General features: G+C 52.2%; 5 protein-coding genes across 15 annotated transcripts; 2 read left to right on the forward strand and 3 right to left on the reverse strand.

Moving 5' to 3' along the window:
* Nucleotides 1-579: 579 nt before the first annotated feature.
* Nucleotides 580-4,078, forward strand: LOC105706214 (C-type lectin domain family 4 member G). The gene is made up of 9 exons (XM_012436432.2): nt 580-705; nt 982-1,092; nt 1,398-1,451; nt 1,641-1,703; nt 1,868-1,972; nt 2,287-2,376; nt 2,565-2,713; nt 2,815-2,930; nt 3,532-4,078. The coding sequence occupies exons 1-9, from the start codon at nt 651-653 to the stop codon at nt 3,668-3,670; spliced, it is 882 nt and encodes a 293-aa protein (XP_012291855.2). The 5' UTR covers nt 580-650; the 3' UTR covers nt 3,671-4,078.
* Nucleotides 4,079-9,731: 5,653 nt separating this feature from the next.
* On the forward strand, nt 9,732-40,038 carry FCER2 (Fc epsilon receptor II). 11 transcript variants are annotated; one of them, XM_064381976.1, is made up of 17 exons: nt 9,732-9,978; nt 14,954-14,998; nt 17,159-17,288; nt 17,875-18,061; nt 18,186-18,296; nt 20,855-20,890; nt 23,043-23,156; nt 24,071-24,187; nt 24,498-24,551; nt 25,278-25,340; nt 25,881-25,943; nt 26,102-26,164; nt 26,265-26,354; nt 27,366-27,458; nt 36,281-36,432; nt 36,570-36,676; nt 37,997-40,038. In XM_064381976.1, the coding sequence occupies exons 7-17, from the start codon at nt 23,135-23,137 to the stop codon at nt 38,232-38,234; spliced, it is 1,062 nt and encodes a 353-aa protein (XP_064238046.1). In that variant the 5' UTR covers nt 9,732-9,978; nt 14,954-14,998; nt 17,159-17,288; nt 17,875-18,061; nt 18,186-18,296; nt 20,855-20,890; nt 23,043-23,134; the 3' UTR covers nt 38,235-40,038. The 11 variants fall into 11 exon arrangements, with proteins under 11 accessions (XP_064238046.1, XP_064238048.1, XP_064238050.1 ...); XM_064381978.1 differs by lacking the exon at nt 17,875-18,061 and adding an exon at nt 22,405-22,553; XM_064381980.1 differs by lacking the exon at nt 17,875-18,061 and having other exon boundaries at nt 16,587-17,288.
* A 2,262-nt stretch (nt 40,039-42,300) lies between these two features.
* Nucleotides 42,301-42,902, reverse strand: TRAPPC5 (trafficking protein particle complex subunit 5). The gene has a single exon (XM_012436377.2). The coding sequence runs from the start codon at nt 42,900-42,902 to the stop codon at nt 42,336-42,338; it is 567 nt and encodes a 188-aa protein (XP_012291800.1). The 3' UTR covers nt 42,301-42,335.
* A 2,730-nt stretch (nt 42,903-45,632) lies between these two features.
* MCEMP1 (mast cell expressed membrane protein 1) lies at nt 45,633-48,724 on the reverse strand. Its single transcript, XM_012436379.3, has 7 exons — nt 48,619-48,724; nt 48,025-48,114; nt 47,490-47,627; nt 47,330-47,380; nt 47,126-47,239; nt 46,452-46,511; nt 45,633-46,333 (listed from the first exon to the last, which is right to left on the reverse strand). Exons 1-7 carry the CDS (start codon nt 48,671-48,673, stop codon nt 46,317-46,319), a joined length of 525 nt encoding a protein of 174 aa, XP_012291802.3. The 5' UTR covers nt 48,674-48,724; the 3' UTR covers nt 45,633-46,316.
* Nucleotides 48,725-52,810: 4,086 nt separating this feature from the next.
* Nucleotides 52,811-54,219, reverse strand: RETN (resistin). Its single transcript, XM_012436159.2, has 4 exons — nt 54,149-54,219; nt 53,776-53,909; nt 53,342-53,419; nt 52,811-53,048 (listed from the first exon to the last, which is right to left on the reverse strand). Exons 2-4 carry the CDS (start codon nt 53,897-53,899, stop codon nt 52,918-52,920), a joined length of 333 nt encoding a protein of 110 aa, XP_012291582.1. The 5' UTR covers nt 53,900-53,909; nt 54,149-54,219; the 3' UTR covers nt 52,811-52,917.
* Nucleotides 54,220-68,285: the final 14,066 nt, after the last annotated feature.

Consider the following 68,285-nt stretch of genomic DNA (forward strand, 5'->3'; position numbering starts at 1 on the left):
ACAGGTGTGAGCCACCGAGATCGTCTCATTTCTTTATCACAGCATCCTCATGAGCGAGGCCCATCACTATCTCCTTTACCCAAAGGTGAAAATGAAGGCTTCTAGAAGCGACCTGCTACACCCACCCAGTGGTAGAGGCCTGCAGCTCAGCCGACCACCTCCCTAACAAACCTGTTTGCTTTCTTCTGGTCCAGAGGGACTGGATCAAGTTCAGGTTCAGACCCAGACTCTGCAGGCACCTGCAGGGGAGTCAAGGAGGAAGCTGAACTGGCCTAGGGGGCTACACCTGAGGGGGGTTTCTCCGGAGCCAGCAGGGGTTACAATTGGGTAGGGTTCAGTGTGTTCCTTTCAGGTGGAAACTCAGCCCCAGGCCCATAGGAAAGGGGTCCAAGCTCCAAAGAGAAGCCTCCAGGACCAGCCTGGGGATGGAGCTGCAGCCACCAGGACCTGGAACCGCCTGGAACCCCCTCGCCTCGCCCCCAGCCCAGCCCAGCCCAGCCCAGAAAGGACACAATCCTGTGATTGGTCCATGGGTTCCCGTTGCCGGAACTGAGGTCAAGAAAATGGGAAGGAAGGAAGGGAGCGGGTAGGTCCAGTGAGGAGGAGGGTGAAATTTATATCTCTGCCCGGGGCTGGGTGTTTGCACCGCCATGGACACGACCAGGTACAGCAAGTGGGGCGGCAGCTCCGAGGAGGTCTCTGGAGGTATGAGCAATGGGACCGCCTTATTCCTGCCCCAGTGTCTAGGGTTTAATGGGGGAGGGGAGGGGAGAGCCAAGACGGGCCAGGGTCGTGGGTGCAGAAGAGACACCACAGGATACAGAGCCAGCTGGACCAGGGTCCAATTCCAACTCTGCCACTTAGAAGCTGTGTGACCATAGGCAAGTTACTTAACGTCTCTGAATCTCAGTTTCCTGGGAGAAACCCCGGCCTCCAGGACTCAGATCTGGGGGACCCAGCATTCCGTCCTTCTTCTCCCAGGGTACTGGAGACGCTGGGAGCACTGGAGCCGGAGACCCCTCTTCCTGGCCCTGGCTGTCCTCGTCACCATAGTCCTGTGGGCTGTGATTCTGAGCATCCTATTGTCCAAGGGTGAGTGACCCTCAATGGGGAGGGGTTGCGTCTGGCCCCCCTGGAGACACGAAACCCCCCACTCCATGGCTCTCTGCCTGGGTCTGAGTGTGAGCAGAATGTGTGTACATCTTCGGACCGTGTGCACTCACGCGTGTGCACATGGCGTGCATATGTGTGCAAGTCGCCGCGCCTTTAATTCCAACGGCGTGTGCGCACATCGTGTGCGCTGTATGCCTGCCGCGGAGTCGGGGGACCACGCACCTCCCGAGCGAGGGGAGGATTCCCGAGTCCCTGGCCTCGCCTTCAGGAGCCTCTCTCCACAGCCTACATGGAGTGCGCAGCGCTGCTCGGCGGCCAGGACCTGCTGAGGACAAACGGTGCGTGCAGAGCGGGACACCTGGGCCCCCAGGGTGTGCGAGGTGGGAGGGCCTGAGACCCCGGAGATGGAGTCTCGGGTGCGTGGGAGCCTATGGTCCCCGAGGCCGACCCCGGGGTGGGGAAGCGGGTCCCCCGAGTCCTCCCAAGTGACCCGGCGGCCATGCGTTTTGGGGCGGGGGTCGTTCCAGCCTCCAAGCAGACCACGGTGCTGAGTGCCCTGAAAGAGGATGTCGGAGCCTGCCACAGCTGCTGTGAGGGGGCGCGGCCGAGGCTGTGGGCGCAGAGGCGGAGGCTTGTGACCGGGATGGGAGGGGGACCCGGCACAGGGCCTGCCGCGGGTGGGGCGGGGCGGGGTGGTCTCCAAAGTCCCGCCACATCCTCGCCGCCCTGGCCACTCTCTCCACGCGGCTCCCAGGCTCGGGGACACAGTCGAAGCTGCTGACCACGCGCGCTGAGCTTGGGGAGGCGCAGGCGAAGTTGATGGAGCAGGAGAGCGCCCTGCGGGAACTGCGTGAGCGCGGTGAGAACCGGACGCGACCCCAGCAGCCCTGAGCCCTGGCCGCGCCCAGCGACAGTCCGACCCCGACCCCTTCCTGAGTGCCGATCTCTGACCCCGATTATGCACCCCGTCCTGACCCTGACGCTGGACTCTGACCTTGACCGCGACTCCTGGTGCCGGACCCTGCTCAGTTGTAACCGCCCTTGACCCTGTGCCATCCTGGGCGCTGGCACCGAGGGTACCATGACCGCGGACAGGGTTCTGATCGTTAGCTAGTCATGACCCTGCTCCTGGTCCTGACTCCAGCCATAATCCCCGCTCCCTTCACCCCGTAGTGACCCAGGGCTTGGCCGAAGCCGGCAGGGACCGCGAGAACGTCCGCACTGAGCTGTTTCGGGCGCTGGAGGCCGTGAGGTTCCAGAACAGTGAGCGAGACCGGAGTGGTGGGGGCAGGGCGGGCCGTGGGGTGTAAGTGGACCCTGCCCCTCTTGGACCTTGGCCTGGTTCTGGGTCTCCATCCCTGAGCCCGCGGAACAGAACCCCTACCCCCTGCATCCTCTCGGTGTGCTCCTCCTGGATGCCCTCGACCTCTGTGACCCTCGCCACCTCGCAGGCTCCTGCGAGCCGTGCCCCCAGTCCTGGCTGCCCTTCGAGGGGTCCTGCTACTTTTTCTCTGTGCCAAAGACCACCTGGGCGGCGGCGCAGAGTCACTGCGCGGATGCCAGCGCGCACCTGGTGATCGTTGGGGACCTGGATGAGCAGGTGCGCGGGAGGCGTGGCGGGGTGGGGAGGGACGTGGCCAGGAGGCGGGGCAGGGCGGGGCGGGGCGGACTCCGCAGGCTCAGATGTCCCCTCCTTTCTAGGGCTTCCTGACTCGGAACACGCGTGGCCACGGTTACTGGCTGGGCCTGAGGGCTGTGCGCCAGCTGGGCAAGGTTCAGGGCTACCAGTGGGTAGACGGAGTCTCACTCACCTTCAGGTGAGGGAAGGGCTCCTGGTAAGACCTGGGGAGGGAGACAGGTTAGACTCCAGAGGACATGCTTTGGCCAGATCTCAGGGACCCCTTGGCTGGGGCTCCATGCTTAGGGATGAGCAGGCTGGATTCCAGGAATGTCCTCAGGTTAAATTCTGGGCGTTAAAAAGTTATCGGCCAGGCGCGGTGGCTCACGCCTGTAATCCCAGCACTGTGGGAAGCTCAGGCGGGTGGATAACCTGAGGTCAGGAGTTTGAGACCAGCCTGACCAACATGGTGAACTCTGTCTCTACTAAAAATACAAAAATTAGCCGGGTGTGGTGGCACACGCCTGTAATCCCAGCTACTTGGGAGGCTGAGGCAGAAGAATCGCTTGAACCTGGGAGGCGGAGGTTGCAGTGAGCCGTGACTGCACTCCAGCCTAGGTGACAGAGCGAGGCACCATCTCAAAAAAAAAAGTTATATCCCAGGTGCATACTCAGTTTAGACAGTTGGGGTGTCTAGAGTAGAGCCAAGCAATAAACAGGCTAGAGCCTGGAGAGGAAGGGGGGACCCGCGTTCATCCTCAGTCTAGTTTCCCAGCAACACCCCTCCTCAACCACTGCAGCCACTGGAACCGGGGAGAGCCCAATGACTCTCGAGGGCGCGAGGACTGTGTCATGATGCTGCGCACGGGGCTGTGGAACGACGCACCGTGTGACAGCGAGAAGGACGGCTGGATCTGTGAGAAAAGGCGCAGCTGCTGACTCCGCCCAGTGACCCGGAGCCACGCCCACTGCAGCACTTGGTATCCCGGGGCCTGCTCACCTCCCTGGCTCCTGGAGCTGATTGCCAAAGAGTCTTTTCCTTCCTCATTAGCCAGTACTGAGTCCGAGAACCACTCGGCCCAACAGAACCCTGTCCAGTCCAGTGCCTGGGCTCTGGGACCTCCGTGACAACCTCATCCCAACTCCACACACGCAGACTCAACCTAACCTCCGTTAGCTCCAAAATCCCTGCTCCTGGGTCCCGGTGATGTGACTCACTTCTCTTCCTAGCCAAGGTTAGGTGACTGAGGGCTGGAGTTGTCCGGTTTTCTCGCATTTTCCATCAAACTGGGAGCTGTTTCTGCAGCCTGAGGAAGCATCAATAAATACTTGAGAAATTAATCCAGGTTCCTGGCTCTGGCTAGATCTTCTATGCTTTATCCCAGGTGTCCTAGTTTAATCCCTACAAGGGACCCCTGACCTCTCTCAGTGACCTCTTGGCCTTTGGTGGGTAACTTGCACTGGGTCAGGAAGGCTTGAAGATAGGGGCAGTTTCCCATGCTACACCATTACTTCCTCAGTCCTTAGCATGGGGCTTGGCTCAGAGGGTGCTGGGGACACAGAAATGGATCAGAGGCAGTTATTGCCCCTGGGACCTCTGTATTCTGGTCTAGCTGGGCACAGGAACCAAGTGACCAGTAATTTAATGGAGGAAAGCATGGCGAGGACACCTGATACATTAAGAGGGACCGCCTTTGTCCCTGGGGAGATCGACTGTCCTGAGATACTGCAGTGGTGGCACCCATCCTTGAGAAGACTGTCACCCCGTCGCGGAGATTATGGACATCCTGAGACAAGCCCTTGAGGCAGGTGGAGGACAGCGTTCCCTGATGGAATGAGCAGGTCCCTTCTGCTCCATGCATCTAGGGCCTGTGACCATTGGATGGATCGGTCAGGAAATACATTCCAGAGAAGGGGGTGGATTTTCCAAGGGATAATGGAATTTGAGTAGATGAAGCTGAGAAGGTAGGACTTTGGAGGCAGAAGGCCCAGGAAGGGAAAGGCTGAGAGAGTGAGCATAGTGGTGCATGCTTGTAGTCCCAGCTACTCAGGAGGCTGAGGTGGGAGAATCGCTTAAGACTAGGAGTTTGAGAATGCGGTGAGCAATGCTCATGCCTGTTTATAGAGTCACTGTACTCCATTCTGGGCAATGCAATGATACTATGTCTCAAAAAAAAAAAAAAAAAAAGAAAAAAGCAAGGCTCAGAGGTTGGAAGGTATACAGATGGCTGAATTCACACAGGGGTGTGTTACATAGAACCTGGCTTTCTCAACCAGGGACTTTTGATCTGAATTCACCCTATATTCCCAATTACTTGCTTCCATCAGGGAGAGTTAGGGGCTCTCCAAGAATTTCCTATGAAGACAGGTTCAACAGGGGAGTGACAGGTTGGCAGCTTTTAGTTCTGTGCAGAACTGAGTCTAGAACTACACACTTCTGGGAGCCCCCAGGGCTGCCAGACTATAACAGCATCAGCTGAGCTGGAAATAGAAGGAACACCATCACATTCCCCGGCCAGGTGGAAATCTTCATCGCGGTAACCTGTCAACCCCCCAGTCCTCTGATCCTTCTATATCTGCAGTCTAGAGCAGGCACTGGGCAAGTCCAGGAGCTCATTGACTTACCTACTGGACCGAGTGCAAGGCTGCTGGACTACCAGACACAGTTGGCTTGGAGGAGGGTTTGAGTTTCCCACCACTACTGTAATGGATTTCACTGACCGAAAATCAAGGTCTAAGGATGTATTAGTCCGTTCTTATGCTGCGAACAAAGACATACCTGAGACTGGGTAAGTTATAAAGGAAAGAGCTTTAATGGACTCGCAGTTCCACATGGCTGGGGAGGCCTCACAATCATGGCGGAAAGCAAAGGAAGAGCAAAGGCACGTCTTACATGGCGGCAGGCAAGAGAACGTGTGCAGGGGAACTCACGTTTGTAAAACCATCAGATTTCAAGACTTATACACTACCACAAGAACAGTATGGAGCAACCGCCCACATAATTCAATTATCTCCACCTGGCCCCACCCTCAAGACATGGGGACTATTACAATTCAAGGTGAGATTTGGGTAGGGACACAGCCAAATCTATCAAAGGGAAAATGTTTCTTCGCCTTTTCCAGCTTCTAGAGCTGTTGTCCTCAAACGTTTCTTGACTGCTGGACTCTTCTTCCATCTTCAAAGGCAGTAGCATTTAGCTTCAGCCATGGCAATGACTTCTGTGTCAAATCTCTCTCTGCATCCCCCTCACAATCACCTTTTGTTTTGGAGACAAGGTCTTGCTCTGTCACCTAGGCTGGAGTGCAGTGGCACAATCATAGCTCACTGCAGCCTTGATCTCCTGGACTCAGGAAATCCTCCCACCTAGCCTCTCCAGACTTTGATTTTCAGTTGGCTTTTGTTTTCCTGAAATATTGGTGGTGCAAGAAACACTATTCTAAAGGATGACAGGTAGCCGAGTGTGATGGCTCACGCCTATAATCCCAACACTTTGAAAAGCTGAAGTGCGAGAATACTTGAGTCTAGGAGTTCAAGCCCAGCCTGAGCAACACAGTGAGACCCCCATCTCTATAAAAGAATAATTTTAAATTAAATGAGCTGGGCATGGTGGCACATGCCTATTAGTCCTATCTACTCAGGATGCTGAGGCAGGAGGCTTGAGCCCAGGAGTTCAAGTTTACGATGAGCCATGATCACATCACTGCAGCAGTCTAGCCTGGGTGACAGAACAGGATCCTGTCTCCATTAAAAAAAAAAAAAAAAGGTGGGTGCAGTGGCTCATGCCTGTAATCCCAGCACTTTGGGAGGCTGAGGCAGGTGGATTGACTGCCTGAGTCAGGAGTTTGGGACCAGCCTGGACAACATAATGAAACCTTGTCTATATCAAAAATACAAAAAATTAGCCAGGTGTGCCTGAGGTCTCAGCTACTTAGGAGGCTGAGGTGGGAGGATCACTTATGCCTGGGACGTGGAGGCTGCAGTGAGCTGAGGTCATGCCACTGCACTCCAACCTGAGTAACAGAGCACGACCCGTCTCAAAAAGAAAAAAAAGGCTGATGGGGGTGCAGGCAGTGGCCTGTGCCTGAGAAGCTGTGTGACATTTCCCAAGAGCCTGATGGGACAGAGCCCAGACCCAGGCTGAGCCCCGTCAGCAGTCTCAAGACAGACCCACTTTCCTGGAGTGTCCAGGGGTTCTGAGAGAGCCCCTATAAGACCTGAAATATACCTGTGACAATCCTGGGGGACAACAGCAATTGCATAGAGCACCGTGAAAGGTCTGTAGCAGGTGGAATAACGCCTTCCCTGTGCTAATCCCTCAAATCTGTGAATACGTTACACCTTGGGTAGGTATCACAAAAGGATTTTGCAAATGTGATTAAAGTAAGAGTCCTGGCTGGGCATGGTGGCTCACACCTGTAATTTCAGCACTTAGGGAGGCTGAGGCAGGTGGACTACTTGAGGCCAGGAGTTCAAGATCAGCCTGGCCAACATGGTGAAACCCCATCTCTACTAAAAATACAAAAATTAGCCAGGTATGGTGGTGCACACCTGCAATCCCAGCTACTTGGGAGGCTGAGGCAGGAGAATCTCTTGAACCCAGAAGGCAGAGGTTGCAGTAAGCCAAGATCGCACCACTGCACTCCAGCCTGGGTAACAGAGCCAGACTCCCTTTCAAAAAATCAATTTAAAAAAGGAGTCCTAAAATGGGGGAGATTATTTTAGGTTAGCTAGGTGGGCCTGATGTAATGCCAGGTGCCCTTAAAAGTGAATGAGAGAGACAGGAGAAAGTCAGAGAGGTAGAAGTCCTCCAGAAGCAGGGGCAGAGCGTGTGATGTGAGGGCTGCACACACCATCGCTGGCTTTACAGATGGAGGAAGCGGGCCAGGCGCAGTGGCTCACATCTGTAATCCTAGCACTTTGGGAGGCTGAAGTGGGTGGATCCCCTGAGGTCAGGAGTTCATGTCCAGCTGGACAACATGGTGAAACCCCGTCTCTACTAAAAATACAAAAAGTTAGCTGGGTGTGGTGGTGCATGCCTGTAATCCCAGCTTCTTGGGAGGTGGAGGCAGGAGAATGGCTTGAACCCAGGAGGCGGAGGTTATAGTGAGCCAAGATTGCACTACTGCAATCCTAGAACTTTGGGAGGCCAAGTTGTGAAGATCTCTTGGAGCCACGAGTTCAAGACTAGCCTGGTCAATATAGGGAGACCTCATCTACACAAAAACAATTTTAAAACTTAGCTGGACATTGTAGCACATGACTGTGGTCCTAGCTACTCAGGAGCCTGGGGTGGAAGGATCTCTTGAGCCCAGGAGTTGGAGGCTGCAGTGAGCTATGATCGCACCACTGCACTCTAGCTTGGGCAACAGAGTAAGACTCTGTCTCAAAAAAAGAAAATGTAGAAAAGGCCCACAAGCCAAGGACATCAGTGGCTGTCTCAGTCTGTTCAGGCTGCTGTAACAAAACATCATAAACTGAGTTACTTCTAAAGAACACACATTTTTTGCTCACAATGCTGGAGGCTGGGAAGTCCAAGATCAACATGTTGACAGATTCTGTGTCTTGTGAGGGCTCTCTTCCCGGTTCATAGATGGCCATGTTCTCACCATATCTTCACATGGTGGAAGGGACAAGGAAGTCCCTGGTGACTGATGAGGGCACTAATTCCATGCGTGAGGGCCTCACCCTCATGACCTAATCACTCCCCTAAGGCTCCACCTTCTAATACCGTCATCTTGGGTGTTAGGTTTCAACATATGAATTCTGGAAAGACACAGACTTTCAGACAATAGCAGCCACTTCTAGAAGTTAGGTAAGGCAAGGAAATGAATTCTCTCCTAGAGCTCGCGGAAGGATGCAACCCTGCCAGTATCTTAATATTAGTCCAATGGGATCAATGTCAGACTTCTGAGCTTCAGAATATCGAGATAAGTTTGCGTTGTCTGAAGTCACTAAATTTGAGATAATTTGTTACTACAGCAATAGCTGACTAATACAAAAGCTTAGCTGGAGCTCACCCATATCACAACAGTAACCACTGTGACTATTTCATAGCACGCCTTAATAGGTCTGTAAGTACCTGGACACCCCCCATGGAAGTAACTCAACTCAATGAAAACCACTGGAAATACCTGCAATAAACCTTTAACACCCGTAACGTGTCAGTTACCGCCTGAGATATAAGTGTAATCCTCTCCTTGTCTAAAAATATACACAGGCAACTTATCTAGGGGATCCACATGTCTCTCTTTGTCTCAATCAGTCCTAATTTTCACTTGACCCATGTATAAATATTCTTCTTGTCTTTTTTTTTTTTTTTTGAGATGGGGTCTCACTTTGTCACCCAGGCTGGAGTGCAGTGGCATGATCTCGCCTCACTGCAACCTCTGCTTCCTGGATTTAAGCCATTCTCCTGCCTTAACCTCCCAAGTAGCTGGGACTAAAGGCACGCACCACTACACCTGGCTAAGTTTTATATTTTTAGTAGAGACAGGGTTTCACCATGTTGGCCAGGCTGGTCTCAAACTCCTAACCTCAAGTGATCTGCCTGCCTCAGCCTCCCAAAGATTATAGACATGAGCCACTACGCCCGGCCTGTTCTTTTTAAAAAAAAAACAAAAAACAAAAAAAAACAAAACAAGGTCTCCTTCTGTTGTCCAAGTTGGAGTGCAGTGGTACAATCACGTTCACTGCAGCCTCCAACTCCTGGTCTTGGGCCATCCTTCCACCTCAGCCTCCTGAGCAGCTGGGACTACAAGTGCATGCCACCATGCCCTGCTAATTTTTAAAATTTTTTTTGTAGAGACAAGGTCTTGCTATGTTGTTGCCTAGGCTCAAACTCCTGGCCTCAAGCTATTCTCTGGCCTCAGCCTCCCAACGTGAAGGGATTATAGGCATGAGCCACCCCAGCCAGTCAACTTCAGCAGTTCTAAACCCAGGTGGAGGGACTTATTTTAGAGCAGACCAGAAGAGGTGGAAGTGAAGCCGGAAGTTGGAGCAGATAAGGGACAAAGGCAGGAAGTAGGAAGTGCTAACACATGCGTGCTTGATAGCCTATCTTTTCATGGGATGAGATGGGGGATTGGGGAGCAGGGTTTGAAGGGTCTCTGATATTTGGAATTGCAGCGCCAGGAAAGCAAACAAGAGCCCCTGAAAAGAAACAAGCAGAACGTTGGTGATTGCACCACAAGGGGTCTCTAGAGATGTCGTCAGACAGATGGAGAGAGCTGGCGGGAGAGGAAGTGCAGGTGGGTAGCTGGGGGTGGGAGGGCGAGTCTGCAGCAAACAAGCGGCACTTCCGTTCATGCAATCATTTTCTCATCCACAAATATTTCTCGAGCACTTATTTGATGCCAGGACCTGAAGTTCTAACAAAATACAAGGTCAGGGTCGCTCGACACAGGAACTTGAAAAACCTAAGGCTGAAGGAAAGCAGCCTTCCACCAGCGAGTGTGGACTGGATGAGCCTGTTTCCATGAAGTTCTAGGGTGGGAAAAAAAGTGCAAACAATGGTTGCCCAGGCGCAGAGATAGAGATTGCCTGGGAAGGGCCGCGAAGGACTTTCTGGGTGATGTTCTGCATGTGGGTGGGAGTTTGGATGACACAGACCAACGCATTTGTCAGAGCTTGAAGGAGACACACTTGAGATTCCTGTGTTTCATTTCATGCAACTATTTGCTTAATTTATTTTTTACTTATTTATTTTTTATTTTTTGAGACAGAGTCTCACTCTGTTGCCAGGTGCCAGGCTGGAGTGCAGTGGCACAATCTCGACTCACTGCAACCTCCACCTCCCAGGTTCAAGCAATTCTCCTGCCTCAGCCTCCCGAGCTGGGACTACAGGCGCACGCCACCATGCCCAGCTAATTTTTTTTGTATTTTTAGTAGAGACAGAGTTTCACCATGTTGGCCAGGATGGTCTCGACCTCTTGACCTTGTGATCCGCCCACCTCGCCTCCCAAAGTGCTGGGATTACAGGCTTGAGCCACCGCGCCCGGCCTTCTTAATTTATTTTTTATCTACAAATAAAAAGTGTGTGTATGTATAGTATACATATAATTGTGTATACATATAGTGTAAATTGTATACACTATATATACTCACACAATATATATAAATGTATGTATTTATATGTTACATTATACATTATTTATATAATATATGCAATAATATATAATATGTGATATAATTATATTTTTAATATATAATTATATATAATGATATATCATATATACCATATTAATCTTATTAATTATATATTTATGTATTATATAATTATATTTTAATCATACATAGCATAATATAATTATATACATATTAATAACACATGTAATATAATACATAATATATAATATATAATGATGTATATTATTGTTATGTATAATAAATATATTATTATATATTATATTATATATTTTATGATATAATATATATTTATATGATATAATATATTATGATACTATATATTTAGCTAATATAATATGTTATATCATAATATTTATATAATACATATATTATAACATATTGTATCACATGTAATGATATATAATATATATTTATATTACATATTATATATTATGTACCTATGTATATATAAATAAATATATTTACATAATATATTGGAAATAGATATATTTATAACATATTATATAATTATATAAACAATAGTATATAATTATGTAAACAATTATATATTACATAATATATTTATTAAATATATATATTAAATGCATATAATAATTAAATATCTATTAAATAATTTTAAATTTTTTATTATATTTTATGTTACATAAAAATTAAATAATATTTACATAACATACTGATAAATAATATATTACATAATTATAATTATATAACATAACATATATTATATAAATATGATATGTTTATATTATTATATTTATCTTTTTTGCATAGGTATATTATATGTTTTACATATTTATGTATGTATGTTATATATTTATTATTTATTTACATATTTATATAAGGTATCATATATTATATAAATTATATATTTATATACTATTTGTTTTATATAATAAATTGTATATATTTATATGTAACATAATTATACATTATATATTTGCATACATAAATTGTGTGTGTATATATATATAGTGTACAACATGATGCCTTAATATATCTGTACCATGTGGAATGGCTAAATCAAGTTCATTTTTTAAAATTTTTATAATTTTAAAATTCATTTTATTTTATTTTTCAGACAGGGTTTCTGTCACCCAGGCTGGAGTGCAGTGGTGCAATTATGGCTCACTGCAGCCTTAACCTTCCAGGCTCAAGTGATCCTCCCCCTTCAGCCTCCCGAGTAGCTGGGACCACAGGTGTGAGACACCACACCTGGCTAATTTTTGTATTTTTTGTAGAGACAAGGTTTTGCCATGCTGCCCAGGTTAGTCTCCTGGGCTCAAGAGATCCTCCCACCTTGGCCTCCCAAAGTGCTGGGATTACAGGTGTGAGCCACCGTGCCTGGCCAAATCAAGCTTATTAACAACATATATATCACCCTGAATATTTATCTTTTTTGTGTATGGTGAGAATACTTAAAATCTACTCTCTGGGGGCCGGGCGCTGTGGCTCATGCCTGTAATCCCAGCACTTGGGAGGCAGAGGCAGGCAGATTACCTGAGGTTGGGAGTTCGAGACCAGCGTGGCCAACATGGTGAAACCCCGTCTCTACTGAAAATACAAAAATTAGCTGGTTGTGGTAACTCACGCCTGTAATCCCATGACTTTGGGAGGCCTGAGGTGTGGGGACACTTGAAGCTAAGAGTTAGAGACCAGCCTGGGCAACATAGTCAGATTCCATCTCTTCGACAACAACAAAAAATGTGTTTTAATTAGCTGGATGTGGTGGCACACGCCTATAGTCCCAGGTACTCAGGAGGCTGAGGTGGGAGGATCCCTTGAGCCTAGGAGTTGGAGGCTGTAGTGAGCTATCATGGTGCCACTGCGCTCCAGCCTGGGTGACAGAGCAAAACCCTGTCTCTAAAAAAAAGGAAGAAAAACAAAAAACGAAAGAAAAAATATTCTTATGGTTACCCCATCTGTCCTGTCCCATCAGACAGAAACTTAGTCCTAAAAATAAAAATCATTTTTAGAAAACTGTTTTTGAGATAGTGTTTCACTCTGTCGTCCAGGCTGGAATGCAGTGGTGCAACCATAACTCACTATAGCCTTGACCTCCTGGGCTCAAGTGGTCCTCCTACCTCAGCCGCCCGAGTAGCCAGGACTACAGGCACACACCACCATGCTTGGCTAATTTTTTTTTTGTACAGATGGGGGTCTTGTATGTTGCCCAGGCTGGTCTTAAAACACCTGGCCTCAAGCCATCCTCCTGCCTCGGCCTCCCAAAGCACTGAGATTATAGGTGTGAGCCACCATGCCTGGCCAAAAAAATTTTTTTAATTAAGAAAAAATAAAAACACATTTGGCCAGGTGTGGTGGCTCACATCTGTAATCCCAGCACTTGGGGAGGCCAATGCGGGTGAATCACCTGAGGTCAGGAGTTCGAGACTAGCCTGGCCAACATGGCAAAAATCCCATCTCTACTAAAAATACAAAATTTAGCTGGGCATCGTGGTGGATGCCTGTAGTCCCAGCTACTCAGAAGGCTGAGGCAGGAGAATTACTTAAACTTGGGAGTTAGAGGTTGCAGTGAGCTGAGATTGCACCACGGCACTCCAGCCTGTGCGACACAGTGAGAATCTGTCTCAAAAAAAAAGGAAGGAAGGAAGGAAGGAAGTAGGTAAGGAAGGAGAAGAGAAAAGAAAATCATCATAGTAAAATGTTGGGTTCGGGTCGTGCTGCCCTCCTGGGGCCCACAATCTGGCAGAGACAGGAAGAGGTGCTGAGGACAGATAGAAAGGGTGTGCCCATGTGGTGAGGTTTGACATGAACAACTCTGGAAAAGCAATGCCCCCTCCACTGCATTTCCAGCCTGGGGAATGGGGTCCAGGGAGAGAAAGTAGGGTCTGCCTTGGAGAGTCCAAAGGGGACTTGTGCTGGGAAGCAGGGCATGGAGGCAGACAGGGACACCTCCCAGATGCTCCCTGATTCTTTTTAGGGGGCATCCCCACCAATAGCCCCCTGAGCGACCCCAGGGCAACTCTCTCTGGGACTCAGTCAGCAAATTGCTGGTGATCTTGGAACCCAGCTAGGGTTTCCTGGGTAGACCAGCCCCATGGTGTCCCCACTTTCCAAGAACATGACTTTGAGACAGAGTAGTCTGTTCTTATCAGCCTCCCACCCCTCTCCCCCTGATCCCAGGAAACCCCCTCAGATCCCAAGGGCTTCTTCCTAGGAAGGCTGGGGAGTGTGGGGAAGTCCCCAGGGGGCTCTCCGAAGAGGGCAGGCACAGTCTCCTGACAGGTCTGTCCCCCAATCCCCCATGAGGATTCTTACCTTTCCTGTCTCTTTTCTTTCTATCCCCAGAGCCAGACACAGCTCAGAAGGATGAATGTAGCATATGCCAACGAAAGAGTCAGAGTTTTGGCGGGCATGGTAGCTCACTCCTGTAACCCCAGCACTTTTGGAGGCTGAGGCAGGTGGATTATTTAAGGCCAGGAGTTCAAGACCAGCTTGGCCAAACCCTGTCTCTACTGAAAATACAAAAAATTAGCCGGGCATGGTGGCATGCACCTGTAATCCCAGCTACTCGGGAGGCTGAGGCAGGAGAATTGCTTGAACCTGGGAAGAGGAGATTGCAGTGAGCCGAAATCGCACCACTGCACTCCAGCCTGGGTGACAGAGTGAGACTCCATTTTAAATAATTAATTAATTAAAAATAAAATAAAATTAGCTGGACGTGGTGGTGCATGCCTGTAGTCCAAGCTACTCAGGAGGCTGAGGTGGGAGGATCGCCTGAGCCCAGGAGGTTGAGGCCGAGGTGAGCCATGATCATACCACTGCACTCCAGCCTGGGCAACAGAGCGAGACCATCTCTCCAAAAATGAAACAGAAAGGCAGGCCATTGCCACTGGAGGGGCGTACAGAGGAGGCAATGGAGAGGGGAAGGTGTCAGCTACACACAGCCTTGTAGGCTGCCAGGTTGGGGGCTGGTTAATTATGGGAGAGACGTTTTTCAGGAAACTGCACTAAAAATGCTCCTGTGTATTGAGAGCCTCCCCATATCTGGCATTGGGCTGAAGGCTTTATGCACACAGCAACCTATGTGAGAGAACTGTGTTTATCCCCATTTTACAGATGAGGAAACTGAGGCCCAGAGAGGATTAAGTCACACAGCAGCAGGTAAACAGGCGCAGCTGGCCTGGGCCCCCACGGCCTTTACTCACCCACATCAGGGGTTACCCACTGGGGACAGTGACCAGGTGTGTCCAGCAAAAGAGGCAGCATCCTCCCGACACACACTGTCCTGGCAGACCCAGAAACTGGCACGAGAACAGCAGGGATGGAGGAGAAAAACACGAGATCCCACACCAAATTCCTAGGGGTCTGGGGGCCTGGCTGCCTGGGTTTTTAAGACACTCAGCCTGGGTCCCTGAGGGTGGGGTCTGGGGGCCTGGCTGCCTGGGTTTTTAAGAGACTCAGCCTGGGTCCCTGAGGGTGGGGTCTGGGGACCTGGCTTCCTGGGTCTTTAAGAGACTCAGCCTGGGTCCCTGAGGGTGGGGTCTGGGGGCCTGGCTGCCTGGGTTTTTAAGAAACTCAGCCTGGGTCCCTGAGGGTGGGGTCTGGGGGCCTGGCTGCCTGGGTCTTTAAGAGAATAAGCCTGGGTCCCTGAGGGTGGGGTCTGGGGACCTGGCTTCCTGGGTCTTTAAGAGATTAAGCCTGGGTCCCTGAGGGTGGGGTCTGGGGCCTTGGCTTCCTGGGTCTCCAGGAAGGTGAAGGCCTGGGTCTGTGAGGCTAGAGCCTGGAGTCCAGAATTTTGGGGTCTCTGAGGGCATTTGGAGAGAAATCCCCAAATCTCCCAGGCTGTGCCTGGGCTGCTCTCTGGAGTCCCAGGACTTGCTGGCTCAGCTCTCTGGTCCCTGGAAGTATCCTGGGGCCTTGAGGGGAGGGGACAGGGAGGCAATGAGTAGGGGGATCCAGGACCCCCGTCCTGGAGTTCCGGGGGGCCATCTGGAGGGAAGGGTGCGGACAGGCCCATCTCTGTGTCCCCTCTCATCCTGAGGACTCCCGGCCACACATACCAGTCCCCGCAAGCTCTCCCCGCCCCACGGCCACAATCCACACCAACAAGACAGCTGGGCTCCAGATCCCAAGGTTCCAGGAACGCAGAAGTGCAGCTCCAGGCTCTTCTCACCCCACACACCCCTTTCCTCTTCCTGTTGGTGGGCTCTCTGCCTTAGTGAGGGTCGGGAAGGGGAGGGAGATGGATGCGTGTGACTGTGACTCCGGGCTGCCCTTCTGGCCCTGCTAGGAGAGGAGCACAGGATTTGCCTCTGGGGGTCCCAGTCCCAGGAGGGACACCTGGGCTTGTAGAGCTTGTAGAGCTCAAAAACTCCAAATTCCAGCTGGGCGCGGTGGCTCACGCCTGTAATCCCAGCACTTTGGGAGGCCGAGGCGGGCGGATCACGAGGTCAGGAGATCGAGACCATCCTGGCCAATATGGTGAAACCCCATCTCTACTAAAATATAAAAAGTTAGCCAGGTGTGGTGGCGAACGCCTGTAGTCCCAGCTACTCAGGGGGCTGAGGCAGGAGAATCGCTTGAACCTGGGAGGTGGAGATCGAGCCATTGCACTCCAGCCTGGTGACAGAGCAAGACTCTGTTTCAAAAAAACAAAAACAAAAACGGTTATGATGGTAGATTCTATGTTATGCATATTTTGCCACAACGTAAACAAACCAACGCATGATCTAGGATCGTGTTTTCAAAGCAGTGCTTCTCAGCCACGATGACTCCTGGCTACAAGTGGTCAGAGATGCTTCTAAACATCCAACAGTGCACAGGACGGCATCCCAGCAAGGAATCATCAGCCCCAAAGTCAACAGTGCAGTGTGGGAGAAACCCAGCTTTGAACACACCTCCTCCTGGAAGCCCCTCTGGATTTGACACACCTCCTGCCCTTCCTCCCCTTCCTCCCCATCCCCACACCCTTTCCTTCTCCCCATCTTAACCCCAGGAGAGGTTAAACAGATAGGGGAGCCCAGGGCTGCGTCAGGATGGAGTTAGGGTCAGGGTTGCCAGGCTCCATCCCGTTGGGACACAGAGCCAGGTCCTGTCCCCAGTATGGAGGTTCCGTGATTAGAGCCTTGGGCGTGCTTTAGTCCTGTGCCAAGCAAAGGTTAGGGCTGGGATCAGAGCATCGTAGGGTGAGGGGATCGAGTTGTAGCTGAGCCGGAGTTACGGTCAGGGCCAGGGGGTGCTGGGATGAGAACTCTGCTGGGGATGGTTTAGGGTCGTCATTGCCGGATACTCCAAGCTCCTTCCTTTTGAGTCCTGATCTAGGTCAAACGAGGAGAGAGACGCCGCTCCCCCAACGCTCAGAGGATCCCAAATCTGAAAGAAGAACCAACACCCACAGACCTGGGGCCCACATCCTCACCGCTTTCTGTTTTTTGCCTGAAGTGACTAGGAGGTGTGTTGACACCGCAGAGGGGACACAGGTGGGGCTGTCCCGTGACTGGGTCCCTGGGGTCCCAGAGCATTCTAGTGTTTGAGCTGCAGGCAGGGGGCTTTCGCACCCGGGAAGGTGGAGCCAGGGGAGGGGGCGTGGGTGCGGGGTGGGGCTGGGCTGGGGCGCCTGCGCTTCTAGAGCTCAGAAACACCAAACTCCGGCTGGGCACAGTGGCTTATGCCTGTAACCCCTGCTTTGGGAGGCTGAGGCAGGAAGATTGCTTGAGCCCAGGAGTTCGAGACCAGCCTGGGCAGCATAGTGAGACCCTATCGCTACAAAAATTTTTTAAAATTACCCAGGCACGGTGGTGCGTGCCTGTGGTCCCAGCCACTCAGGAGGTGAAGCTAGGAGGATTTCTTGAACCTCAGGAGGCTGAAGCTGCAGTGAGTCGTGATCACACCACACTCCAGCCTGGGAGACAGAGTGAGACCCTGTCTCTAAAAAAATATAGATGATTTTGTTCTATAGTTTAATTTGGCAGCAACAGATGCTGGGCACTGGGATTATTTGTTTGTTTGTTGAGACAGGGTCTCACTCTGTCACCCAGGCTGCAGTGCAGTGGTGTGATCTCAGCTCACTGCAACCTCCGCCTCCCGGGTTCAAGCAATTCTCCTGCCTCAACCTCCCGAGTAGCTGTGATTACAGATGCCCGCCACCACTCCTGGATAATTTTTGTATTTTTTGGTAGAGACGAGGTTTCAACGTGTTGGCCAGGCTGGTCTCAAACTCCTCAGGTAATGCACTCACCTCAGCCTCCCAAAGTGTTAGGATTACAGGCATGAGCCACCACGCCTGGCCGGGCACATTTCTTAGTGTTTCGTGTGCATATTAACCATCTAATTTTCACCACCACCTTAGGAATTTGAAGCTTTGGTGATCAATGCGGCCTTATGTGAAGCACAGAGAGGTTAAGTAACTTGCCAAAGGTCACACAGCACTTCAACGGCAGAGCCAGGAATTTGAACCCAGGTAGTGTGTGTCAGGCATCTGCAGCCCTGGCCACTATGCCACCTAGCTTTCTATTTACTAAGACCCCTTGGCGCTTTGCCCACCCTCCTTATCCTCTTCAAAATGCGTCCCCTGATTCTTTACCCCCTCCTCACTCTCAACTGGGGAACTCTAAATCCCCATTCCTGGGTGGGCCACCTCCCATGTCCAGGGCAGAAGGGAGCCATGGACGGTTGTAGGCAGAGAGAAGACATGGGCAGGTGGTTGCCGTTCAGGGAAGAAACAGAGAAGGGCTTTCTTCTCTCACTCCAGAAGACGCCCACCTGTGCCCCGACAACCCACCTCCCAACCAGGGGGGGCAGCTGGGCTGACCATGCACTGGGGCTGAACGTCCCCACTGTGTCAGGGAGGGGCCTGGCTGGAATGTCCCCGGGACCCTGCCCTTCAGAACAGCTGGGACCATGCTGCCTTGTCTGTCACCCTGGACCGAGTGGCCCTTGGTGCAGGCCTGTTGAGTGAATAACTGACCCTGGTGGTCTGAGCCTGTTCGTTTTGAGCCCCAAATGTCCCCTCCACCTTGATCTGGCCGAGAATTGAGATGGTAAAGAGGGGAGGGAGGGGCTGGGCGTGGTGGCTCACGCCTGTAATCCCAGCACTTTGGGAGGCTGAGGCGGGTGGCTCACCTGAGACCAGGAGTTCGAGACCAGCCTGAACAACTTGGCAAAACCCCATCGCTACTCATAATATAAAAGATTAGTGGACGTGGTGGTGCGTTCGTGTAATCCCAGGTACTTGGGAGGCTGAGTGAGGCAGGAGAATCACTTGAATCGGGGAGGCGAAGTTATAGTGAGCTGAGATCGCGCCACTGCACTCCAGCCTGGGAGACACAGCAAGACTCTGTCTCAAAAAAAAAAAAAAAAAAAGAAAAGCGAAGAATTGGCCAGTGAGCACTGAAGAGGTCACTGGGGGCTGCTGGGTGGACATACGACAGTATTTGAGGCCAGGCCAGGTGCGGTCACTGGGGGATTTGTCTTGGGGGTAGGTGGGGTTGGGGACCACCCGGGGGGTCTGCCGTGGAGGCCAGGTGGAAGCGAGGACCCTGGCGAGTCTGTCTGGGGGGCAAGACAGGAGGTGGAGCCCCAAGGAGGGCTGTCATGGGGGCGGAATGGGAGTGGGGAGGCCCGGGAGGAGGCTGCTCCAGGGACAAGGCAGGCCAGGCAGGGGGACCTAAGAGGGGGTGTCGCCTGGTCCGGGGGTGGGGGGAGTAGCCAGGGGCAGCGGCTGTGGGGATGAGGAGAAGCAGGATATATTTTTAGGAAGAGCCAGGCCTCGGTGCTGGGTGAGGGGTGGGGTGGAGGATCAGGAAGTGCTTGGGCAAGGCCTGGGCCGGGTGGGGTGTCTGGGTGGACGGACGGACTGTCCCAGCAATGGGGACACAGGAGGAGGAGGAGGAGGAACACGGGAACACGGGGGTGAATTCTAGTTCCAGGATGGAGCTGGGATGGAGTCTGGTCTGATCCTTCCTTCCTTCCTTCCTTCCTTCCTTCCTTCCTTCCTTCCTTCCTTCCTTTCTTCCTCCCCTCCCTCCCCTCTCTTCCTCTTTCCTTCCTTCCTTCCTTCTTTCTCTCTCTCTTTCTTTCTTTTTTTGAGATGGGATCTCACTGTGTTGCCCAGGATGATCTCGAGCTCCTGGGCTCAAGTGATCCTCCCGCCTCTGCCTCCCCAGTAGCTGGGACCACAGACATGCACCACCATGCCTGCTAATTTTTATATTTTTTTTGTAGAGACAACAGCTTGCTGTGTTGCCCATGCTGGTCTTGAACTCCTAGGCTCAACTGATCCTCCCACCTCAGCCTCCCAAAGTGCTGGGATTACAAGCATGAGCCACCGCACCCGGCCAAAATTGTCCACATTTGACAGAATGCTATCTCACGTATCTTTCTTTTTCCTCTTTCCCTCCTTCCCTCCTGTTCCTCCTTCTTCTCCTCTTTCTTCCTGTCTTTTTCTTCCCTTCCTCTGCCTCTCTCTCCTCTTCCCTTTCTTCTTGCTGGTACTGAAACCTGGGACATTTGACCTGGGAGCCTCTTTGCTCAATCATCGAGAGACATAATCTTATGGTGGGGTGTCTGCTTGTTAGCGTCGGGTGGCAGGATCCCAACTCCAGGCCTTCCTTCTAACCCAAGAGGTCCTGCCTCTGCCTAGAGCCTTCCATGGCTCCCCAGGGCCCTATGCAATCTGCCATAGTGGCATAACGATTCAGTCTGCGATACCCCTGGTTCAAATCTTGACGCTACCGTGCACCTCCTTCAGCCCCATGGGAACTTTCTTCTTAGCATCTCTGGTTCTCACCCGATTCTCTTACCTGAGAAGTGGAGGTAATAATACCACAGACTTCACTGGGGTGTGGGGAATACCAGGAGAGGCCATGCGTGGAACGTTATCCGGGTGGCAAGCCCATATTTAGGTCTATGAAAATAGCGCTGTCAGCTGGTCTGCTTTCTGAAGAAAGTGTCTCTCTTCCTGCTTAAACCTCTGTCCCTGACGGTCCCTGCCAATCTCTCTGGTCGACCCCAACACAGTGGGAGGACAGACAGGCTCCAAACTCCGCTTCGTGAGTACGTATCTGTGTGCGTCGGGGTTGGCCCTGGGAAGCAGAGATCTAAGCACCCTTGGGCTGAGCCTCGAGGGATGACCAGGAAGAGGTCACAGCCAGAGAAGAAGGGAGGTGGTGGGCGGTGGTGGGGTGGGGTCCACAGTGTGGACAGAATCTGGAGGCATTCAGATTCTGATTTGGGGAAGTGAAAACAGGCCATCTGGTCTGAGATGAGCTTGGTGAGTGCGCTGGGCAGATCATAGAGGACCCCGGGGAGCCATGGAAGGCTCTAGACAGAGGCAGGACCTCTTGGGTTAGAAGAAAGGCCTGGAGTTGGGATCCGGCCACCCGACACTTACCAGTAGACACCCCACCAGGAGATGGTGTCTCCCAATGATTGAGCAAATAGGCTCCCAGGTCAAATGTCTAGGGTTTGAGTGCTAGCCCCACCACTGCATGACGGGGACAAATGACTTTCCCTCTTGGTACCTCAGTTCCACTGAGAGAGGTCCCACAGAATAGGGACACTCCCCCAGCATCCTGCCAGTAGGTTTACTGACCACCTACTGTGTGCCGGTGCTTTGAATACGCCCAATTTACAGATGAGGAAACTGAGTTGCTCACCCAGGGAGAAGCCGGGACTTGGCTCAGGTCTGTCCGGCTGCCTCCCCTGCAGCCGGAGTCCCAGGATGGTGACATCTCTGGACTCCTCTCACAATATCAAAAGGGCCAGCTTGAGCTGCCACTCATCAGAGCCTGGCTGCCCCACACCCCACCTCCCTGAGGCTCCGAGATAAGGGACTTACCTATAGTCAGGCAGCGAAAGAAGGTAGCCGGTGACCTCCAGGCCTGAATGACCCCAAGTCTCATGCTCCTCAGCACATAGTAGATGCTTTAAAGTCAGAGCACTTGGTCAGGCACGGTGGCTCACGCCCGTAATCCCAGCACTTTGGGAGGCTGAGGTGCGTGGATCACCTGAGGTCAGGAGTTTGAGACCAGCTCGATCAATATGGTGAAACCCAGTCTCTACTAAAATAAAAAAATTAGCCAGGCGTGGTGGCGCGCACCTGTAGTCCCAGCTACTTGGGAGGCTGAGGCAGGAGAATTGCTTGAACCCTGGAGGTGGAGGTCGCAGTAAGCTGAGATCGCACCACTGCACTCCAGCCTGGTGACAGAGCGAGACTTCATTTCAAAAAATAAAATGAAATAAAATAAAGTCAGAGGATTTGGTCGGGTGCAGTGGCTCACCTGTAATTCCAGCATTTTGGGAGGCCGAGGCGGGTGGATCACCTGAGGTCAAGAGTTCGAGACCAGCCTGATCAATATGGTGAAAACCTGTCTCTACTGAAATATTAAAATTAGCTGGGCTTGGTGGCATGTGCTTGTAATCCCGGCTACTTAGGAGGCTGAGACAGGATAATTGCTTGAACCCGAGAGGTGGAGGTTGCAGTGAGCTGAGTTCATGCCACTGCACTCCAGCCTGGGCAACAGAGTGAGACTCCATCTCAAAATAAGTAAAGTCAGAGCATTTTCCAGGTGCCCTGGGCACGTTGGCAGAGGAGAAGGCTGAGGTCTGGGTCATGGGCTCATAGCATTTCCCAGTGGGCCATGGCACAGAGTAGATGCTTCATAGACGTTTAGGAGCTGAAGACCCACTGTGCGCAGCACGGCACCAAACGCCTCAGGTATGTTGTGATCTCATTTGATCCTATCTTGGCCTTATGAGTTGGGTGCTGTCATCAGCCCATTTTACAGAGGGGAAAATTCAGGCTGAGAATGGTTGACTCCTTGGCTGAGGTCGCACAGGCAAAGCAATTAGAATAAAAGCTGGTGATATTTTTAGCACAGCTCACCAACCAGCAGTATAGGTATTCTCAGTATCATCATTTTACAGAGGAGGAAGGAAGTTTCCAGGTTAATTAAGCCATTTGTCAAGATCACGTGGGTGCACCTGCTGTGTAACTCAAGTGTGATGGGCTCTGGGGTGCCCCGCTTCTGATCGCAGGCCGCTGTCTCTCCACAATAGCCGTGTCTCCCTACTAACCGCCCTACTCACTCCAGATTGTAGATTAAACACAATCAGCAAATGGCCACTGAGTCCCCCAAGTCCCAGATGCTGCCCTGCGCCGGTCACTAGGGTTTGTCGCCTCACCCTAACCATCATTCAAACCCAGATTCCAGCCAGAGCTGTGACTGTGCCCGCTGAGTGGATTGCCTTGTCAGGGAGTGAGTGCCCCATCGTCGGGAGGATCCAAGCAGGACCGCCATGGAGGAAGGTCAATATTCAGGTAGGAGGACCCTCTGGTTCTAACACTGGCAGAAGCAAAGATACTTCCCTATGGCCTTTCGCCCGGGAGAGAAGGGGGCTTCCCAGTCCCTCTCTGAGAAGGAGGGTGAATGTCTAAGAATGGAACTGAGCATGGGTAAGGAAGTGACTCAGGACTGACTTTCCTGGTGGAGAGCCAGGAAGGAGAAGAAATTGAGGGCCCCTCCTTTTTCTGACTTAACACCCTTCTCCTGCACCCCCCGCCCCCGCAAAAAAAACGGCTCCAGCTAGGGAGCTGGGAGTCCAATAGAGTCGGAGGCTAGGTAGAAAAGGAACTCGGAACAAGCAGAATTTAGCATAATGAATCCTCCAAGCCAGGGTGAGTGCAGAGGGCCAGGGGCTTGGGGTGGGACATCCAGGTAGCTCTGTGGAGGTCTGGGTGTTGCGTGGGGACTGGGTGAGCTTTGGAGGTCTGGGTGTTGGGTGGTAACCGGGAAAGGGGCTGGAGAGCGACTCCGATGTTGGGAAGAACTGGGACTTGGTGTCCTACATTTAGGGAAGGGGTTCCAGGTTGGGGACAGGCACCAGGGTAGAGCTTGAAGGTGCAGAGGTGTAAGGGTGGGGGCTGGGGTTAAGGGGGGAAGGAAAAAACAGGACCCAGTCTCCTGGAAGTGAGGCTGGGGGCCTGGCATTAGTTGGGGGGCTGAGGGAGTCTTAGCTCTTGGTCCCAGATCTGTCTCTGTGGATAGTGACCCAGATCTAAGTCAGGTAAGGAAGCTGTGCATATGGGAGCTAGGGGTCCACTGAGACCCCCTGCTTCAGTGTGGGCTCTGGACAGGCTCCCAGGCTGTCAGGGGCTCTGGGTAATGGGAAGACAGACAGAGCCAGAGTCCAGCTTCACCCTGCGCCCATAGTCAGTCCCTCCACGCCCGGCAGAGATCGAGGAGCTTTCCAGGAAGAAGGGGTGCTGCAGGCACTGGACTCAGACCGTGCTGCTGGGGCTGCTGACCGCTGCTCTGTGGGCTGGGCTGCTGACTCTGCTTCTCCTATGGCGTGAGGACACCCCCAGCCCCATGTGGTCCCCCCTACCCACGAAGCCCCTCTGTGTTCCCTCCCACACTCCCATCTCAGAGCCTGGGGAGCCCAACTTACCGCAAAGCCCCACCTCCCACCTTGACACTGCCAGCTCTTCCCATGCCCCGTCCTCCAGAGCCCCTCACCCCATCCAGCATCCCTGTCCTCCACCCTTCAGCACCGCTATGGCTTTACCCAAGCCCTCCATCCCCAGCTGGGAGGTGGGTGCAGGCAGGTGGGGGCACCTGACAATTCCCCCTCTCCACGCCTCTTCTCTCTCCCTCCCCAGACGGGGACACCACACAGAATCTGAAACAGCTGGAAGAGAGAGCTGCCCGGAACGGTATGCGGGAGCCAAGGTAGAGGAGGGTGGGAGTGAGGGTTAGGACGCCCAGCTTTCATCCCGCTCCTCCCTGGGCCTCAGTGTCCCTCTCTAAGGAACTGAGGGTCAGCATAAGTTGCTCCCTGTCCTAGGCAAGGTGGGGACCCGGGGAAGCTTGAAAACTGCCTGATGGCATCTGAATACAGATACTCTTCCACATGCAATGTGGTTATGTCCCCATCAGCCATAATACACTGAAAATAGTGTAAGTCAAAACTGCGTGGCTGCCTGAAGGCTTAGGCTCCCCACTACCGCCCAGCTTCGCAAGAGAAATAGGGTTTCCACTGCGAACATTGCTTTCACACCGTCGTAAAGTCGAGCCATTGTAACTCGAGCTATTTTAAGTTGAGCCGTTGTAAATCCGCAGCCTTACACATCTGTAGCGTAAGGAGTTTGTAACTGCTTTGTGCCTCCTTTTCCTCATCTGTAAAATGGGCATATTTTTAGCACCGTGAGATAGAAACAAGCTCTAAGATTTGTCAAGTGCTCTGATAGATGCCTATTGCTTTTATAGTTAATCCTGGTGAGGGAAAGGTATGCAGGTTCATTATATTCTTGCGTAAATGAGTGAGAAGCAGCAGCAGCTGTTGTGACTATGTGAACGGGTCCCTGAGCCTGGGGCGTGGGCGGGATCCGAGGACCTGCCTGTGAGGTTACTGGGGTATATCTTCTCTCCTGCCACTCCAGTCTCTCAAGTTTCCAAGTACTTTGAAAGATACCAGGGTGACCAGATGGCGCAGAAATCCCAGGGTGAGTGACCCCTGGAGTTGGGGTCTGCAGGGGTAAAGGGAAGGGGGTCTTGGATGACTTCATGGACTGAGAGCATTAAGACTCACTGTGCCCCCCGCCACACACACACCCATGAACTGCAAACTGAGCAGGTGGCCTTTAGAACCCAGGCAGGCTGGGTGCGGTGGCTCACGTCTGTAATCCCAGCACTTTGGGAGGCTCAGGCAAGCGGATCATGATGTCAGGAGTTCGAGACCAGCCTGACCAACATGGTGCAACACCGTCTCTACTAAAAATACAAAAATCAGCTGGGCGTGTTGGCACGTGCCTGTAATCCCAGCTACTCAGGAGGCTGAGGCAGGATTAACTGCTTGAACCTGGGAGGCGGAGGTTGTGGTGAGCCGAGATCTCGCCACTGCACACCAGCCTGGGCGACAGAGCAAGACTCCATCTTGGGGGGGAAAAAAAGGGAACCCAGGCAAAGAGGCCAAGGGATGGGTGTAGGGAGATGGGGGAGACAGTGAGGACCTGCTTAGCATGAAGTCCCTCCCCTGCAAACAGCCACGGAGATTTCACAGAGCCTGGAGGCACTTCGAGCTGAACAGCAGAGAATGCAATTTCAAGGTGAGAGACTGGGGTTGGCGGTATGGAGGCAGATTGGGTGGGAAGGAGGGAGTGTCTCAGAGCCCTGGGGGAGCACGAGGCTGGGGGCCAGGCTGGGGGACGCCCTCAGCCCGTACACATCACCCCTGAGACCAGTCCTGCGCTCCTGCACACACCAGACTCTGAGCTGTCCTCGAACCTGAATGGACTTCAAGCAGATCTGAGCCGCTTCAAGTCCCAGGGTGAGGCTTGGGAGGAGATGGGGCGATTGGGGAGGGAAGGGACAAGGAGGGGGCCTGCCAGTCGGTCTCTGAGCCCCGCCCCCCACCTTGACTCCCCAAGAACTGAATGAGAGGCACGCAGCTTCGGATTTGCTGGGCAGACTCCAGGAGGAGGTGAGGAGGCTGCAGATGGAGCTGCAGGTGTCCAGAGGTGAGTGTTGAGTCTCTGCGTGGGATGGTGTGTGACCGCACCTGGGCCTCGGGTGTGTTGGCAGATGCGAGTGACCGCACACGTGTGTGACGTGAGGCAGCGTGCCTATACGTTTGTGTGGCCTGAGTGTCATCCAGAGGACACAAAGACATAAGCGCGGGGCAGGGAGTGTGCTTGGATGTGAGGCAGAGGTGTGTGTGGTGATGGGGTTAGGACCAAGTTTCTGATGGGGCAGGACACATGGGGCACACACGGAACACCCCTTATTTTGTTTTTTAAGACACGGGGTCTTGGCCAGGCGAGGTGGCTCATGCCTGTAATCCCAGCACTTTGGGAGGCCGAGGCCAGTGGATCAACTGAGGTCAGGAGTTCAAGTCAAGACCAGCCTGCCCAACATGGTGAAACCCCATGTCTACTAAAAATACAAAAATTAGCCGGGCGTGGTGAGCTGAGATCATGCCACTGCACTCCAGCCTGGGCGAGAGAGCAAGACTCCATCTCAAAAAAAAAAAAAAGTTAGCCGGGCGTGGTGGGCATGTGTAATCCCAGCTACTGGGGAGGCTGAGGCACGAGACTCACTTGAACCTGGGAGGCAGAGGTTGCAGTGAGCCGAGACTGCACCACTGCACTCCAGACGGGGCAACAAAGCAAGACTCTGCCTCAAAAAAAAAAAAAAAAAGAAAGAAAGAAAAAGAGAGAGAGAGAGAGATGAGGTTTTGCTCTTTTGCCCAGGCTGAAATGCAGTGGCACAATCTTAGCTTACTGCAGCCTCCAACTCCTGGGCTCAAGAGATCCTCCCACCTCAGCGTCCAGGGTAGCTGAGACTACAAGCGTGTGCCACCATGCCTGGCTGATTTTTTATTTTTTTTGTAGCCCTGGGTCTCACTATGTTACCCAGGTTTGTGTTGAACTCGTGAGCTCCAGCGATCCTCCTGCCTCAGTCTCCCAAAGTGCTGGAACTACGGTCATGAGTCACTGCACCTGGCTTTAGCTAATTTTTTTTTTTTGTAGCGACAGGGTCTCACTATGTTGCCCAGGCTTGTCCTGAACTCCTGGGCTCCAGCAGTCCTCTCGCCTCAGCCTCCCCAAATGCTGAGATTACAGGTATGAGCCATTTTGCCTGGTAAGAATGGCCTGATTCCTTTCACAGATCTTGGGGCTCCTACGATTTTTTCCTCTTCTGGGTTAAAGCAGTCCGGTGGTGACCGTAGCTGGGCTCTCCTTGCTGCTATCCTCTGCCTAATGTGGTCTAGTGAGGAGTCATTTGTAGGGTTCCCCTGGGCATAGCCCTCACGGTAGATTGTCTGACCAGGCCAGGGGGCCCAGCAATGTCTGTAGTGATGGGACAGTGGAGATGGTGGCGTCTTTCCCAGGGGTGGCAGTAATGGAGGAGGCAGTGTGGACCCCAGGAGGCTAGCAGGTTGCAGAGAGAGCAGCCATTCGGTCACTGTGCCCTTAATGTGGGCTAGGGACCAGGTGCCCTGGCTTACGCCTATAATCCCAGCACTTTGGGAGGCTGAGACAAGAGGGTCACTTGAGTCCCGGAGTTTGGGACCAGCCTAGGCAACAAAGCGAGACCCTGTCTCAACAAAAAAAAAGAAAAAATTAGCTGGACGTGGTGATGTGTACCTGTAGTCCCATCTACTCAGGAGGTTGAGGTGGGAGGATCACTTGAGCCCAGGAGTTTGAGGCTGTGGTGAGCTAGGATTGAGGCACTGCACTCCAGCCTGGGCAACAGAGTGAGACCTTGCCTCTAAGGAAGAAACATATTTAGGCTGGGTGTGGTGGCTCATGCCTGTGATCCCACCACTTTGGGAGGCTGAGGTGGGCAGATCATAAGGTTGGGAGTTCAAGACCAGCCTGAACAACATGGTGAAACCCTGTCTCTACTAAAAACACAAAAATTAGCCTGGCGTAGTGATGGGCACCTGTAATCCCAGCTACTCAGGAGGCTGAGGCAGGAGAAAAATGAACCTGGGAGGTGGAGGTTGCAGTAAGCCGAGATCGCGCCACTCCAGCCTGGGCGATGACAGAGTGAGACTGTCTCAAAAACAAAAAATTAATGTGGGTTAGGAACCGGGGTTTTACAGCCCTGCCATTCCCCCCAACCAATGCCCCTGGCTTTGATTTTTGGTCTTTGACCTCTGGGAAGCCCCAGCTGCCCTAACTGGGGCAGAGAAGAGGAAGTTTCTGTGCTTGGTATGATGGAGTCCCATCCCCTGGGATGTGGTGTGGCTTTGGGAATCCCAGCCAGAAACCTCAGCGTGGTTCCTCAGGGAGGGGCACAGGGGAAGGGGCACTCTGGACCATGCCTACTTCTGACAGATCACCTCCCAATTCTTCCCCAGTCCCTGAAGTCCCCCCCAAATACAGCCCCACAGCCTGCGATCTGGGCCCAGCTCTGAGGTTATCTCTGAGTGATTATCTAACAAACAACCAAGACATCTTCTGCTCAAGTTTTCTTTTCTTTTCTTTTCTTTTTTTTTTTTGAAACGGAATTTCACTCTTGTCATCCAGGCTGGAGTGCAATGGCACAATCTCGGCTCACTGCAACCTCCCGGGTTCAAGTGATTCTCCTGTCTCAGCCTCTGAGTAGCTGGGATTACAGGCACCCGCCACTATGCCTGGCTAATTTTTGGTGTTTTTAGTAGAGATGGGGTTTTACCATGTTGGCCAGGCTGGTCTTGATCTCCTGACCTCAGGTGATCCACCCACCTCAGTTTCCCAAAGTGTGGGAATTACAGGTGTGAGCCACCACGCCCAGCCTCCCTGAAGTTTTCTTTAAGGGCTCAGAAATGTCCTCTTCCTGGTTTGGAGGTTTTGGGATTTTGTTTGTTTAGAGATAGGGCCTGGGTCTGTCACCAAGGCTGGAGTGCAGTGGCACAATCATGGCTCACTATAGCCTCAAACTCCTGGGCTCAAGGGATCCTCTCATCTTGGCCTCCCAAATCACTGGGATTACAAGTAGGAGCCACTGCACCTGGCCACCTCTTCCTGTTTTAACGCTGCACCCCCAGAGGACTGAGTACTGGTTACCATTTCATGGGTGAGAAGCACACCCAACTCAAGCTAGTGCAGACTCTAAGCCTCTTAGAAAAATCTGATCACGTGAGGGTGGGCGTGGTGGCTCACGCTTGTAATCCCAGCATTTTGGGAGGCCGAGCCGGAGGATCACTTGAGCCCAGGAGTTCGAGACTGGCCTGGGCCACATGGTGAGACCCTGCCTATTTAAAAAAAGAAAATTATGGCCGAGTGCGGTGGCTCATGCCTGTAATCCCAGCACTTTGGGAGGTTGAGGTGGGTGGATCATCTGAGGTCAGGAGTTTGAGTTCGAGACCAGCCTGACCAACATGGTGAAACCCCGTCTCTACTGAAAATACAAAAATTAGCCATTGTGGTGGTGGACGCCTGTAATCCCAGCTACTCAGGAAGCTGAGGCAGGAGAATTGCTTGAACCTGGGAGGTAGAGGTTGCAGTCAGCTGAGATCCCACCACTGCACTCCAGCCTGGGTGACAGAGCAAGATTCTGTCTCAAAAAAACAAAACAAAACAGAAAATATCTGTCCAAGTGCTGTGGAACCCTCCCTGCATATCACTGTGGGAAAGTCTACTTTCTTAAAGCGCGTTCTTGCTATGTTGCCCAGGCTAGTCTCACACTCCTGGGCTCAAGTGATCCTCTTGCCTCAGCCTCCCAAGTAGCTGGGATTACAGGTGCACACTACTGCTGAAAATCTATTTTAAAGCAAGAAAGACTTGATCCAGTAAGAGCAGGTTTAACCTCCCACATGGGAGGTGATAGCAACAATGTCTGGGGGTCTCCTTGGGGTGACGGGAAGGGGAGAAAGAGACCAAGCTGGCTCCATATTGAGGGATCGTGGAACCCAGTCCTGCAATCCCATTGGCTACCTGACCAAAGCCTCCCACTAGAAAAAAAATCATCTCAATTTTCCAGATATTGGCTAGGAGTGCTGGTTTTGGGGGTACTGCCAGTGATGATGACCAGGGCTGTTGGTGAAGATGGTACTTGGGAAAAGTAATCGCTAGTGGACTTGGCCACAGCACTGGTTTTGCTGTCGGTGCCAGTGATGAAGAGTTGGCTGGTATGGTTGGTGAAGACGGTGTTGGCTGTGGTGTGGGTGGTGGAGGTAAGTCGCTGCTGGTGGTGGGTGCCTCCGGTAATGATGTTGGTGATGAAGGTGTTACTGACCCTGGAGGGGTCTGTTGGTAGTTGAAGTGCTGCTGGTCATGAGGTGTTTGTCATGATGGGGTTGGTGGCTGAGGCACCGTTGGCCATGAGGTGTTTGTGGTGGTGGTGGTTGAAGTGCTGTCGGATATGAATGTGTCTGTGGTGACAGTGTTGGTGGCTGACGTGCTGCTGGTCATGATGTGGGTGACTGAAGTGTCGCGGGCTATGGATGTATTTATGGTAATGGTGTCAGCAGTTGAGGCATTGATGGCCAAGAACGTATTTATAATGATGGTGTTGATGGTTGAGCTGCTTCTGGCCATGAGGTGTTTGTGGTGACACTGGCATCAGCTGGAGTGTTGCTAACCATGAAGTGTTGATGGTGCAGGTGTGAGTGATTGGCGTTCTGCTGGCTGTAAGGTGTTTGTGGTGACAGTGTTAGTGGTTTGCATGTTGTTGGACATGAATGTGTTCATGGTGGTTGTGTTGGTGGTTGATGTGTTGTTAGACATGAATGTGTTCGTGGTGATGGTGTTGGTAGGGTAGTTGATGGAAATGAATGTGTTCATGGTGATGGTGTTGGTGGTTGATGTGTTGTTGGACATGAATGTGTTCGTGGTGATGGTGTTGGTAGTTGATGGAAATGAATGTGTTCATGGTGATGGTGTTGGCGGTTGATGTGTTGTTGGACATGAATGTGATGGAAGTGAATGTGTTCATGGTGATGGTGTTGGTGGTTGATGTGTTGTTGGACACGAATGTGTTCGTGGTGATGGTGTTGGTGGTTGATGTGTTGGACATGAATGTGTTCGTGGTGATGGTGTTGGCGGTTGATGTGTTGTTGGACTTGAATGTGTTCATGGTGATGGTGTTGGTGGTTGATGTGTTGGACATGAATGTGTTTGTGGTGATGGTGTTGGCAGTTGATGTGTTGTTGGACATGAATGTGTTCGTGGTGATGGTGTTGGTGGTTGATGTGTTGTTGGACATGAATGTGTTCGTGGTGATGGTGTTGGCGATTGATGTGTTGTTGGACATAAATGTGTTTGTGGTGATGGTGTTGGTGGTTGATGTGTTGTTGGACATGAATGTGTTTGTGGTGATGGTGTTGGTGGTTGATGTGTTGTTGGACATGAATGTGTTTGTGGTGATGGTGTTGGCGGTTGATATGTTGTTGGACATGAATGTGTTCGTGGTGATGGTGTTGGCGGTTGATGTGGTTGTTGGACATGAATGTGTTCGTGGTGATGGTGTTGGCGATTGATGTGTTGTTGGACATAAATGTGTTCGTGGTGATGGTGTTGGCGGTTGATGTGTTGTTGGACATGAATGTGTTTGTGGTAATGGTGTTGGTGGTTGATGTGTTGTTGGACATGAATGTGTTTGTGGTGACGGTGTTGGCGGTTGATGTGTTGTTGGACATGAATGTGTTTGTGGTGACGGTGTTGGCGGTTGATATGTTGTTGGACATGAATGTGTTTGTGGTGACGGTGTTGGTGGTTGATGTGTTGTTGGACATGAATGTGTTTGTGGTGTTGGCGTTGGTGGTTGATGTGTTGAACATGAATGTGTTCGTGGTGATGGTGTTGGCAGTTGATGTGTTGTTGGACATGAATGTGTTCGTGGTGATGGTGTTGGTAGTTGATGGAAATGAATGTGTTTGTGGTGATGGTGTTGGCGGTTGATGTGTTGTTGGACATGAATGTGTTTGTGGTGATGGAGTTGGCGGTTGATGTGTTGTTGGACATGAATGAGTTTGTGGTGACGGTGTTGGCGGTTGATGTGTTGTTGGACATGAATGTGTTTGTGGTGACGGTGTTGGCGGTTGATGTGTTGTTGGACATGAATGTGTTTGTGGTGACGGTGTTGGCGGTTGATGTGTTGTTGGACATGAATGTGTTTGTGGTGATGGTGTTGGCGGTTGATGTGTTGTTGGACACGAATGTGTTTGTGGTGACGGTGTTGGTGGTTGATGTGTTGGACATGAATGTGTTTGTGGTGATGGTGTTGGTGGTTGATGTGTTGTTGGACATGAATGTGTTTTTGGTGATGGCGTTGGTGGTTGATGTGTTGTTGGACATGAATGTGTTTGTGGTGATGGTGTTGGTGGTTGATGTGTTGAACATGAATGTGTTCGTGATGATGGTGTTGGTGGTTGATGTGTTGTTGGACATGAATGTGTTCGTGGTGATGGTGTTGGTAGTTGATGGAAATGAATGTGTTCATGGTGATGGTGTTGGCGGTTGATGTGTTGTTGGACATGAATGTGTTTGTGGTGACGGTGTTGGTGGTTGATGTGTTGGACATGAATGTGTTTGTGGTGATGGTGTTGGTAGTTGATGTGCTGTTAGACATGAATGTATTTGTGATAGTGTTGCTGGTTGAAGTACTTCTAGTTGTGAGGTGTTTTTGGTGGCAGTGTTTGTGGTTGCAGTGTTGCTGGCTGTGGAAGTGGTGATGTGGTCATGGTGTTGGTGACTGAGGTGTTGCTGATCATGGATGTGTTTATAGTTATGATAATTGTGGTTGAGGAGGTGTTTGTGGAGATGATGTTGGTGGTTGATGTTTGCTGGCTATGAGGCATTTGTCATAATGGTGTTGGTGGCTGAGGCACTATTGGCCATGAGGCATTTGTGATGATGATGTCGGTGGCATTTTTGGCCATGAATTGTTGGTAGTGATGTTGTTGGTGATTGAAGTGGTGTTGGCCATGGGTGATGATATTGGTGGTTGAGGTGCTTCTGGCCTTGGAGGTATTTGTGGTGCTGCTGTTGGTGGTTGAAGTGCCGCTGGCATGAGGTGTCAGGTGATGAGGGTGGTCAAAATGTTGTTGGTGATGGTGCTTGTGGCTGAGGTGCTGCCAGCTGTGGAACTGGTGATGTGGTGATAATGTTGGTGATTGAAGTGTTGCTGGCCATGGATAGATTTATGGTGATGTTGGTGGCAGTTGAGACACTGCTAACTATGAGGTGTTGATGGTGATGGCATTAGTGATTGATGCTCTGCTCGCTGTGAAGCATTTGTGGTGATGGGATTTGTGGCTGAGGTGCTGCTGGCTATGGAGCTAGTGATGTGGTCATGGTGTTGGTGACTGAAGAGTTGCCAAGCCATGATGGATTTAAGGTGCTTCTGCTCAGGTACTGCTGGCTATGGAGCTAGTGATGTGGTCATGGTGTTGACTGAAGAGTTGCCAAGCCATGATGGATTTAAGGTGCTTCTGCTTGTGGTGGTGCTTGTGGTGATGGTGTTGGTGGCTAAAGTGTTGTTGGTATGAATGTGTTTGCGGTCATGGTGTTGGTGGTTGAGGAGTTCTAGCTGTGAGGTGTCTATGGTGATGGTGATGGTGTTGGTGATTGAAAAATTGTTGGATATGAATGTGATTGTGGTCATGGTGTTGGTGGTTGAGGGGTTCTAGCTGTGAGGTGTCTGTGGTGATGGTGTTGGTGGTTGAACTATTGTTGGATATGAATGTGTTTGTGGTCACGGTGGTGGTGGTCGAGGGGTTCTAGCTGTGAGGTGTCTGTGGTGATGGTGTTGGTGGTTGAACTATTGTTGGATATGAATGGGTTTGTGGTCACGGTGTTGGTGGTCGAGGGGTTCTAGCTGTGAGGTGTCTGTGGTGATGGTGTTGGTGGTTGAACTATTGTTGGATGTGAATGTATTTGTGGTCATGGTGTTGGTGGTTGAGGGATTCTAGCTGTGAGGTGTCTGTGGTGATGGTGTTGGTGGTTGAACTGTTGTTGGTCATGAATGTGTTTGCGGTCATGGTGTTGGTGGTTGAGGAGTTCTAGCTGTGAGGTGTCTGTGGTGATGGTGATGGTGTTGGTGATTGAAAAATTGTTGGATATGAATGTGATTGTGGTCATGGTGTTGGTGGTTGAGGGGTTCTAGCTGTGAAGTGTCTGTGGTGATGGTGATGGTGTTGGTTGAAAAATTGTTGGATATAAATGTGATTGTGGTCATGGTGTTGGTGGTCGAGGGGTTCTAGCTGTGAGGTGTCTGTAATGATGGTGGTAGCACTACTGTTGGGCATGAATGTGTTTGTGGTCACAGTGTTGGTGGTTGAGGGATTCTAGCTGTGAGGTGTCTGTGGTGATGACGGTGGTTGAACTACTGTTGGACATGAATGTGTTTGTGGTCATGATGTTGGTGGTTGAGGGGTGTTAGCTGTGAGGTGTCTGTGGTGATGGTGTTGGTGGTTGAACTGTTGTTGGACATGAATGTGTTTGTGGTCATGGTGTTGGTGGTTGAGGGGTTCTAGCTGTGAGGTGTCTGTGGTGATGGTGATGGTGTTGGTTGAACTGTTGTTGGACATGAATGTGTTTGTGGTCATGGTGTTGGTGGTTGAGGGGTGTTAGCTGTGAGGTGTCTGTGGTGATGGTGTTGGTGGTTGAACTGTTGTTGGACATGAATGTGTTTGTGGTCATGGTGTTGGTGGTTGAGGGGTTCTAGCTGTGAGGTGTCTGTGGTGATGGTGTTGGTGGTTGAACTATTGTTGGATATGAATGTATTTGTGGTCATGGCGTTGGTGGTTGAGGGGTTCTAGCTGTGAGGTGTATATGGTGATGACGGTGGTTGAACTACTGTTGGACATGAATGTGTTTGTGGTCACAGTGTTGGTGGTTGAGGGATTCTAGCTGTAAGGTGTCTGTGGTGATGGTGTTGGTGGTTGAACTGTTGTTGGACATGAATGTGTTTGTGGTCATGGTGTTGGTGGTTGAGGGGTTCTAGCTGTGAGGTGTCTGGTGATGGTGATGGTGTTGGTTGAACTGTTGTTGGACATGAATGTGTTTGTGGTCATGGTGTTGGTGGTTGAGGGGTTCTAGCTGTGAGGTGTCTGGTGATGGTGATGGTGTTGGTTGAACTGTTGTTGGACATGAATGTGTTTGTGGTCATGGTGTTGGTGGTCGAGGGGTTCTAGCTGTGAGGTGTCTGTAATGATGGTGGTAGCACTACTGTTGGGCGTGAATGTGTTTGTGGTCACAGTGTTGGTGGTTGAGGGATTCTAGCTGTGAGGTGTCTGTGGTGATGGTGTTGGTGGTTGAACTGTTGTTGGACATGAATGTGTTTGTGGTCATGATGTTGGTGGTTGAGGGGTGTTAGCTGTGAGGTGTCTGTGGTGATGGTGTTGGTGGTTGAACTGTTGTTGGACATGAATGTGTTTGTGGTCATGGTGTTGGTGGTTGAGGGGTTCTAGCTGTGAGGTGTCTGGTGATGGTGATGGTGTTGGTTGAACTGTTGTTGGACATGAATGTGTTTGTGGTCATGGTGTTGGTGGTTGAGGGGTTCTAGCTGTGAGGTGTCTGGTGATGGTGATGGTGTTGGTGGTTGAACTATTGTTGGATATGAATGTGTTTCTCGTCATGGTGTTGGTGGTGAAGAAACCTCTGGCTGAGGACATGAATGTGTGGTGACGGTGTTGGTGTTTGTAGTGCTTCTGGCCATGAGGTGTTTGTGGAGATGCTTACGGTAGTTGAGGTGTTGAGGGTTGACACCATGCTCTGCTAACCATGAAGGTGTTTGTGGCCATGGTGACTGAGGTACTTCTTCCGGGAAGCTGGTCAGCATCATAGCTCCAGCAAAGAACACAGTCTGTGAGGCCATCTATTAGGCCCTGGAGTGGGTCTACTTTTAGCCAGGACCCCAGGAGTGACCCTAAGAGAGGTGCCACCACGTCCTCTGCCTAGGATGCCCACAGCACGTCCCTTGGCACCACCCCTGAGCCTCTCCTCCACCCCAGGCTTTGTGTGCAACACATGCCCAGAAAACTGGGTCAGTTTCCAACAGAAGTGCTACTACTTCGGTAAGGGCACCAAGAAGTGGGTCCACGCCCGGTACGCCTGTGAAGATGTGGAAGGGCAGCTGGTCAGCATCCACAGCCACGAGGAGCAGGTGGGCTCGGGCTCTGAAGAGGCCGTGGGCAGCACAGCGAGGGTGGGGGGCCCCGCCCCACTCAACCTGACCTCTTGAGGTGGGCTGGAAAGCCCCAGGCACATGTCCCAGTCCTCCAGCCCTGTCCTGCCCCCCAGGACTTCCTGATCAAGCACGCCAGCCGCACGGGCTCCTGGATTGGCCTTCGGAACTTGGACCTGAAGGGGGAGTTTATCTGGATGGACGGGACCCCTGTGGACTACAGGTGAGGAGGAGTCCTCTGGGATCCAGGGGAGGAGGCGGAAGTACCGTGGGAGGAACTCCCTGGATAAACCTCTCTGGGAAGGGGGTGAGGGCTTAGAGAGAAGGATCTCTAGGGTGCAGGGAGGACAGCCAGAGGGGGTGGGGGAAACCTGGCCTGGAGGAGGGGATATAGAGGAAGGGGCTCAGGGAGGAAGTTCCAAGCACAGATTAGAAGAGTGAGTTTTGGCTAGGCACAGTGGCTCACGCCTGTCATCGTAGCACTTTGGGAGGCCAAGGTGGGTGGATCACCTGTCAGAAGTTCGAAACCAGCCTGGTCAACATGGCGAAACCCTGTCTCTGCTGAAAATACAAAAATTGGCCGGTCGCCATGGCTCACGCCTGCAATCCTAGCACTTTGGGAGGCCAAGGCAGGTGGATTGCCTGGGCTCAGGAGTTTGAGGTCAGCCTTGGCAACGCAGTGAAAACCTGCCTCTACTAAAATAAAATAAAATAAAATAAAATAGAATAAAATAATTAGCCAGGCATGGTTGTGGGTGCCTGTAGTCCCAGCTACTCAGGAGGCTGAGGCAGGAGAATTGCTTAAAACCAGGAGGCAGAAGTTGCAGTGAGCTGAGATAGCACCACTGCACTCCAGCCTGTGTGACAGAGTGAGACTCCATCTACAAAAACAACAACAACAACAACAAAAATTAAGTCAAGTGCGGTGGCTCATGCCTGTAATCCCAGGACTCTGGGAGGCTGAGGCGAGTGGATCACGAGGTCAGGAGATTGAGATCATCCTGGCTAACATGGTGAAACTCCGTCTCTACTAAAAATACAAAAAATTAGCCAGGTGTGGTGGCACACACCTGTAGTCCCAGCAACTCGGGAGGCTGAGAATCGCTTGAACCCAGGAGGTGGAGGTTGCGGGGAGCCGAGATTGTGCCACCGCACTCCAGCCTGGGTGACAGTCTCAAAAAAAAAAATTAGCTGGGCACGGTGGTGGGCACCTGTAATCCCAGCTTCTTGGGAGGCTGAAGCAGGAGAATCGCTTGAACCCAGGAGGTATAGGTTGCAGTGAGTCCAGATCACACCACTATACTCCAGCCTGGGTAACAGAGTGATTCTGTATCAAAAAAAAAAAAAAAAAAAAAAAAAGGGTGAGTCTTGGGCTGTAGGGTATGGGGCGCCTAAATGAGGTACAGGTCCCCAGACACAGACTCAGGAAGGGGGAACCTGGGGTGAGAAGGGAGGGCGCAGACTCAGAGGGCTCTGTCCAGGCTGCCGGGAACCAGGCTCCTTCTCCCCACTCCATCCACTGACCCAAAGCATTTTGCTCCAGCAACTGGGCTCCAGAGGAGCCTACCAACCGGAACCAGGGCGAAGACTGTGTGATGATGCGGGGCTCTGGCGACTGGAATGACATCTACTGCGACCGTAAGCTGGGCGCCTGGGTGTGCGATCGGCTGGCCACGTGTGCGCCGCCAGCCAGGGAAGGTTCCGCGGAGTCCCCGGAACCTGATTCAGAACCAGGCCAAGACGGCCGCCTGCCTACCCCCTCTGCCCCTCCCCACCCTTGAGCATAGACCCAGCCAGCCCATAGTGAAACCCTGAAGACCCCCAGCCACAGCCTGGACGCCTCTTTGTGGCTGAAAGGTCCCCGTGACATTTTCTCCCACCCAAAGGGAGGCAGCTGACACATCTCGGCTCCTCTGCAGCCCCTGCCTCCCCAGAAGTGCCCCTCAACAGCACCCTGTCCAGATGGGAGTATCCCCAACACCACCCTCTCCAGATGCAACCCCATGTCCTCAGCACCCCAGGACCTGAGCCCCCCAGCTCAGGTGGCGAGTCCTCCTGTCCAGCCTGCATCAGTAAAATGCGATAATGGCCCCCACATTTGTTCCCTTCTTGGAGGACTGGCTGGGTCTGGTCTCTGGGTGTGGGACATGGGAGCTGGGAGTTCCAGTCTGATGCCTGAGACCACCTTTGAAAATTGGGACATCAGATATTTGGCTGGCCGCAGTGGCTCATGCCTGTAATCCCAGCACTTAGGGAGGCCAGGGCAGGGTGTCATCTGAGGTCAGGAGTTTGGCTAACATGGCAAAAACCCATCTCTATTAAAAATACAAAAATTAGCTGTGTGGTGGCACACGCCTGTAATCCTAGCTACTCAGGAGGCTAAGGCAGGATAAACCCCAGAGGCAGAGGCTGCAGTGATCCAAGATTGCATCACTGCACTCCAGCCTGAGCAACAGAATGAGACCCTGACTTTTAAAAAAAAGAAAATAAAAAGAAAATTGGGAGCAACCAGACATGGTTGCTTATGCCTGTAATCCTAGCACTTTGGGAGGCTCAAGTGGGCATATCACTTGAGACCAGGAGTTGGAGACCAGCCTGGCCAACATGGTGAAACCCCATCTCTACTAAAAAAAATACAATTAGCCAGGTGTGGTGGTGCACACCTGTAATCCCAGCTATTTGGGAGGCTGAGGCAGGAGAATCACTTGAACCCAGGAGGCGGAGGTTGCGGTGAGCCAAGATTGCGCCACTGTACTCCAGCCTGGGCAACAGAGCAAAACTCTGTCTCAAAAACAAAAAAGAGAAAAGAAACAAATTGAGGAGCAACTGAATTAGAATTCTATCTCCCCATTTTAATTTTTTCCTGCTCTATTACAAGGAGAATGTACAGGACATGAAGACTCTGATGTCCAGTGGTGCCTTGGAATATTGTAGGGGAGGCAGCGGACCACCCTGAGGCAGGAAGGGCATGAGTTCACTCATGGAAGTGCCCAGAACAGGGCTTGGTACACAGAGGCGCTCAGTAAGTGCTGGGCTGGCTGTACAGGCTGATGGGGAGTTGGCTTGGTCAACCGGAGGTCGTTCCAGGTCTGGGGTGTTAACCCCACTCACGGTCTGGGAGGGTGAGGTGGCACCAGCCAGAGGCTTGGCCAAGGTCAGCCCATGCCCCTGAGGCCATGGGAGGGAGGCCAGGAGTGCAGGGCATCCCTCGCCACACTCCTCTACCAGTGGCTCAGACCAACACTGGGGTCATTGTGCCTCTTCCCTTCCCCCAATGCCACCTCCAAGTCCAAGTCCATAGAAAAGCCCGTGGCTCAAGCCTGTAATCCCAGCACCTTGAAAGGCTGAGGCAGGTGGATCACCTGAGGTGGGAAGTTTGAGACCAGGCTGGCCAACACGGAGAAACCTTGTCTCTACTAAAAATACAAAATTAGCTAGGCATGGTGGCCAGCACCTGTAGTCCCAGCTACTCAGGAGGCTGAGGCAGGAGAATCGCTTGAACCCGGGAGGCTGAGATTGCACCACTGCCTGGGTGACAGATCTCTCTCCATATATATATATAATAAATGTGTGTGACGATGGGCACATGACTTCTTTTGGAACCTACCCGTGAAATGAGGTGATGCTGCTTGCCCAGCTCACCAAAGGCTGGTGCTCAGCTCATCATCCTCCTCCTCCTCTCACCCACCCACCTGGAGGGTCCAGGGGAGGCCTTCCTTGCAGCCCAAAGCACCCTAAGTTAGAGCTGCTGTGATCAGAAGCTGCTGGACCACAGGCTCCTCCTCTTTCTCTTCATCCTCCATTGCCCCAGACCCGGGCCCAGTCTCATAACCCTACAGCTTGTTCAAACCTCATCCCTTCTCCTCAAGCCCCCTAACTCACCCTTGGTGGCCAGGTGGGTTCAGGGAGTGGGAACAGACCCTGGGCCCTGCACTCCCAGCTTACGAAGTCCCACAGCCCCTCTCCCTCCCTCCGGATTTGTCAGGCCTCCTTCACTTGGCCCCCCTTCACAGCCCGGAAGAATGGCCCCGTGCCACTCCAGCCTCCTGCCTCTGGCCCCTGCCCTGGCAGGTCCTGGAAGCTCCTCTCCCCAGGGTCTCAGAGGACCTGCCTGGGGCTGCTTAGCCCAAAGTGTCCCACATTTTTCTCTGAAATCCAGCTTCTCAGACACCATGCTTCCCTCCCTCTGTCCCCCATCCAGGACTGTGGCTTCTGTCACTGTGCTGACACACAGACCTCCCTCCAGAACTCCAGACCCCAAACCCCCAGACCCGTGCATCTGCTGGCCCCATAGACACCTCCCCTTCATTCCAGATTCAGGCCGTCACCCTACCCAAGCCCTCTCCCAGCACCTCCCTCCACCTCCACCAGCCAACAGCTATTCCAGGATCAGCCCTGGGCTATGCGTGGCGGCTGCTCAATGGTTTCACTTATCCTAGGGACGCCACCTTCTCCCCGGTGTGCTGAGGCCCACCCTGCTCGCCTCTTGCTGGGATGACTGAAACTGCCCCCTCACCAAGCCCTCAGCCCTGGTCCCCCAGGCAGCCCAATGGAGCATCCTAAACAAATCGAGAGGCGACACCGACCCCTTTGGCCCTTCTCATAACCAGTGAGGGGAGCGCAGCCGACAGTACCTGCAGTTCCTTTTCTGAACAGATCTGTCTATTCGCATCCTGGGGGCAGGGGAAAGGAAGCAGGGAAGGTTGGATCACGGTTTCCCGCAAAAAATCTGGAAGGGCTTTTCTTGGGGAGAAGTGGTCAGGAACCAAGTGTGATGAACAAAAAGGGGAAGAATTACCCGAGGCGTGATGTATTACTTTTTTTCCTTTTCTAAGACAGGGTCTCACTGTGTTGCCCAGGCTGGAGTGCCAGTGGTTCGATCTTGGCTCACTTCAACCTCCGCCTCCCAGGTTCAAGCAATCCTCCTGCCTTAGCCTCCTGAGTAGCTGGGATTACACATGTCTGCCACCACGCCCGGCTAATTTTTGTATTTTTAGTAAAGACAGGTTTTGCCATTTTGGCCAGGTTGGTCTTGAACTTCCAGCCTCGAATGATCTGCCCACCTCGGCCTCCCAAAGTGCTGGGATTACAGACATGAGCCACCACGCCTGGCCTTATTTTAAATTTTTTTAGATGAGGTCTTACTATGTTGCCCAGGCTGGACTCCAACCCCTGGCCTCAAGCAATCCTCCTGCCTCAGCCTCCTGAATAGCAGGGACTCCAGGTGTGCACCACTGCACCACACTTATTTTAAATTTTTAACACGGAAAATGTTTGTATCATCCTGGGTTTTAAAATTAACTTTAAAGAACTGAGCAGCCTGGCCAACACGGTGAAACCTCGTCTCTACTAAAAATACAAAAAATGAGCTAAGTGTGGTGGTGGACGCCTGTAATCCCCCCTACTCAGGAGACTGAGGTAGGAGGATGGCTTGAACCCAGGAGGTGGAGGTTGCAGTGAGCCAAGACTGTGCCACTGGACTCCAGCCTGGGTGACAGAGATTCCATCTCAATAAATTAAAACAAATAGAGACCACATGGCATAAAACATTGTCCATCTGGCCGTCTGCGCAGTTTGCCCACCCCAATCTAAAGGCGTCTGTCTTGTCCTGACGCGTCTCCCAGAACACCGTGCCCCCTTCAGCCTGCAGACAGCCTCCAACAACTGTGGTTCCAGAACCTGCCAGCATTTCCCACCAACTCCTTCTGTCTGGTTTATTTCTCCCCACCGCCACCCCTGGCCTCACTCAACCCCCAACCCTATGGCCAGTCCCGCCCCCACCGCCCCACTCTATTATAAACGCATGTGGACCTGAGGCCCCCACACAAGACACAAGACACACTTGGGGAGGGGGCTCTCTGTATCCTTTATCTCCAGCGGGGTCAGCGGCCCTCCAGGGCCCGGTCTCGGGCGATGACCGCCTCCTCGAACTTGATCATGAGCGTGGTGCCCTTGTGCCAGTGCGCCGTGACCTTGGCAGGGAAGCCGCTGTGTGTGAGCACTGCCTCCACGATGCCTGCCGTGAAGCTGGCACAGTTGAGCGTGCTGTTCTCCTTGGGCACGGAGATGTAGGTGTTGATGAGCGGCTCACGCTCGATGATGTAGAAGGTGCGCGCGTCATCGTTGGCCTGCTCCAGCTTGTCCGCTTCCTTGCCGAAGAGCGCCTTCCACACGGAGCCTTTGACGAAGAGCAGCGCGCCCAGCACCTTGGTCTCACGCCGGGCCCCCTTTTCTCGCGCCACCAGCGCATCCAGCACCCGCGCGCCCACCTGGCGGCCCAGCGCCGCCAGGCGCGCCTGCAGCTCAGCCACGGAAAAGACGCGGCTCTGGCAGTGCTGCACCAGCTCAGAGAATAGCAGTGCGAAGGCGCTCAGGCTCACCTCGGTGCGCGGCCGTGCCAGCGCGCGCTCCAGCAGAGCCGACTTCCCGCGCGTGAAGCGCGCCTCCATCCCACCGCCGCCCTGCGGGAGAGCAGGAAGCATGGGTGTTAGGGGTAATGGGAAGGGGACCAGGCGGGGAGGGAAGGAAGGAGAACAGCGAGGGCCCCTGGGACACCCTCACCCCACAACACCATTGTATGCTCCAGCGCTGACTTCCCACATGCAAAGATATGCGCGTAAAACACGCCTCGATGGGCCGGGTGCGGTGACTGACGCCCGTAATCCCAACACTTTGGGAGAACGAGGCGGGCGGATCACCTGAGGTCGGAAGTTCAAGACCAGCCTGACCAACATGGTGAAACCCAGTCTCTACTAAAAATACAAAATTAGCCAGGCGTGATGGTGTATGCCTGTAATCCCAGCTACTTGGGAGGCTAAGGCAGGAGAATCTCTTGAACACGGGAGGCGGAGCTTGTGATGAGCCGAGATCGTGCCATTGCCCTCCAGTCCTGGCAATAAGAGCGAAACTCCGTCTCAAAAACAAAAACAAAAACACACCTCGATTACACGTGACCAGACAATTCAGGGTAGAGGGGAGGCTTATACCTTCAGCAGGCAGCGGGCTAGGGGGAGTGAGGGAAAGGGGGAGGAGAGACACGAGGGGTAACAGAAGAGGGCGCCGGAAACCACCCAACCTTCGATCACTCAGACAATTCAATTGCGAAAAGCGCCTTCCTGCCAGCTCCACCACCTACGGGAGTAACTAGAAAACTAGTTTATGGGGGGAGGGGCGTCAGATCTAAGGCAGGGAGGTGACAAAGATGAGCCACCACGAGGGGACATGGGCAGTCGCCCCTGCTCCGCCATGCGCTGCAGCACTGACGACCCTTGGGAAATTTCCCGCCCGCCCCCCTTGCGGAAAGCCAGAGTAAAAGGGGTGGAGGGTGGGAGCGGGGTAGGAGCGCGTCAAGACCAAAGGCCAGGAGGGTTGGGGGTTTGAACAGGCGAGAGCCGTGGGGCCAGGCAGGAGGGGCAGGGAACTCCCAACCCCAAGCCCTTGGGCAGCTCCGATGTGTCACGCAGGAAGCCCCCGTCCTTTGAGACATGGAAGGGCCTGGGTTCTGAAGGCTGGGAGGAGGGGTCCAGAGAAGGTGTTGGGAGCCGCCCCCTCTCCCCTCGCCCCATCTCCCCGTGCTCTCCAGAGAGGAAGCTAGATGCTGAGAAACTGTGGTCCTCCCATCAGCTGTGGGTGTAGGGAGGGGGAGATCGGGTACGGGGTTCCTGGAGAGAAACAGAGGGGGTCAGGCACCGAGACGGGATCGGAGGGGCAGCTGAGAACCCCGCCTCCACCGTGCGTAGGGTGGTCTGAGGATGCTGAGCCGACCCCAGTGAGGTCTGCGTGGGAGGGGGAGGACCAGCGGGGGGGGGGGGGTCCCAGGGGCCCCAGCATGCAGATCCGTCCGTGGGGAGAGCCCTGGGCACGCGAGATGGGAGGGAGATATTAAGACCCCACCACCGGGCTGCGACGGGGGTGGGTGAAGTGAGCTGAACCGCCGCAGGGCGGGGACCCCGCGACCCTCGCCCCGCACCTCTACACGGGGGAGAAACCCACCCTCCTCGCAGCCTCCTGAGAGGGGCCGAAGCGAGCGGATTCGGGATCGCGGATGCCGAGACCCCAGCCCGGGACCCACAGGTCCGCGGGGAAGGTTGGGGAGCGGAGGAGGCCCGGCACGGGTAGGGGGCGCGGGCTAGGTCTCACCTAGAACCGCAGCTGTCTGCTGGGCCGAGCTGCTTTACGGCGCCGTAAAAGGCGCTGCGTGCGCAGGCGCGCGACGGGCGGGAGTGTGGGCGGGGCGTGCGCGGCAGTACCAGAGAGCCGCCGCAGAGGGGCGCGGGACTCCGCGGAGCCGGACCCAGGCTGTGATCGTGGCCCGCGGCCACCGCAGCTCCGCGCGTAGCCAGGGTCTCGCTGGCTCTGGGTGGCCCACGCTGTAGGGTACGCTTGCAGGCCTGGTCACCTGCTCAGGGCACACGTATGACAATGGATCCATGTATTCCCTTGCGCGTGGACACACCTGCTCACGTTTGCAGGCACTCCTATGTCCTTGGGGTTGTGTTCTATTGTCTCAAAGAGCATCCATGTGGCCGGGCACAGTGGCTCTGGCCTGTAATCCCAGCATTTTCGGAGGCCGAGGTGAGAGGATCACTTGATGCCAGGAGTTTGAGACCAGCCTGGCCAACATAGGAAGCCTCCACCTCTTTATAAAAAATTAGCCAAGTGTGGTGGTGTGAACCTGCAATCCTAGCTACTCGGGAGGCTGAGGCAGGAGGATTGCCTGAGCCCAGGAAGTCGAGGCTGCAATAAGTCATGATCGTACCACTGCACTCCAGCCTAGATGACAGAGCAAGACCCTGTCTCAAAAACAAAAACAAAAACAAAAAAACAAAAAAAAACAAAATCAAGTACAGGCATGAGCGGTGGGCATAGTACATACGGTCATGTACATTTATGGATATATGCTCAGTGGCACAGATACACTCATGGGCACAATTACACACGTGGGTACACGCTTATGGCTTGTATATATCCATGGGCCCAGGTGCACTCAGGGAGACGTTGTACGCTCAGGGGCACCCACTCTGGGACACAGGGAATGAGTACCTGATCACGGTCACACAGGTACTCACGCAGGGCACTTAGTTTCCCCCACCCTCATGCCTCGGGGTCTTTGTTATGCGCAGACTCTCCCTCTTCCAGGTCCCAAAGCCCCTCCAGTTGCCCCAGTAACAGGCCCCATAGCGACGCTGTTTTCTCTTTATTTCTCTTCATGAGTCACAAAATGTGAGTGCAGAAATAAATGACTGTCTGTGTGCATATGCCCTGAACACACAGGGTGGCATGTCAGCACACTCATAATGACACAGCCATTCACCCAGGCACAGGTAGTGACAGGGCACGCACGGTGACACTCATACGTACAGAGATACATTTCCATAGTGTGCACATCTCCCCCCCATGACCTGTAGACCCACAACATGCCGCAGTACACTCAGGCACGTTTACACAAACAGGGAGACGGGCCCATGCAATGCATATCACCAACACCCACACTCAGAGTGACATCTGCTGGAGGTGCTCAGACACAGCCACCCACCGTGACATGCGAGACTCATACATGTCACGTGACACAGGCATGCATGCCACACTCACTGTGATTCTCACGGTCCCATTCATTCATCACCTTTCTGGGGGACACATTGAAATGGCCACCCTCGGCAAAATTCACACATGCACATGCACGCGCACACACACACGCACACAAGCAGCTCTGAGACACTCATTCACTATGACTAGAGGTTTTTCTATATGCAGGACGAGGGGCAAATTCACACTAGGCTGGCGGGGGGTCATTTCCCATCTTCATCGGCAGGTGCAACCGCATCTTCCAAGCTGTAGCTTTGGCTGCCACAATGTCCCCTCCTTTATTTATGTGAAGACCCTGGGGATGGGGAGAGACCCACAGTGAGACAGATCCCACCCAGGGGAGAGAAGCTGGGGCTAAATCAGAAGCCCCACCCAGCCACCCTCAGCCACCTCCCCCTGGGGCCCCAACTTACCTGACATTTCCTCCAGCACCTCCAAGATTCTCTGTACCTTTGTCTCAATGTTTTTTATGTCTGGCGGGTGGGGAGGGTTGAGTGAGGACAGATCAGTCAAGCTGTGCTGGAGCCTCAAACAAAGCCCCCACCTTCCTTGGAAGCCCCCTCCCTGCCCCATGCCCGGATTTGAGGTTCCCAGGAGACTTTTTTTTTTTTTTTAAAGACAGAGTCTCACCCTGTCACCTAGGCTGCAGTTCAATGGTGTGATCTTGGCTCACTGCAACCTCCGCCTCCCTGGTTCAAGCAATTCTCCTGCCTCAGCCTCCTGAGTAGCTGGGATTACAGGCATGTGCCACCATGCCTGGCTAATATTTTTTTTGTGTGTGTATTTTTAGTAGAGACAGGGTTTTCACCATGTTGGCCAGGCTGGTCTCAAACTCCTGACTTTGTGATCCACCTGCCTCAGCCTCTCAAAGTGCTGGGATTACAGGCCTGAGCGACTGCAACTGGCTCCTAGGAGCCTTTAAATACCCACGGAGCGACCCAGAGGGTAACGTCCATCACCTTTCCACAACTTGAGCTTTGGGAGGGTCGGACCCCAGTTATCTCCTCCCCTAACTCCCCTGCCCCCAACTGGGTGCCGGGCATTGGTGACAAATCCCCCCCAACAGAAGGCGAGACTACACAGGCACCTGCTAATGGTGTCTCTAATTTCTCCACCTTGCTTCTGACCCCTTTGATGCTCTCCTTAATGGACTTGCAGCCTTCCTTCTGCCTCTCCTCACATGTTTGCATGGAGTTTGAGACTGAGGGCATGAAACAGGGGTGTCGGTGCATCCACCCCTCTCCACACCCCCACCATTACCCCATGGGTCTCCCCCCGACCCTCCGCTCACCATTCCAAAGGTCCCTTTTTAAGTCCACCAGCTCCTTGGACATCTCAGAATCTGTTCAGGAGGGGCAGGAAAATCCTTGAAGCACCGAGGGAGAGAGGGAGAGGGACAAGGGAGACAGCCTAGGCCCCCCGGCACCCTCCTCCCGAGAACAAGCACTCACTCTTCACCAAGATGAAGGCCGAGAGGATGATGCAGAGGATGAAGGCCAGGGCCAAGAGGGCGTACACGCTCAGGATGGCTCTGTACAACCAACAGGGGATCTGGATAGAGTCTGAGGGTGGCCTGCATTGCGATGGGACTGGAGCAGAGAGGCAACCAAGTGACCTCGCGGGGCCAGCACCACCACTCGGACCATCCTCACTTTCTCTAACACCATGGACGCCTCGCTCCTCCCAAAACCATCAGCAGCTGTGCCCATGCGGCTCACTGTCATCGTCAACAATGCTGCCACCACCAGCCACCCTCAGCGATCCTCCCTAACACCATCCCCATCATAGATCCTCACCAGCACTCCCCAGCATCATCACCAGCAACAGACCTCATTAGCACATCAACAGCTGTCACTTCTTCCTTCCCCGTCGCCTCCTCCCTTCCATGAGGAGCCAAGAGGTCTCAGGCCTGGGGCCCTGCAGATGCCCACCTACCTGCCCCTTCCCAAGGTGTGATGGGATGTGAGCAGGTGGGTGTCTGCTCACCTCGACTCGTGGGTCGTGAATGACCACCCTTCGCTTGGTCCTGGTTTTTGAAGGCCAAGGTGATATTCTCATAGTCTGGATCATGGGCACCTGCGTGGGGAGCAGTGTCAGGGACGGGAAGCGGGGCAGTTTGGAGACCTGCTCAGAGCTCTGTGGTGTGGAGAGGTGATCTGGGATCTTGGTTTACCCAACTCTCTGCACTCAGTAAATTGTAGAGGATGAAAGATAAAAAGTGAGAAGCTAAAATCTGCTTTTTGGTTAAGCAGAGCAGGTGTATGAAGGTTTGAGCTATCCCATCACACACACACACACACACACACACACACACACACACACACACATCTTGGAGGGGAAGGAGCCCCTGGCCCCCACCTTTAACCCCATACCTCTCCCATCTGAACCCCTCCCTTTTTTATTCTTATTTTTTTAGAGGCAGGGTCTCCCGACATTGCCCAGGCCGGTCTCTAACTCCTGGGCTAACTCAATCCTCCCGCCTCAGCCTCCCAAAGTGCTGGGATTACAGATGTGAGCCCTGGCCCCCGATCTCCTAACCTCTTTTTCCTGACCCCTCCCTTCCACCTTGAGGTTCCTAACCTTGATTCTTGGTCGGGACCCCCCGTTTCTTCTCTTTGAAGGCTGGTGCCTGCATCTTGACTTCCTGGTGCTTGTAGATTTCCTCCACATCCACGGTCCCCAGCCCGCAAATTGGTCCATACACATCTCCACCCACCGGAAGGTGTCGAGGCAGATGAGGAAATCTGAAAGTGGGGGGAGGGAAGAGGGGGAGCAGCCTCCTCTTTTCAGGGATCCGTGACTCTCCCACCCTGGGGCACTCTCATCCCTGCCCCGATCAAGAGGGTCTTGGGAGCCAAGAGGTCTCAGGAAGGACCAAGAAGAAACCCCCCTAGACGGGGAGATGGAATAGGACACTTGGAAATGTTACAGGAAGCCGTGTGTCTGTGTGTGTCTATGTGTGTCTGTGTCTACCAGGATGGACCTCACCCTCCTAACTCCAGTCCGATCTCAAAAGAGAAGCTGTGACACCTCAGTGTCCCAACTTTTCAGGGAACAGCAACCAGGCTTGGAGACAGGACTCCTGGCTCCCCCAACACCTTCCTCTCCCCAGCCTCAGTTCCACCTCTCAGCTCCACCCCAAGAAGTTCTTCTACAAGGCCCCAGGGAGGAAAAGCGAAGATGTGAGGCAACGGGAACTAACCACTGGAACGCCACTCCCACCTCTGGGACTGAGGGCAGACCCACATCCTTCCCTCCCTCCCCAAATCCCCTGCTTTTTTGCAACCCTGGAGGAGGCTGGGCATGGTGGCTCACACCTGTAATCCCAGCACTTTGGGAGGCTGAGGCGGGTGGATCACCTGAGGTAAGGAGTTCGAAACCAGCCTGGCCAACATGGTGAAACCCCATCTCTACTAAAAATACAAAAATTAGCCAGGTGTGGTGGTGAGCGCCTGTAATCCCAGCTATTCGGGAGGCTGAGGCAGGAGAATCTCTTGAACCTGGGAGGCAGAGGCTGTAGTGAGCTGAGATCACGCCATTGCACTCAGCCTGGGCGACAGAGGGAGACTCAGTCTACAATAAATAAATATAAAAATTTCTAGCCGCCACATTAAAAGGCTAAAAAGAGGTCAGCCAAAAGAATGCTAATATGTGAAAAAATCCGAATACTGTTTTTATTAACATAATATACCCAAACTATGATGATTTCAGCATGGAGGTAGTATTTCTTAAATGATTAATGAGCCTATTCCTTTTTTTGGCACAAAGTCTTCGAAAACAAGTGCGTATAGACTGAACACCTCAGTTCGGACTAGCTACCTTCCCAGTGCTCAAGGGTGCTGATGGGCAGTGTAGGTCTTGAGAATTTTAGTTTTCTCCCTTTTAGGTTAAAAAAAAAACCACACAAGTATAAGACTCTGTCTTATGTGCAGAAAGTGATGATGTTTTGGTTTAAAATATGTGATTCAATTTGAGACAACTTGAATGCTGAGGAATGAGCGTCGAGATCCGGTAAGGATCACGTTTCCTAGAGTATTGCCAAACCCTGCGTCTCCAAGAAAGATCAATTTAATAATGACTTCATGCCAGCTCCTCTATTTGGTCTTAGATAGAAGTCAGTTATTGAGCTGTAGGACAGCTTTCTAATGGAGCAGACGGACCAATTGGATGTGGGCTCTGCCTTGATGGACAGACCGGGGAGGTGGAGCCACAGCGTTGCACATTTTCCTGGTTTGGGTGGGGACTGAGACCTGTCTCCAGGCTCTGGACTTCCTTTGAGAGAAAAGTCACACGTCTAAGGCCATACTACCCTGAATGCACCCGATCTCATCTGAGAAAAAGGTCACACTAAACCAGAGGCCCACAGCAATCATGTCACTTGGGAAACAACTGTGAAGCTGCCTGACCAGCACCTGCCCCTTTCATGGGGTAACATTCTCAATTTTCTTTTAAGTATGAAAATGTATTCTGGGTTCAGCCAACCATAAGTTAAGGATTGGTTTACAGTGGACAAATGATCCAGACTCAATCAGAATCTAAGATTGGGCAGAGAGGTGGGTATTTGAGCAAGACCCAGCCAATGAAATTCTGGTCTGGGACTTTTATTGGTTTAACCAGGGGGAAGAAAAGCATTCTTTTTTTTTCTTTCCCCAAACTTCACTAGGGCTGCCACAATAGGAGGATGTAATGGGAGTTGTGACAGGGAAAGGAAAGGTAGTGCTGAGAAAATCAGATCAGAGAGGAAGTCTGGGTCCTGGAGACATCATTTGAGACCCTGGTTCTAAGCCACACCTGAACTTGTTCTTCTAACCCTGGGCTTGTCAGTTACACAAACCAGAAACTTCCTTTCAGTTTTGCTCAAGCTAGTTTGAAGTGGGGTCTGTTGTACTTGCAAGCAGAAGAATCTTGCCTCGGCCGGGCTTGGTGGCTCACACCAGTAATCCCAGCACTTCAGAAGGCTGAGGCAGGAATTCGAGACCAGCCTGGCCAAAATGGTGAAATCCCTGTGTATACTAAAACACAAAAATTAGCCAGCCATGATAGTGCACACCTGTAATCCCAACTCCTTAGAAGGCTGAGGCAGGAGAATCGCTTGAACCTGGAGGTGGAGGTTGTAGTGAGCTGAGATTGTGCCATTATACTCCAGTCTAGATGAGAGAGTGATACTGTATCTCAAAAAGGAAGAAGAGGAGAAGGAGAAGGGGAGGAGGAGGAGGAAGAAAGGATGAAGAAGAACAAGAAGGAGGAAGAGGAGAAGAAACAAGAGGAAGAAGAAGGAGGGGAGAGGGAGGAGGAGGGGAGAGGAAGGGGGAGGGGAGAGGAAGGGGGAGGGGGAGATGTGGGGGGGGAGAGGTGGGGGAGGGGGAGAGGGAGGGGGAGGGGGAGGGGGAGAGGGAGGAGGGGGAGAGGGAGGAGGGGGAGAGGGAGGAGGGGGAGAGGGAGGGGAGAGGGAGGGGAGAGGGAGGGGAGAGGGAGGGGAGAGGGAGGGGGAGGGGGAGAGGTGGGGGAGGGGAGGGGGAGAGGTGGGGGAGGGGGAGGGGGAGAGGTGGGGGAGGGGGAGAGGGAGGGGGAGGGGGAGAGAGAGGAGGGGGGAGAGGGAGGAGGAGGAGGGGAGAGGGAGGGGGAGGGGGAGGAGGAGAATAATCTTGCCTACCACAGGGAATCTAGGTATTAGCTGATGAGGAAATGGAGGCTCGAATAGGGGGCTTGCCTGTCTATGTCACCTAGGCAGATATGATCTCCAAGCCTGCACTCTGGGACAGGAGAGTATCTGTGTTGGGATTGAGGAATCTAAAGAGATCCCTCTTAGGGTCCAGATAGAGGGCTATTGGATGAGGCTTGGAGACAAATAGTTCTGGGGACAATGGAGTATCCCTCCCCCAACACACACACACAGAGCAATGAGGGGCAGGGACACACACAAGGCACTAGGCTCAGCCTCTCTGGCCCTGACCACACTTCTAACTCAGTGGTCCCACCCCACCCACATCACCACAGTGGAGTCAGGAGAGAGGGTCTGGCAAGGGAATCCCTGGGCTGGAGTCCGGTTGGGGTCCCTGGCCCCAGAAGTTGTAATCTCTGCTCATGGCCACCAGGATCAGACAGGGGGCTGGGCCATCACAGGGGGTGGGTGGCAGTGGGAGGAGAGTCCAAAACATCCTGAAAACTGGAACCTCACCCTATCATCTGTTGTCCAGATGTGACATTTGAGTCTGGGATCCCTATCAGATTCCTAGGCGCTAGGAATTCTGAAGTCTGTGGTGGTAAATCAGTGACTGGATGTCAAGACTCCTGGGGCAGGCTTCCTGTAGAACTGGACCCTGAATCACCCGAATGTGTGCCCCAGAGAGCTGTGGCAGGGGATGCTCTAGAACAGGGGTCCCAACCACCAGGCGTGAGGAATTGGGCCACACAGCAGGAGATGAGTGGGGGGCAAGTGAGAGAAGCTTCCTCTGTATTGACGGCTGCTCCCCATTACCACCTGAGCTCCACTTCCCGTCAGTTTCCTGTACGTCCACTTCCTGACCTCCCCTCCCAAAGGCGGCCATGAGCCTTGGGCAGGGACGTCACTAGAGGAACTTCAGGCCCTATTTTCGGAGGAAGCACTTGGAGACCCCATAGGAGGAAGGGGGATGGGGCAGTAAAAAGTCGCGGTGTCCCCAGTCCCCGTCCCCATCCAGCATCTGTGCGCCCCGCTCTTCTTGGAGACGCTAGATCAGTCCCTCGGGCCCTACTAAAGAAACCACGCAGGGCTCAGATTTTCTCCATTATCATCATCATCATCATCATCATTATCTCCAGGTTTATTTCCAGCTCCGCCCCGACCCCTCCCGACCTGGAGCCGCCTCCGCCCGCGCTGGGCACGCGCTGCGCTCGACCTCAGAACCGCAGACGACAGCAGCGCGCTCCGGTCCAGTCCATGTCCGCGCACTGGCAGTGGCATGTGGTCTCGGCGCGCACGTCCCACGAACCACAGGCGGAACCACATGTGCAGCTGGTAACGGCGAAGCCTGCAGCCCGGAGCAGGGGAGCTTAGACTCCGAGCTGGAGGCCTGGGGGTGGGAGCCGGGAGCGAGGACGGCTGGAGGCTCCAACTACTCCAGTGCCCCTGGAGCTCCAGGGACACTGGAGGCAGGGAGTTAGGGTGAACACCAGTGTCCAGATGGTGGGTAGAGAAGGCTGGGAGTCAGGACCAGGATCCTAGGGGAGTAGAGGCTGGACTTGGGGAACGTGGAGGGGAGGGGGCATTCCCAGGGGGCTTGGAACAGAGATGGGCGCCTTGACAACAGGCTTCTGCACTCACTTTGAGGGCAAGTAGCCAGGGCACCCCTGGAGGTGACGCTCCGACACTCCAGGCCAATGTTCTTTATTGCCTTAAACACTGCAGGAGGGAGAGAGGAAGGAGGGGCTGTGAGACTAAACGGCCCCTCCCCCATCCTCCCGCTACGCACGCCCTGGCGGTTCGGAGCTGGGTCCCTGTGGGCATAGGCGCTCACTAGCCTCCAGGATCCTGTCTTGACTTGGGTGTTCCGGAGTAAGGAAAGATTTGGGATGAGAATGGGGATTGGGTTTGGAGCTGTGGATAAAGGTGGGGACGGGGCAGGGAGGGGTTGGGAGTGGAGCTGGGGTTGAATTTATGATCTGGTTGGATTTGAGGATGAGATTTGGTGAGCGCTGGGGCTGGGATCAGTGAGGTCTCTGAGACCCTTAGGGAGGTTGGCCCCAGGGGGTCCTCACTTAGGGAGCTGGTGCCCTCCTGGATCATCTCATCCATGGCTTCATCCAAGGAGCACAGCTTCTTGCTAGACACCAGAAGCCCCAGGACAGGGAGGAGGAGGAGGAGGAGACAGAGAGCTTTCATCCTGCAGGTGCTGAAAGAGAGAACCAAGAGACTCACAGTCGGGTCAGCCCTGCGCATGTGGGGGGGATCCGGCCGTGGAGGGGTGGGATCTGGAACCCTGGATCTCTGTGGGGGACAGGGATGGAGGCGGCCATGGAGGGGATGGGATCTAGACCCCTGGACCTCTGGGGGGGACAGGGATGGAGGCTCCACTTTCAACCCAGTGCCCTGACTGGTGTGATGGCAAGGGCAGGAGCAGCTGTCACTTACCCTGTCGATGGGCTCAGCTGACCAATCTGACACACAAATTCCTGCACCAAAGCTCTTTATTTGAGGCCCCTGGGGGTGGGGCTTCCTGTCTTGGCTAATAAGTCCCTGGGTCCCTGACCCTCCCATCCCACATCTGGGGCCAAGAGGAAGCCTCTAACGGCTGGAGGAAGGAGGAAGCCTCCCCACTTCCAATAAGGCCTCCCTCTTTATGTCCAGGGACTGGTCAGGAGGTGGTGCCCCAGGGGTAATGCCAGGGGCTATGGTCTGAGGAACAGGTGGAGAAGCAGAGGTTTGCATGTGAGGCTGGCTGATGCAAACATGGCAAAAACAATGTCTCTTGCTGGGCATGGTGGTGACAAGCAGGCTGAGGGGAGAGGATCGCTTTAGCTGGGAGTTCGAAGCTGCAGTGAGCTATGATCACACCACGCCACTCCAGCCTGGGCAACCGAGCAAAACCACTTCTCTAAAATAGTAATAACAGTTTTGTCCCTGGGTGAGAATGACATATCGTGTTCAGACCCAAATGCCTATGAGCAATAGAACTGGTAAACAGAATCATGGTTTATGGCCAGGCACAGTGGCTCACACCTGCAATCCCAGCACTTTGGGAGGCTGAGGCAGACAGATTGCCTGAGCCCAGGAGTTCACGACCAGCCTGGGCAACGTGGTGAAATCCCATCTCTACTAAAAAAAACTACAAAAACTTAGCCAGGCATGGTGGCAGACACCTGTAGTCCCAGCTACTCGGGAGGCTGAGGCAGGAGAATTGCTTGAACCCAGGAAGTGGAGGTTTCAGTGAGCCAAGATCACGCTGTTGCACTCCAGCCTGACAACAGAGCGACTCCATCTCGAAAAAAAAAATCAAAAATTAACTGGGCATGGTGGCATGTGCCTGTAATCCTAGCTACTTGGGAGGCTGAGGTGGGAGAATTGCCTGAACCTGGGAAGTGAACGTTGCAGTGAGCTGAGGTCACGCCACTGCACTCTATCCTGGTGACTAGCTTGGGCAACATAGCAAGATTCCCCTTCGTAGGGACATGGATGAACCTGGAAAACATCATTCTCAGCAAACTGACACAAGAACACAAAATCAAACACCACATGTTCTCACTCATAGGCGGGTGTTGAACAAGGAGAACACATGGACACAGGGAGGGGAGCACTATACACGGGGGTCTGTTGGGGGGGAGGGGGGATAGCGGGGGGGTGAGGAGTTGGGGAGGGATAGCATGGGGAGAAATGCCAGATATAGGTGAAGGGGAGGGAGGCAGCAAACCACACTGCCACGTATGCACCTATGCAACAACCTTGCATGTTTTTCACATGTACCCCAAAACCTAAAATGCAATAAAAAAATAAATAAATAAAATAAAATAAAATAAAAGAGGAAGAAGAAAAGAAAGAGAAAAATCATGGTTTATTCCATCAGTTGGCTTCACCTACAACAGAAGTTGGAAAGCCGTTGGTCATGGGCCCAGGTCCAGCCCATGTTTCTTCTTGGACCACCCATAAGTTAGGAACGGTTATTATATTTTTGTTTGTTCTTTGTTTCCAATACAATGGACTTTTGTTGTGGTAAAATACACGTAACATACAATTTACCATTGTAGCTATTTTTTTGAGATGGGCAGGGGGCTGTTGCTTGGGCAACACTAGGTGTGTTGCCCAAGCTAGTCTCAAACATGTGGCTTCAAGTAATCCTCCCACTTTGGACTCCCCAGTAGCTGAGATTGCAGGCATGCACTATCCTGTTCCATTTTAACCATTGTTTTTCTTTGTTTGTTTGAGACAAGAGTCTGACTCTGTTGCTCAGGCTGGAGTACAGTAGTGGCTGGATCTTGGCTCACTAACCTCCTCCTCTGGGGTTCAAACAATTCTCCTGCCTCAGCCTCCTGAGTAGCTGGGATTACAGGTGTCCACCACCATACCCGGCTAATTGTTTGTATTTTTAATAGAGACAGGGTTTCACCATGTTGGCCAGGCTGGCCTCGAACTCCTGACCTGAAGTGATCCATCCGCCTTGGTCTCCCAAAGTGTTGGGATTACATGCGTGAGCCACCACGCCCAGCACACTTTAACCATTTTTCAGTGCACAGTTCCGCAGCATTAAGCACATTCATGTTGGCGTGCAGCCACCGCCGCCATCCAGCTCCAGAACTTTCTCCTCTTCCCAAACTGAGGCTCTGTCCCCATGAAACACTCACTCCCTATCCCTCTCCCCAGCCCCTGACACCCTCCAGCCTACTTTCTTTTTTTTTTAGATGGAGTTTTGCTTTTGTTGCCAAGGCTAGAGTGCAATGGCTCGATCTTGGCTCATTGCAACCTCCGCCTCCCAGGTTCAAGTGATTCTCCTGCCTCAGCCTCCTGAGTAGCTGGGATTACAGGCCTGTGCCACCACACCCAGCTAATTTTGTATTTTTAGTAGAGATGGGGTTTCTCCATGTTGGTCAGGCTAGTCTCGAACTCCCGATCTCAGATGATCCACCCACCTCAGCCTCCCAAAGTGGTGGGATTACAGGCGTGAGCCACTAGGCCCAGCTCCTACTTTCTATCTCTATGGATCTGACGACTCTAGGGACGGCTATGAGTGGAATCACACAGTGTTAATCCTTTTGTATCTGGCTTATTTCACTGAGTATAATGTCCCCAAGGTTTATCCATGCTGTAGACTGTGTCAGAACTGTTTCCCAGCCCAGCATGGTGGCTCACACCTGTAATCCCAACACTTTGGGAGGCTGAGGCGGGCAGATCACAAGGTTGAGAGATCAAGACCATCTTGGCCAACATAGTGAAACCCCGTCTCTACTAAAAATACAAAAATTAGCCGGGTGTGGTGGTAGGTGCCTGTAGTCCCAGCTCCTCGGGAGGCTGAGGCAGGAGAATCGCTTGAACCCAGGAGGTGCAGGTTGCAGTGAGCTGAGATTGTGCCACTGTGCTCCAGCCTGGCCGAAGATCGAGACTTCTTCTAAAAAAGGCACTGTTTTCCTTTTCATGGCTGCATTATATTCCCTTGTATGGATGAACCACATTGTGTTTACCCATTCATCCATTGATGGACATTTGGGTTGCTTCCGCCTTTCTTTTTCTTTCTTTTTTTTTTTAGATGGAGTTTTGCTTTTGTTGCCAAGGCTAGAGTGCAGTGGCATGATCTTGACTCACTGCAACCTCCAATTCCCAGGTTCAAGGATTCTCCTGCCTCAGCCTCTCAAGTAGCTAGAATTACAGGCACCCATCACCACACCTGGCAAATTTTTTTTGTTATATTTTTAGTAGAGACAGGGTTTCATCGTGTTGGCCAGGCTGGTCTTGAACTCCTGACATCAGGTGATCCACCCGCCTCGGCCTCCTGAAGTGCTGGGTTACAGGCGTGAGCCACTGCACCTGGCCTACTTCTGCCTTTTGGCTATTGTGAGTAACACTGCTATGAACGTAGATGTACAAATATCTGCTTGCAGTTCCTGCTTTCAATTCTTCTGGGCATATGCCCAGGAGTAGTACTGCCTGGTCACATGGTAATTCTATGTTTAACTTTTTGAGGCACTGCCAGTTTTCACATTTTTAAACCATAGGGGAAAAAAAGTTTGTTTTTCTTTTATCCTCCTCCGCCTCCTCTAAAAAAAAGTTTTTTTGTTTTTTTTTTTTTTTTTAAGACAAAGCCTGGGGCTCAAGCAATCCTCCAGCCTTAGCCTCTTTAGTAGGTGGGACTACCAGACATAAGGAATTTTTAAAATTTTTTGTAGAAGTGGGATCTCACTATATTGCCCAGGCTGGTCTCAAACTCCTGGCTTCGAGGGATCCTGCCACCATAGCCTCCCAAAGCACTGAGACTGCAGGCATGAGCCACTGTGCGTAACCAAAAAGTTTTTAATGTTTAGTGACAATAAAAATCATATAAAATTCAAATTCATATAATTTTCATAAAGTGTCCATAAATAAAATTTTCTTAAAACATTGACAGGTGGGCATGGTGGCTCATGCCTGTAATCTCAGCACTTCGGGAGGCTGAGGCAGGTGGATCACCTTATGTCAGGAGTTTGAGAGCAGCCTGGCCACCATGGTGAAACCCCGTCTCTACTTAAAAGACAAAATTAGCTGGGTGTGGTGGCACATGCCTGTAATCCCAGCTACTTGGGAGGCTGAGGCAGGAGAATCACTTGAACCCAGGAGGCAGAAGTTGCAGTGAGCTGAGATCAAGCAACTGCCCTTCCAGTCTGGGTGACAAGAGTAAAACTCTGTCTCAAAAAAAAAAAAAAAAAAAAGGATGACAGCCTGGGCAACATGGTGAGACCCCATCTTTACAAAAAAATACAAAAATTAGCCAGGCATGGTGTTGCACACCTGTAGTCCCAGCTACTCAGGAGGCTGAGGCTGGAGGATGAATTGAGCCTGGAAGGTTTAGGCTGCAGTGAACTATGATTGAACCACTGGACTCCAGCCTGGGTGACAGAAAGAGACCCTGTCTCAAAATAATAATAATTACAATAGGCCAAATGAGGTGGCTCATGCTTGTAATCCCAGCACATTGGAAGGTCGAGGTGGGTGGATCACTTGAAGTCAGGAATTCAAGACCAGCCTGCTGACAGGGTGAAACCCTGTCTCTACTAAAAATACAAAAATTAGGCCAGGCGTGGTGGCTCATGCCTGTAGTCCCAACACTCTGGGAGGCTGAGGCGGGTGGATCACTTGAGGTCAGGCATTCAAGACCAGCCTGGACAACATGGTAAAATGCCTTCTCTGCTAAGAATGCAAAAATTAGCCAGACATACTCACTTGAACCTGGCAAGCGAAGGTTGCAGTGAGCCGATATTGTGCCAATGCACTTCAGCCCTGGGCAAAAGAATGAGATTCTGTCTCAAAAAAAAAAAAAAAACCTAAAAATACAAAAATTAGCTGACTATAGTGGCAGGTGCCTGTAATCCCAGCTACTCAGGATGCTGAATGAGGAGAATTGCTTGAACCAAGAGGGAGAGGTTGCAGTGAGCCAAGATTGTGCCACTGCACTCCAGCCTGGGGAACAGAGAAAGACTCCGTCTCAATAATAATAAAGGAAATGCAAGCAAAACTAATTTATGCTGTTGGAAATGAGGATGGAAGTGTCCTGGTGAATCAGAGATAGTAATGATAAAAGGCTCCTGGTGGTGGAGAGGGGTGGGGTTCATGAAAATTTTGGCCCTGTGTAAATGCAACGTGCACACAGGTTCAAAGTGTGGGCAGTATTTATTGAGCAACTATTATGTTCCATATGCTGTATTAAGCACTGTGCATACAGCAGGAAGCTGAGGGTTGCTGCCCTTGCCCGGGATGAGTTGGCCCTTGTCAATCAGGGGAAGGCAGACAGCAACGAAACAGCAATCAAACGGCTCCGTGGCTCACACCTGTAACCCCAGCACTAATTTTTGCATTCTTAGTAGAGAAGGGGTTTCACCATGTTGGTCAGACTGGTCTTGTACTCCTGACCTCAAGTGATCCACCCATGTTAGCACTTCAGGAGACCAAGGTGGGCAAATTGCTTGAGCCTAGGAGATCAAGTCCCCCTCTCTACAAAACATAAGAAAAAATTAGGCAGGACGCCAGCTGTGGTGGCTCACGCCTATAATCCCAGCACTTTGGGAGGCTGAGGTGGGCAGATCACCTGAGGTTGGGAGTTCAAGACCAGCTTGACTAACATGGAGAAACCCTGTCTCTATTAAAAATATAAAATAAGCTGGGTATGGTGGCACATGCCTGTAATCCCAGCTACTCGGGAAGCTGAGGCAGGAGAATCACTTGAACCTGGGAGGTGGAGATTTTGGTGAGCCAAGATTGTGCCATTGCACTCCAGCCTGGGCAACAAGAGCAAAAGTCTGTCTCCAAAAAAAAAAAAGAAAAGAAAGAAAACAGGCAGGCATGGTGGTGCCTGCCCATATTCCCAGCTACTCAGAAGGCTGAGGCAGAAGGATGGCTTGAGTCCAGGAGTTGGAGGCTGCAGTGAGCTATGATGGCACCACTCCAGTCTGGACAACAGAGCAAGACCCCATCTCTAAAAGAAAAAAAAAAATAGAATGATCACTCAGCCATCAGCCTCAAGGACCATTCCATCTTCCAAGGAGAGGAACCCATTTCTGTGAGAACATCTGACCTAACAATTAGCCCCACATGGAGGAATCCAGAAAGCGTTTTCAGGGGAGGAAAAGATGTCTGGCGGGGTGGTGGAGGATGCACAAGAGTTAAGCAGGAGAACCAGTTAGGCAGCGCCTTCTGGGGGGAGGAAGAGAACTCTGTGTTCCAAGACCCGGAGGCAGAACGGAGTGTGCCCATTTAGAGGAACAGAAAGCAGATTTGTGGGGCGGGGAATCTGGAGGGGAAAAGTGAATTCCACAAGCTCTCCCTCTCCTCTGGTCCCAGCAGGAACTTTCAAGTCCATTTCTTGTCCAGATATTTCCCCATACTCAAGTCTCAACTCATCCTGCCTCCTTGAAGACAGGACTTCTGGGCCTGGTGTGGTGGCTCACGCCTATAATCCCAACTCTTTTGGAGGCCGAGGCATGGATCACCTGAGTTCAGGAGTTCAAGAACAGCCTGACCAACATGGCAAAACCCTGTTTCTACTAAAAAATACAACAATTAGCTGGGCATGGTGGTGGATGCCTGTAGTTCCAGCTGCTCAGGAGGCTGAGGCAGGAGAATCACTTGAACCCAGGAGGCAGAGGTTGCAGTGAGCCAAGATCATGCCATTGCACTCTAGCCTGGGTGACAGAGCAAAACTGTGTCTCAAAAAAAAAGACATGACATCTGTCTCTTCTGGAGCTACACTTTGACATACCCTGGACAAAGGTTAGCTCAGAAAGAGACAGAAACCATGTTATTTCCAGGAGCAGTAGCTCACGCCTGTCATCCCAGTGCTTTGGGAGGCTGAGGCAGGAGGATTGGAGCTGAGGCTAGAGACCAGGAGCTTGAGACCACCCTGGACAACATAGCAAGACCCCATCTCTACAAAGGTAAAAGGAAAAGGGCCAGTTGCAGTAGTTCATGCCTGTAATCCCAGCACTTTGGGAGGCCAAGGCAGGCAGATCACCTGAGGTCAGAGGGTCCTTGTGTCCTTGCCGAGTTTAAAATGAAGAAACTGAGGCCAGCACAAGAAGATCCAATGCGAATTTATTCAGCTCCTGGGCAAGGTTCTGCGGTCTGATAGGAGGGGCCGGAGAAGTCACACGGACTCCTCTCAGATGTGTGGTTTTATAGGGAGCAGGGCAACCTTGCTATTGGCAGGTAGATTTGCAAGACTCAACTGCTACTGGGTAGCTAAGACTCAAATGCTATTGGGTAGATTTACAAGACTTCTTTTGCATTTTGGCAGGGTTCTTTAAGGGAGGGCTAGGCTGTGTGAGGGGTGTGGGCGTGTCCGAGCTCCCGGAGAGGGAGGGGGCGTGGGTGTGTCTGAGCTCCCGGTGAGGCAACCGGCCTTACATTCTGACCTTTTGATGATATAGGATGCCGCTCTTTCTGGCTACTTCCTGCTGAATAGGGGCAGAGTAAGGGGGACAGGTCAGTTGGCTGGTGCCTCGACTGAGAATCAGATGTAGGGATGAAACAGCATTTGGTTAACAGCCACTCATCCAATTTCTCGCATACGAGCTTGTAGGAACCTGAGAAGGAAAGGGGCCATTAATAATAGTAAACAGATTATGATGATAGGAGCGATGGTAGGGGTTAGCCAGGTAAGCATGGGAGAATGCCACCAGCTTAAAGGTGAGACTGCTGTATTTTGCTTTTTACAGAGGTCTTCCTGGAAGCGGTGGAGAGTGTTGATGTTTTCCTCTACTAGGCCTGATTCATTGATGTAATAGCAGCACTGTTCCTGGAGAAATAGACAGGTACCTCCTTTTTCTGCTGTTAGTAGGTCAAGGGCCCGTCGGTTTTGGAGAGTTACCTGGGCCAGTGATGTGATTTGTCACTGGAGGGAGGCCAGGGAGGTGGATGATGCTTCAATGGCCACACGGAGCTTATCTTCCAGTTGAGTGGCTGAAGTGACACTGTAGCCCATCACTCTGCTTCCTATTCCAGCAGCTGCTAAAGAGGATGCTAAAGAGAGACTGACTATTATTGGGAGGAAGACAGCTCATTTGTTTTGGCAAATGGTGGGGGGGGTGCAAGGAGGGACAGGAGCTTGGCTTGCCCATATACCTTCAACTGTGGGACTAGAGTAACAAGCACACAGGGAGAGGGAAGGGAGGCATTTATAACCTTGGTTAGGGTCCCATTACACCAAAAGTATCCTCCTGGAGGTGCATAGTGGGTGGATTTTACTTTTACAGTCGTGTTGCAGCTGGAGCTGTTGGCCATTCCGTAGCAGAGAAAGAGATCTTGGGAGTGTACCTTGAACAGCGGGATCCCCCGTTAGGGTGGTGTCAGGCCTGGTAGATGATCATGACAGGTTGAACCCAGTCGAGGGGAACTGTGGCTAGGGGGGTTTGTTAAGGGAGGCACATAAAAAGCAACTAGTGAAGTTTATGGCTGCGGTTAAGCTTAACATGTTAACACCTTGCTGTACTAGCATTAACCAAGAGAAAGGTTGGAGGTTGTCGCTTGAGGGCCCGAGTTGGTTAAAGTGGCCTCATTCTGTAGGATGGTGTTGCCTAATGAGTTGAGTCGGTCTATTTCCACTGGCATAATACGGGTATAGGACCGAAGTATTAGCCATGTACCACTGGGGCGGCTATCCATAAACCTGGTGTATATTTTACCTGCAGTTCCCTTTTCCCATCGAGCATCCCAGGGGTCACGGATAATAAGGGACACCTTACCTCGATTGTCAATGGAGAGCATTTCACTTTTCGGGGTAGTGTGTGTTCTGAGGGTCTTGTGCATGACACAAGATGCGTACAGGCATCCACCATAGGTAGTGTTCCACAAACGACAAACATCCTTAGTTTGGTCATATAGAAAGCAGAGGCCAAAGTTATTCCAGGAGTTCTTAATAGTATTGGCCTTGGATTTGGGGAATTCAAATTTTATGGCAGATTGGCAGCCTACGGGCTGGCAATCTGCTTGAGCAATATATTGGGTTTTAGTGGTGGGGACTTCTTTCCAGGATTCCTGCAGGTAGAACTGCCAGACATAGTAGGGGTTGGTCTTAAGGGGGAATACTAGAAGGGTTGTTAGGAGGAGAATTTGAAGGGTTAGGAGTTGATGGGCAGGGGCCTCGGGTGAGGCAGAGGCAAGTGGGGCCCAGGGATTTGGATTTCTACTGATCATTTTGAGGTGCCACCTTGAGGCGGACACATGATACCACGGAGTGTGACCCAGGAGCTTGGCAGCCGTGGGGGTGGTTAGGATAATGACATGGGGTCCCGACCACCTGGGCTGCAGAGATCCTGGTTGGAGCTCCTGGAGAAGAACACTGTCACCTGGCTGAAGAGGTGCTGCAGGGTGCAAGTCTCCAAGTCTTGGAACAACAGGGAGAGTGCAAGCCACGTGCTCCCTGAGTAAGTGGCAGAGAAGAGAGAGATAGGGGAGGTAGGAGGCTAGGGGAGGTGGTTACACTGGGAAATTATGGGAGACCAGGAAGGGCTGGCTGTACAGCAGTTCAAAGGGGCTGAGGCCTGTTGGCCCCCGTGGGGCAGCTCGGACCCAGGCTAGAGCAAGAGGCAGAAGTGTGGGCCAAGAGAGTTTTACCTTGATGGTGAGTTTGGCCAAATGGTCTTTGAGGATGCCGTGGGCCCGTTCAACTTTACCTGATGACTGAGGGTGGTAGGGGATGTGTAGTTTCCAGGAGATGTTGAGAGACTTGGCGACCAGCTGGACCACTTGAGCTGTAAATGCTGGACCGTTGTCTGACTGGATGGTCGCAGGTAGGCTGAAGCGAGGGATGATTTCTTGAGTAAGAAGGGAGGCCACTGTGTCTGCTGTTTCCCGGGAAGTGGAGAAGGCTTCAATCCAACCTGAAAAGGTATCTACAAACGTTAAGAGGTAGCGAAGCTTTTTGTGAGTGGGCATATGAGTAAAATCAATTTGCCAGTCCTGGGCCGGCAGGTTGCCATGCATTTGGTGGGTGGGAAGCTGTGGCCTTAAGCTCCCCTGAGATGAGACCTTAGAGCAAGTAACGCATGTTTTGTGTACCTGCTCAATTGTCTGTTGTAGACCTGGTGAATAAAAGAGGGGTTGCACAAAGCGGTGCAACACCTTGGGCCCTATATGTAAGGATTGGTGGATTTCGGCAATAATTTTAGGAGCCTGTTTCCATGGAAGGGTGATCCTGTTGTTTAGGAAGATCCAGCCCTGATCAGACTTGGTTCCACCTCTTAATATGAGGTCCTGTTTTTCCGATGGTGAGTAAACCGGCGGCGTGGCCATGGTAAGGAACAGGACTGGAGTGGGAGCTAGCCTGGTACTGGTCAAGGATTTTGCTGCTGCATCTGCCCTTGCATTGCCCCAAGAAACAGCATCCTGCTGGGCCCGGTGTCCCCGGCAGTGGATGACAGCAACTTCTTTGGGCAGTAACAGGGCCCACAGGAGGTTAGAGATTTGGGTAGCATTGACTATGGGGGTCCCCTTTATGGTAAGGAATGCTCGCTCTTTCCAAAGGGCAGAGTGACAGTGGGTAATCAGAAAGGCATACTTTGAGTCAGTATAGCTATTTGCCCACTTCCCCTTCGCTAGCGTGAGAGCTCGATTTAAGGCAGTGAGCTCTGCTTTTTGTGATGTGGTTCCATCAGGGAGGTGGCGTGCCTCGAGGGTGGCTGAATCTGTGACTACTGCATAGGCCGCTTTTCATCACCCCTTGGCCGTCACTACTGAATTCCCATCTACATAAAAGGTAAGGTCCGGGCTAGACAGAGGAAGGCTAGACAGGCCCTCCTGAGGTTTAGCAAATGCATCGATTAGTTCAGGACAGGAATGAGTTGGGGAGTGGGAATGGGATGGAAGGGGAAGTAAAGTAGCCGGGTTGAGTGGAGAAGTGGGATGAAGGCTGACTGAAGGATTTTCAATAAAGAGTAGATGAAACTCCTGTAACTGAGAAGGTCCTAGGTGTGTGAGAGATTTGTGAGAGAGAAGGTCAGTGACTGATGGGGAGAAAACACCGAGATGGGCTGGCCCAAGGTAAGTTTTAGGGATTCCTTGGTGAGTTCTGTTGCTGCTCCCAAGGCTTGCAGGCAAGGCTGCCATCCCCTGACCATGGGGTCAAGTTGCTTTGATAATAAGTATGCTACTGGATGGTACATGGGGCCTAGGGGCTGGGTTAGGACCCCAACCACAATTCCCTGTTTTTTGTCAGTGAACAAGTGGAAGGGGACATTGAGATCTGGTAGTTGGAGCAGGGGTGCCATGGACAAGGCAGTTTGTAGGGTTTTAAAAGCCTGTTTTACTACCCAAGGGTAGGAGAGGGGTCCCGTGGGTGTGTCTTTAGCAGCTACATACAGAGGTTTAGCTAGAGAGGCAAAATTAGGTATCCAATGGCAGAAGAATCCTACAAACCCTAAAAAGGACAGAATTTGGTCTGCTGTCTCTGGAGGCTGTAATGAAAGGAGTGCTTTTTTGCACTCTGTTGTCAGGCTTTTAGTTGTAGGGGTGAGGCGAATGCCCAAGTAAACTATTGAGGTGATTGACAACTGCGCCTTGGAAGGAGATACCCGGTGTCCTTTAGATCCCCGAAAGTTAAAGAGAGTGACAGTATGCTGTTGAGACAGGGAGAGGGAGGAGCTACAAAATAAGAGGTCGTCCACATACTGAAGGAGGAGACTGGGTTGGAGGGGGCAGGAGCTAAGGTCAGCTGCTAAGGCTTGTCAGAAAATACGAGGGCTGTCTCTGAATCCTTGGGGCAGGACCATCCAGGTGAGCTGTTGTGACAAATTGGTGTCCGGATCAGTCCAGGTGAAGGCAAAGAGAAAGTAAGACTCAGGGTGTAGAGGAATAGTAAAGAAGGCATCCTTGAGGTCAAGAACTGTAAAATGGGAGATATTGGAGGTGATGTTGGATAGCAGGGTGTATGGGTTGGGGACTACAGGGTGGAGGGGTACTACCGCCTCGTTGATAAGGCATAGGTCCTGAACTAAGCAGTAGTCACAGGATGGCTTTTGGACCGGCAAAATAGGAGTGTTACAAGGGGAACTCGTGGGGATAAGGAGTTTATGGGCTAGGATTCGGGTAATGATAGGCTTCAGGCCTTGATGGTGGGCTTTTGAAATAGGAAACTGAGGATGTGAGGGAAAGCGAGTAGGATTTTTGAGAAGTATTTTAGCTGGTGTGTGATGTCTAGCCACTACAGGCTTAGAGGTATCCCATACCAAGGGATTAACTACATCAGGAGGGATAGGGGGTTGAGATGAAGGGTTAAGACCAGGCGTAGTATCAGTTAGGAGGGGCAGTAGGAGGTGAGCGGGTGATGGGTTTGAGTATGGGGGGCTAGTGAGTTGGAGAGCAGCCCCCACAGTCTGGAGAATATCTCGTTCTAACATGGGAACTGGGCATGAGGGTATGATTAGAAAAGAGTGAGAAAAGGGATGTTCCTCAAGGACACAGGCTAAAGGATGGGTTTGATTAGGACAGGAAGGCCTTCCATCAATTCCCATGACTGAGACCTGGGAAGATATGCTAGGCCCTGAGTAGGAAGGCAATATAGAATAGGTTGCCCCCGTATCCAGTAAGAAGGAAATGGACTTACCCACTACCTGCAGCGTTACCCTGGGCTCGGCAAGGGTGATGCGGGTCCTCGAATCCGGGCTGTGTCAGTCGTCCAGAAGGCCAAGAAGTTCAAGCGAAGAGATTGCTTCCTGCAGACCACCCTGCTCCTCACATAGACGTGCGGGGAGTGGGCCTGTGGTCTGGGACGGGCAATCAACCTTCCAGTGTCCAGTCTGATTGCAGTTTGGGCAACGTCCGGGAGGTGGAGGAGGACAGGGGCACTGCTGGGCCCAATGTCCCTCTCGACCACATCTGAAACAGGGCCCAGGTGGGGCCCTTGAAGCATTTCGGAACGGTTTCAATGGACCTCCCCCACCAGATGTTCAGTGGGCTGCCGGCCTCAGGGCTGCTACAAGAGCTCGGGTTTGGAGGCCTACCTTCTGCCATAAGTGGGCCTGTCTGGTGGCCTCAGCCTTATCCTCTTGGCCATTAAAAACTTTAAATGCCATGTTTACCAGGTCCCGTATGGGAGTTTGGGGGCCCTCCTCAGCTTTTTAAAGTTTCCTCCTTATATCAGCCGCCGACTGGGAAATGAAGTGGGTGGCTAGGACTGTAGCCCCCGCTAAGGAGGCTGGATCCAGCCGGGTATGGAGGATCATAGCATTAGTCAATCAGTCAAGGAAGGCGGCTGGGTTTTCATCAGGTCCCTGAGTTATTTCCCTCAACCTGTCGTAATTAACTACCTTCTGGGCTGCGCTTTGCATGCCTGCTAGGAGACACTGTAGCATTTGGTCTCGGTGGCGGCGGCCATCTCGACCGGCCTGATAGTCCCAATTAGGGTCGGCCTTGGGGACCGCTGCCACGCCTACCGGCATCTGGTTGTTGGTCAGGTGTACCTGATCAGCATGTGCCCAGGCTGCTGTAGAGATCCGGTCACGCTTGTCTGGGGTGAGGGTGGAGGATAGGATTACATACGTGTCATGCCAAGTTAGGTCATATGCCTGGGTAAGATAGTGGAACTCTTTGGTGTAAGCAGTAGGATTGGTGGAGAAAGACCCTAGGCATTTTTCAATGGCTGATAGATCAGAGAGGGAGAAGGGAACGTGCACTTGGACAATGTCCTCTGCTCCGGCCACCTCATGGAGGGGGCAAAGGAGGGAGGTTTCGTCATTGGGAGCACAGTGCGAGTGGGTGTGAGCACTAACAGGAGAGGCCAGGTTGGGATTAGGAGGTGGAGGAGCTGAGGAGGGTTGAGGTCTGTCATAAGGCAGAGGATTATTGGGTTGGGCCAGCGGAAAGGAGAGTTCCTTGGGTGCATCGGGGTCAGAAAAGGAAGAGGAGGAGGGTGGAGGGGTTAAGGGCAAAGAGGAGGTTTCTTTGGCTAGGAACACCTGGGCAGTGGTGCAAGAGGAACAGAGGGTGGGGCGGGAATGAAGATACCAGAAAGCCTGAATGTAGGGGATTTCTGACCATTTACTGTTCTTTTCGCAAAAGTTATCTAAGTCTGTCAGGACATTAATGTTGAATGTGCCCTCCA

This window comes from Aotus nancymaae, unplaced genomic scaffold, assembly GCF_030222135.1.
Source record: "Aotus nancymaae isolate 86718 unplaced genomic scaffold, 86718_ANA_hifiasm-v0.15.2.pri h1tg000028l, whole genome shotgun sequence".
NCBI classification, from domain to species: Eukaryota; Metazoa; Chordata; class Mammalia; order Primates; family Aotidae; genus Aotus; species Aotus nancymaae.

Coding starts and splice junctions, on each gene's coding strand:
- TRAPPC5 (XM_012436377.2), bottom strand. CDS start 42,902: ATGGAGGCGCGCTTCACGCGCGGGAAGTCGGCTCTGCTGGAGCGCGCG.
- MCEMP1 (XM_012436379.3), bottom strand. CDS start 48,673: ATGCAGGCACCAGCCTTCAAAGAGAAGAAACGGGGGGTCCCGACCAAG. Junction 47,240..47,329: donor AAAAAGGGACCTTTGGAATG/GTGAGCGGAGGG, acceptor TCATGCCCTCAG/TCTCAAACTCCATGCAAACA. Junction 46,512..47,125: donor ATTAGAGACACCATTAGCAG/GTGCCTGTGTAG, acceptor CCCACCCGCCAG/ACATAAAAAACATTGAGACA.
- FCER2 (XM_064381980.1), top strand. CDS start 23,135: ATGGAGGAAGGTCAATATTCAG. Junction 24,552..25,277: donor AGAGAGAGCTGCCCGGAACG/GTATGCGGGAGC, acceptor CTGCCACTCCAG/TCTCTCAAGTTTCCAAGTAC. Junction 26,165..26,264: donor GAGCCGCTTCAAGTCCCAGG/GTGAGGCTTGGG, acceptor TGACTCCCCAAG/AACTGAATGAGAGGCACGCA.
- LOC105706214 (XM_012436432.2), top strand. CDS start 651: ATGGACACGACCAGGTACAGCAAGTGGGGCGGCAGCTCCGAGGAGGTC. Junction 706..981: donor CTCCGAGGAGGTCTCTGGAG/GTATGAGCAATG, acceptor TTCTTCTCCCAG/GGTACTGGAGACGCTGGGAG. Junction 1,973..2,286: donor GCGGGAACTGCGTGAGCGCG/GTGAGAACCGGA, acceptor TTCACCCCGTAG/TGACCCAGGGCTTGGCCGAA.
- RETN (XM_012436159.2), bottom strand. CDS start 53,899: ATGAAAGCTCTCTGTCTCCTCCTCCTCCTCCTCCCTGTCCTGGGGCTT. Junction 53,420..53,775: donor GGAGGGCACCAGCTCCCTAA/GTGAGGACCCCC, acceptor TCCCTCCTGCAG/TGTTTAAGGCAATAAAGAAC. Junction 53,049..53,341: donor CCTGGCTACTTGCCCTCAAA/GTGAGTGCAGAA, acceptor TCCGGGCTGCAG/GCTTCGCCGTTACCAGCTGC.